General features: G+C 48.7%; 1 protein-coding gene across 2 annotated transcripts; it reads right to left on the reverse strand.

Moving 5' to 3' along the window:
- Positions 1–253: 253 nt before the first annotated feature.
- Positions 254–51340, reverse strand: GTF2IRD1 (GTF2I repeat domain containing 1). 2 transcript variants are annotated; one of them, XM_059486857.1, is made up of 27 exons: positions 51218–51340; positions 49050–49191; positions 45953–46099; positions 42256–42439; positions 40447–40763; positions 39237–39326; positions 38322–38405; positions 36752–36935; positions 35500–35525; positions 32841–32961; positions 30141–30178; positions 28480–28560; positions 26712–26801; positions 26089–26148; positions 25504–25569; positions 24700–24883; positions 23570–23628; positions 22555–22620; positions 21525–21608; positions 16461–16644; positions 15716–15744; positions 9090–9137; positions 5067–5144; positions 2520–2712; positions 2062–2099; positions 1299–1354; positions 254–507 (listed from the first exon to the last, which is right to left on the reverse strand). In XM_059486857.1, exons 1-27 carry the CDS (start codon positions 51338–51340, stop codon positions 433–435), a joined length of 2847 nt encoding a protein of 948 aa, XP_059342840.1. In that variant the 3' UTR covers positions 254–432. The 2 variants fall into 2 exon arrangements, with proteins under 2 accessions (XP_059342840.1, XP_059342839.1); XM_059486856.1 differs by having other exon boundaries at positions 1218–1354.
- Between the last annotated feature and the right edge of the window lie 18076 nt (positions 51341–69416).

Genomic DNA, 69416 nt, shown 5'->3' on the forward strand with positions numbered 1-69416 from the left:
GCTGGCTCCCTCCTGTGTCACCACTGCAGTTTGGTACCACTCCTCTGGCAGCTCTGTACATGAATTTTTACACCTTCGAGCTAAATTAAATGAAGCATTAAAACATTTCAGACCTCTTGGCTTCAGGCACTGATGACACTAAGGAGTCACTGAGCTGCCAAAGCCCAACAAGGCCTGTCCAAGGGGTGCCCTTCTGCCCTTATCCTTACCTATAAATGTTATTTATCAATAAGATATGCAATAAAATAAGTACTTTTAAGAGCAAGGCAACACTTTTTATTTTTATTTAAAAAGGCCTTGGTGGCAGGAATATAGTGTAAAAATCATTGGAAAAACTAAAAGGCATCGATACATATTGGAATATACACTTTTTACATAAATTACATTTATTTATTTTTTCTTTCATTTGAGGTTCTTATTTGATATTGAGGTCTAATAGTTAATAGGTCCTGGGATCTGGACGTTTAGACCACCATAGTCTAACATGTACATGTTCATGGGCCATTGCTGAAAGAGAGAGAGAGAAAAAGAAGGCAAAAGTCTCCGTTAGGGCACAACACAAAACCATGCAAACATCAGATCTCTGACATGTTCCAACAACTGGCTGTTGCTCCCACTTTCCAAGTAAGAGAAAAGAACCAACCCCAAACCAAAACACCACTAGCAAACTTGACAAAAACCCTTCAAAGTTTTTATTTCTCTTGTGCATTTTTGTGGAGTTTTATTTGGTATCATCCACAACCAAAGCCAAACCCTGAAGGAGTGCAGCTGTATGCATCTCTCTGACTTTATCTCCTATTTTTCCTGGTTTGTGGCATTCTAGAACTGCTGCCAGAACTGAGCTAGAGGTACACCCAGGTACAGACCTGAGGTGATGTCACCAGCACTCGTGTTTGAGCCCAGGGGATGGAGGGATTTGCCTGAGCCTGTCTCAGATGCAGCACCCACTAAAGCTGAGGCACACACTGCAGCAATGCAGGAGAGCCCCTGGGGGTGTCAGGCTCGCTCTGCTGACCTCCCCCAGACAAACCCTGCAGAACAAGACAGCCCCACAGGCGTGTCTCCTCCTTTGCCAAACCTGCTCGTGCCACTTTACATCACACTTTATAGGGTTTGTCAGGTGCAGGGAGGTGGTGACAGCTCGAGCAGAACAGAGCAGCATCCTGAAGCAGAAAGATAGGTAGGCAGTAACCCCCCTAATATCTGGAAGGCTTTACCACAAGCGAGATCTGATTTGTTGATGATGTAGACTCCATATTGGAAGAAGAGGAAGAGGAAGAAGAGGAAGAGGAAGATACCGAGTTCCCTTCGGAGATCCTCTTCCGCTTCCGTTTGGGAACACTGATGTCTTTGTCTGCAAGGAGAGAGGGAAGGCATGAGGTGTCCAAGCCCCGAGAGTGGTCCCTAAATGTGGGGGCTCATTTTGCCACTGTGACCTTGCCCTCCACAGAGCATCCCCAGCTGTGCTGCCACTGGTGGCACAGGCTTGGCCTCCATGAGGGGCACAGAGCTGCCAGCTTTGCTCACACTCTGGCATGCTCTGCCTTGCCCCATCTCCCCTCTCCATCCATCCACCTCCTTCCATAAAACACAGGATTGTGGTTATCTCTAGGACTGCTAATTCTGACACATTTGATTAAAACTGTCTGAGATTTATCAGGATGATGGGACAGAGAGAGAAGCACATTCCCAGGGATGACAGAAAACCTTGTTGCCTCAGAAATTCAACTGCTAAGTGATGGCTCAAATTAAGGGCTTTAACCAGGGAATAAATTGCTCACGGTGAGTAAACTGCTAATGGGAGAGGGATAATCACATCCTCCACAACATGCTGAAAGTTTGAGCCAAACAGCCCAGTCTTCCCACAGCTCACAGAAGTGGAATCCTCCAATAGGACAGTTTACTCTGGAACAGATGCTGAGCCTAACTTTTTGTAGGTAGGATCTTCCCCCCATCCTGCTCTGGGTATGTGGGAGGTTCAAACACCTCCTCACAACTCCCATCCATTTTCTCTCCCACAGTGCCAGGAAAGCCATAGTTATGTCCCAGCCCTTCCCTTACCTGTTTGTTTGGCCTCGGTGCAGATTTCAGCAAATGGCCTGTGGAAGAGACAAGGTGTGAGTCAGTGGTTTCACCCTGTGTGCCTGCCTGTGCTGGACACAGCCCAGACCCTGACCCTGAGCTGACTCCTCCAACACCCCCTTGTGTGGAGAGGGGACTTGGAACATCCTGGAGAGAAGCAACCTGAAAGAGCTCAGCTGGATCTCTGAGTTATCAGCCCCCATGCACCTTCCCAGCATCACCATCCCAAATCACAGAAGAAAGAGGGGACAAATTGGCCCTGTAACCCTTCAGTGTGCCCACCCATGGGCAGGCACCTCCCTGCAGCACAGGGATGGAGCAGGTCCACGTGGTGGCTCTGGTGGCCTCAGTGTGAGCTGCTCTGCTTATGGCTGAAGGAGCAAGGACAACACTTAACAAACAGAAGCATCCCCCACCACAAAGCTGGGAAAACTTACTGGAGCTGGTTTATAATCACTATTCGGATGCTCTCCCGTGCCTTCAGGATCTTCTCCAGCCGGTGAATGTCGTAGGTGTTGGGATTTCTGAACGGGATGTCGTCCGGCAGCCCCGTAACCTCCACAGAGTCAGGACTGTCCCTGATGAGTTTATAGGGCACCATGACAGGCCTGTTCAAGCCCAGAGCCTCTCCTGTAAGGGCAGAACAGAGGACAGCACAACAGCTTTACCCTGCAGTGTTGGAACCCAGGACATCCTTCTGGCTGCCCTGGATGGCTCCAGCCCCTGCCAGGGGGCTCAGAGACCTTGACACGCAGCCAAAGACACCTGTGGCTTTGATTTTAACCCATGGAAACAATTACCAACCTTATATGAAGATTTACAAGCCACGAGAGTTTAAATAGAATTGTTACAGACATCTTTTCATGAAAAATCCTTTCCTTAGGATTTCTCCTCCTGAGAAGCTGGGAGGCCTCAGGAACAAAATGTAAACAATGGTTATCTGCTGCTGTGGAATGCAACAGGTGCATCTGGGATTGGCCCATGTTGGATGTTTATAATTAATGGCCAATCACAGTGAGCTGGCTCGGACAGAGAGTCTGGGACAGACCCTTTGTTATCATTCCTTTCTATTCTTAGCTTAGCCAGCCTTCTGATGAAACCTTTTCTTCTATTCTTTTAGTATAGTTTTAATGTAATATATATAATAAAATAATAAATCAGGCCTTCTGAAATATGGAGTCAGATCCTCATCTCTTCCCTCAACCAAAAACCCCTGTGAACACTGGCACATTGAACGTAGTTAATTTATCACAGAGTGAGAAGTAGAATTTTGGGTTTTTAGAAGGGGAGTTTAGAAGTCAAGATGGAGGAATCTGTCCATGCCTTATCCTTCTTTCTTCTTCTTGGCCTCCATCTTCTGCTGTGATGGTGGCACTTTTGGATTGGTTTAGAGTAGAGACAGACTGTCTAACATAGGTGATAGGTATTGGAAAATTATTGTAAATAAAGTACAGGTAGTTTTTAGTATAAAAAGATAACACCACCCCAAGGGTGTCAGTGTGCCACGGACTGACTTGCTAGACAGATCTCACCAGGTCAGAAAAAGAATGTAATAGATAACAGAAAATAAACAACCTTGAGAACCAGAACCAAGGAATCCTGACTCCTTCTTTGATTTCGGGGTTGGGAAAAAGAGACTTTCTGACACCTTGGGGTCATCTCAAGCACAGAAACCCTGAGACTGCAGGGCTCCAGAACCAACCAACTGAAGGACCAAGAGCCCTGGGGGACATTGGGATGCCATGGCTGCTGTGGTGCCCAACCTTTGCTGCAGCCACATCCCACCCATTTTACATGTACCTGCCCAATTTTTGTCTGCTCTGTTAGTCTCCATTTAGAATTCTGCCAGGAGCCTCAGGTGAGTTCAGAACACACACACTGCCACACTTGCCCAAGCCCATGGCTGGACCAGCAGCAGCAGCAGCATGCAAGACAGCCCAGGACAGAGGGGAAATGGAAGAGATTTGCCCATTTCCTCTTGTCTCTGTACATCAGCAGGTCTGGGGGTCACTGGGGTGGAGATCAAAGCCATCTTTGTCATGACATCACTCCTGCCCATTTCTCAAATCAATTTATCTCTTTAGCCTCCACATCCTACGGCAGTGATACACCTTTAATTCCTTGCTGCATTAAAAGTCCAGGTTTACTTCCTCGTGTACAAGTAAACCTGCTGCTCACCTCTCTGGGTACCCCTTCATTTCCTGCTCACTGGGGAGCACAGAACATCCCTCACTCCTGTGCTGTTTCTGACTGTAAGAGCCTGCTCCCACCTTGCATCTCTGCAGCCCCAAAACCTGAAGCTGTTAGGGCTGCACAGCCACATTTCAGGCTTTCCTCCCACAGAGTTTGTCCCATCAAAGGCTGACATCAGACTGAACCAATCCTGCTGCTGTGCTGCATTTTGCCATAACCCCTTCCCCTCTCCAAGGATGAGCTGTGAACAAGAAAATAATGGCCCCACCTGCCAAGAGTGAGACACAGGGACCTACCCCCTGAACCTGACCATGAACTTAAGCTTCTTTGACCAATTTTCAAGCCCATCCCTCCTAGGAATCCCACTAATCCTCATCTCAATAACATTCCAAGCTCTCCTACTACCATCCCTAGACAATTCCAAATTACTAACCAACTCTCAACCCTCCAGCTATGGCTTATCAACCTAGTTACAAAACAACTAATAATACCCCTAGACAAAAAAGGACACAAATGAGCCCTAATTTTAACATCCCTCATAATCTTCCTCCTACTCATTAACCTTCTAGGACTGCTGCCCTACACATTTACCCCAACCACCCAACTATCTATAAACTTAGCCCCAGCCTTCCCCTATCCCTGGGGCCAGGCTGTAACATGGAGCAGCAGGACAATATCTGTGCTGCAGCAGCTGCCATGGGCTTGGGCTATAAATAGAGGCCTTTGTGGAAATAATTTTAGCTGTGGCTGCTCTCAGCCTCACCCTGAGATGCCTACAAGCAGAGACTCACCGTATTTTTCATTGAAAAGCTCTTTCACTTGCTCTCGCAGAATCACCTTCTCTCCAAGCCTGTTGGCATCATCCTCATCTGCAAAAGCAAGAAAGAACAGGGGTCAACTTCACTTGTTTCCTTCTGAGCCCCTGGAAAACCAATCTCACTGACACAGTGCAGGACAGCATCCCTGTCCCCCTGGGCCTGGGGACACCTCAGAGGGGCTGCTCTGTGCTTGCACCCTGCCACACCTTTCAGAGCTGGGCAAAGCAGCTCTAAAATGCGGCCAGGTCCCCATTTGCCATGTGCTGCCACAGCTAAAAGCATTTTATATCCACTTTGCAGGGCTGTAAATGACTAGGAAAAATCCAAAGCAGTGAAGGCTCAAGCCCTCAGTGTCATGAATGCTCCCACAAGGGACATCAAGGAATGAGAGAGCACTTTTTTGGCTAAGCTCCTAAGTGAAGTATTGTTTTATAACATGCCATATAATCAGCTTGGCTTTCCTAGCTTTTTAAATTATCCTCATTGTGCTAAACAGTTTCTCTTCCATTCTCTCATGTCAACCAATGAGCCTAAGTCAGCAGATTTTTACACTCAGCTGTTTAGCATCCTCAGGAGGCTCCAGGACAAATGACTGGGGTCATTACCTCAACCTCTGCCCTAGGGTCAAATAACCCTAAAACCCTAACCTGTCCCTTTAATGCCTTTTTTTTCCACAGAGGTTTAAAGTACCAAGTGAACACACCTCATCTGCCTCTTGCTGTGGTCACCCCAGCAAGCTGGGATGCACAAGGCAGGACCAGCTCAGTGGGGTGGACTCCCCACTTTTGTCTCCTCCCAGAGAAGATCCTCCCTGCACCCAAGGCAGGCACTGTCACCCAGGCTGGAAGCCACTGGGTAAAAATCATGGAACCACTGCATGGTTTGGGTTAAAAAGGACGTTCTAGGACCATCCAGTTCCAAGTTCCTGCCATGGCCAGACACAGCAAGGTGCTCTGTGCAGGTGCTGGCTCAGGTGATGGTGGAGGGTGGCTCAAAAGGGTAGAAAGAGGTGCTGGGAGGTGCTGCCCAAATCCCATCTTGGGATACTAATTGGCATCCTCAGGTGTCTCAAACAACATTAATCACAGTCTTTCTGTTAATGCTTGGAGCCAAGAGGTTTGAACCCAGCCCTCAGGACACTTTGGGGGCAGAGGCTGCATTGTTCAGGCCCTTGTTCAAAGTCCCTTTCCAGCTCTCCTGGAGCCTCTTTAGGCTGGAAGGGGCTCAAGGAACTAGACCAGACTCTAGGTACTCTCCCTAAAGCCTCTTCTTCTCCACGTGAACATTTCCAGCTGTCCCAGCCTGGCTCCAGAGCAGGAGTGCTCCAGCTCTTGGGTGACTTTGTGGCCTCCTCTGGACTCATTCCAGCAGGTTCAGCTCTTTCTTGTGCTGGAGGCCTCAGCCAGATGCAGTGCTTCAGGTGGGGCCTCACAAGAGCTATTCATGATGGGCTTTTACAGTATCATGGTGAACCCTGCAAACCGTGTCATGAGGGATCAAGGCATCCTCTGCCCCCAGTCTGCAGCTATGCAGTTTCATTTTGTGTAATCACATTATTATGATTTTTTTATTATTTTGAGCAATCATATGATTTTTTGTTTTGGTTTCAAGCAAACACACGGCTGGAAGTTTAGTTTTAAATGCAAGGTGAAAATCCACTGCAAGTCCCTGCCCCTTGCATGGGACTGATTTCAGTGCAGAAAGATCCCATCCCACATCTCGGCCAATCTGCTGCTGTGGAGAGAAGCTGGCAACCTCAAACCTCTGCACCCTGCTACTGCAGGGTACAGCCTCAAAAAAACCTCTTTTCCACCTGGAAAACATTTGCTTTGCCTGGATATTACACATACACACACACAAAAAAAAAAAAAAACAACCAAAAAACCAAAACTAAAACAAAAAAACCCCAAAACAAAACCAAAAACAACCCAAGAACTTTCTGCAAAGAGAGCTCAGGGGTGCTTCAAATCTGGAAATGGCAACAAAGCAGCTTGAATGGCATGGAACAAAACATTAAACACAACAGATGGAGATTTCTAAGTGATGCCTTGCAGTGCCACCCTGGAGGCCATGGAGGACCAGAGGGGACAGCCCTGAGGGCTCCCTCTGTGACTTCCTTGTCATCACCGCTCAGTTTCTGGGCTGTACATACGTACCCGTATGGATGTGTAGATGGTAGCAGACAAAGACACACCAAAATTCAGTGTTCTCACTCATTTAATTCTCTGGGACTGAAAAATGCAGCAGGTCTTTCCTTTCTGCCCCAAGTGACCCAAGTGCAAGAAAAAAGATCCCAAGGGATCTTCATTTTTCTACCTTGAGGTGGGCACTACTCCCAAATTCCCATTCTAGGACACAAACAAATGCCATGAAAATCCTGGAACTGAGCATGCATAACAGTGAAGCCAAAGAGGAGCCTCTGGCCAGTGGCACTGCTCCCCAGGGACTTACCCCTCTGTGCCCAGGGAAGAGGGATCTCCATGTCCCTTTGACTTTACCCATTTGGGTTTGGAATTAATCAACTCAGGGAGCAAACTGAAGGAAGAAATAAATCAAGGAAGCCACTAGTGCTTCTGAAATGTGCTGAGTCCTTCCCATAAAGCAGGTTTATCCATGCTGCTGCCTTCAGCTCTGTGTTATCTTTTTTTTTTTTTATTTATTAATTAAAATAGTAGCTAGTTGATTTTTTTTCCCCAATTCTACTTGCCTGAAGTCAGCACCTCTGCACTCCACAGGAATTGACATACAAGTGGTCACATTTTTAAAGCACCACTTTTTTTTCTAAAGCACCACTTCTTTTTTCTTACTTGTCAGAACTTAACATTTCTTTGAGAGACACCAAGCTACTTTTAGTAATTATAAAAACTGAGGTTTAAGTGTCTGCTGTTGGGCAATAGAATCCAAACCACTGCTTATTCTTCTAGTGTCTCAAAAAAACCCACACAAAACCAAATCCAAGGTATCCCATGGATAAACAATGGTTATGTCTGTGTTCCTCATGTCATGTGCAGAACCTGGATCTCAGTGGAGAAGCCACAGCAGAGTTGGGCAGGGTACCCAATGGAGCTTTCTTCCTTTCCATGTCCTCAAATGCTGCTCAGGGGGATTCAGGGGGATGCCTGTCCTCTGTTCAGCCACTGCTCATGGAGTAACAGCCTCCTGTTACCCAAAGACTTGTCCTGAAGCCTGTTTCATCAGGAAAACTGTCCCTGCCCAACACATCTCACTGAGAATATGGCTCAGATCCCTTTTGCAGGCAATCCCAGACTCATCAGAGAGATGCTCAGCTGGCAGGCTGAGGGCAGGCTCCTTACAGCAGCCTGCCCTGAATCCTAAGAGGAGTCTTTCCCCTCCCAGCTTCCATGCTTGCAATTCAGTTATACCCCTGTGTAAATTCAGAATGAATGTGCTGACTTTCCTGAGGCTATTCTGCAGTAACTCAGGTTTAAATGCAGTTGGAATTAGCTTAACATATGTATGTTTTCAGGGCTATAAACTTGTGGCAGCAGCAATTAACACCCAGACCCCCAGCCAGCGTGCCAGCTGGATCTGCTGTAGCTGTGCCATGCCCAGGTCAGCTCCTCCTCACTCCTGTACATCAGTCTGTCTTACATCCCTGGAGCCTTCACCAGCCCTGACCCAGAGTCTGTGTTAAAGCAAAGCAAAACCAACCCCAACCCAAGCTCTCCTTATGAATGGCAAGTGGATTTGTAAGAAATTAATTGCTGGGACACGTGGATGAGGATGAGAAGAACGTGGCAGGTTGGTTTGGCTGGAGTGATGGCAGCGATGCTCAGGGACTACAGCAGCAGTGCTTAGAAATGCAGAAAGGATTAATAACAACAATAAAAACACTGTATCATTCACTTCTGCACACCACAGAAAAAACAATACCTGAAATTTGGGGGGTTTAGACATTTTCATTCCCATATTAACACACAAGTAAGAGCATTTCTTGTCTGCTACCATCTACGATGCACCACCTGAGCTACGTACCATTGAGAGCAGCATAGGCTTTTTCCAAAGATGTTATCCGTCTAGGGGCTACAGCACAAGGTAATGGGAGACAAAAAACAAAAAAAGAGAAAGAAAAAGAGATCCATGAGTGCTGCAGCTTGGTTTCTTGGTCACAAACAAATGCAAAACCCAGGATTAAAGTTCCTCTGGCCCCTTGGCACAGTTTAGGTAGCTAATAACTGCCTGGTACGTTATTTACTGGTGAGCTGGGCTCTCCCCCTCATACCAGGACCTGCTTTGCTGGAATGTGCTTAAGCCTGCAAAAGCATCCCTTTGGCTCTCCTGAGCAGCTCAAGGTCCACATGTGCGTAAGGATGCATGGCCAAATGACAGCATTTATGGCACGTGCCAGAGCAGCGGCAGCTGCCTTGCACAGCTGTTCCAGTGCCAGAGAAGAAAAAAAAAATCTCAGGTTAAAGCAGATGAAAAGCAAACAGGGAGATCGTGACAGTTCTGCATCAATAGGAGAAATGGGAGAGAAAGGAATCCCTAAGGAGAGGCTGGTGTTTGGCACTGACTCCAAAGTGATCAGTGGCATAAAAAGAAATTAACTTCCTCTGGAAAAACAGCAGGGATGGGACTATGGCCTGGATTTGCAGGATGGGCAAAAGGAGGAATGAGGTGGCTCATCCAGACACAGGGAGAGCCAGGGCTGCAGCACCAGGGCAAGGAAGGGGCTCACAGGGGAGGCTCTTGATGCCAAACTGCATGAGCTGACACCAGCAAACAGAAGGGGACTTGGGAGACGTGTCCAAATCTCCTAAGCAGAGGCATAAGCAATCTGAAGTAGCTCCAAGTACCTAGCTCAAAGTACGTGTTCCCCATTTCAAGCAGGCTCAGGAGAGCAGCCACTGCAGCACAGAGCTCTGCTGGTCCCTGCAGGGGGAGGAGAGCCCTTCAGTTCAGCAGCTCAGAGGAACAGAAAACACATGTGGCTCTGGCCAGGGCAGCTGCAGGCACTGAGATCTGGGTGCAGACCCACAGGAGCTGGGGCTCTTCACCCCTGAGCTGCAGGAAGACAAATTCTGCCAAAAGTAGCTGCAGCAGTGCCACTCACGGCCATGCTGCAGGATCTGCCCCAAAATAAGAAATGGTCTCCGCAGCTTGGTGCCCTAAATCTCTGGTGACACCCTGTGGGCAGCACCTGCTGCACTAAATGTGTGGGAATCCACAAAATTAGAGGGTTTTAGGGAAAGCTGCAAAAGGCAGGCCTCAGATACTGCACAATTTTGAGAAGGGCTAAGCAGCAGCCATGAGATAGGTCAGCAGAAAAATTATTTAAACTGTATTTCTGCAGCAAGGGCAAATAGAACAATGGCCTGTGTATTAATGCTTGTCTGAATAGCTATCTAAGCTGCAGAAAGTTTATCTAGTAAGATATTAGGAAGGTTAAAGTTTAATAATGGAGCTCTGTGTGTTGTGTTTTAAGGCTCACAAGCAGCTATTGTATTTGAAATAAGCAAGCATTGTTTAACCAAAGTGTTATTGGATGGAACTACTGTCAATGTGCTTTTGCTTTGTGTGATTGGTCAAGAAGCTTATAAAGTGAGCTGTAACATTAAGTTTTTTGGCCTGCTGCCTGGATTGTGAGCTGCTGGCACCTTCCCATTGTCATAACCATGGAATGAGACTGATGCTGGAAAATAAACAGCTCGAGGTGCTTTCCACATCAGCCCCGTCTGTAAATAATCCCTCTTGCAGGTGCCACTTATGCAGGGGAGAGGAGATGCAGATGGGCCATGCTGGAGCTGAGAAAGCCAAGCTAGAGTCCAAGAGTCCAAGCCAAGAGGAAGCAAGATCCTGGCATGGCTTCTGTCAAGGAGGAATGCAGGCAGGAGCGCAGGCAGGCTGCAGGCAAGGGAGAGAACATATGGCAGGATCTTTCCAGCATGGCTCAGAACTGGTTGAGAAAAGGCAGCATGGCATTTCCTCTGCTTGGCAGCAACTCAAAGGCTTTTGTAGCATTTCAAGGCGCTGTCATGAAATTACCTTAAGAAAGGTAATTCAAATTTCTTGTCCTGTTAATTTAAATGTGGCATTCAGCCCTGAACCGTAGGAAGCATCCCACCAGGTTCAGGGTAACTGTCCTGCACCCCAACGTGCCAGGGTGGAATAGCACCCATCTCATCCTGAAAAATGAGGGGGGCTGGGGTCTCTGAAGGACACAACAGGATGTGAGGGTGGTGGAGAGCAGGAGGAAGGAAAGAGCAGAGTAAACACAAGGCCTTGGATGAGCTGGGTGATGGTGCTGCCCTCTGGACAGCGAGGATGCCACACACAGAGGCAAATGGGAAAAGGAGAGCAAAGCTAGGGAAAGAAAAAGGTGACTGGAATCACAAACATGCTTATAAACAGGCTTTGAAGCTCCACAGCTATTCACACCTGCTGGAATTTTAACCCTCATAATTATCCATATATAAAAATATATATTTTTATACACAAACACACACACACACACATATATTCAACCTGCCTTAATTTTCACCTTAGCCTAGAAACAGTGACCAATTGAACACTCAAAAATAAACACCCCAGGCCTTGCTGGTGGGTTAAAAAGGGTTGGGGGTGAAGGGAGATGGATATGGACTTTGAAAAGCAACCTGGTGATGGAGCAAGATGTGCTCAGCCCTCATCACAGGTTTCCTCTTTTCTATTTTTCTTGCTAGGAGTTTCCAATGCGAGGCACATCTCATCAAAGTCTTGAGGAGGATTGTGCTCTTGTGATTAAAAAAAGAAATATATATATATATATATATATATATATATATATATATATAAAGGATGCCTGGATGTGTGGGTTTTTTAATTAAATAACACTGCCTGCCCTACTTTATTAATTGGAGTATGAAAAATAATCTATCATGATGGTAGGGAGCTTGGGGAATAGGACAGATGGAGCTGGTCTACATTTTCAGTCAAAGCACACTAAAATTAACATACAGAAAGATTTTTTTGTGTGTGTATGGGTGTGTGTGTGCTAGATTACTTATGCTTGATAGTATTTTTCAAAGGCTCATATTAAGCCAGTTTAGTATCTGTGCCTCAGCAAAGAAAAGACAAAAGGATGAGCGTAGTGTTTGTAGCACTAGAGCTTCACCTCTGCTCACTCACTCCTGTTTAATGCTGAAAGATCTTGCTGCTTTCCAAAAGGGGTTTTGAAAGTCTCTTTTGCAGAGCAGAGACCAGCAGTGTGGAGAAGAGGCACTGGGAATCAAAAGGAAAACCTCTGGATGCCAGGAGGGTTTGTGCTCCTGGGCTGCAGGCCCTGGGGAAGCCATGCAGGTGAAGGGCTGGCACTGGTGGCCTCAGGGCCATTGTCCCATCTTTGAGAGGCTGCAAGCCTGCACTGCTGAAGGGCTTTTTTCCAAAAATGAGCCTCATTCCCTGCAAAATCCACCTCCTTCTGCAAACAGCATCCCTGCAGGCACACAGCCCCCAGCTGCTTCTGCACTAGAACTCCTCCATCTCCCATTCAAGGAAAAACACCATCTCAACATACAAATTACAGATTATATTGAGAAAAAGGCACATGAGGCACTTAGATTATATTGAAATCCTTTTACCTGTTTCTGTTACACTTAAAAAATGGGTGTCCCCAAAAGAAAGAGATCTGGTCCTGCAGTTACCAGGAATGCTCTTTGCAATTGTGCTGGTTCTGCAGCACAGCAATGCAGGAGGTGCACAGCTTTAAAACATATTAAACCCCATAAAGGTTTAACTTTAAAGGTTAAAGGTTTAACCTAGAGGCAACTAAAATCACTCCACAGTCATTTTATTTTGAAATTACATTAAATTTCCCTTTTTCCTAAACACCTGTACACTTCATGTAATTTCTTAGCCAAAATTATCCACAAAACCCATTAGCTCTCCTCACATTTATGATGTTACCTCCTGAGCTTTCCAGCTTTTAGAGACCTCTGCAATGCCATCCCTGGGAGTAACTACTGCTTTCATTTTAACCCTCCTCTGTGAAATAAAAGTGATTTTCATTGACTTTATTTTAATGCCAAGCATGCTGCTGCTCTTCATTTTACATTACAGGGCTTCACTACACAACATTGAAGACTCTTTAATTTAAATTTTTAGTGACCTGTGGCTAGTTGGAACTCATTCATTTTGTTAAGGCAGATGAAAAGCAATCAAAGCCAAGGCAGTGATTGCAACACTGTTCTGCCACCAACCACTTTGGGGTAGTGGGGTGGAAAATCAAACAATGGGTTAATTGTTGCCAGTAGGGATTAGGGAGGGGCAAAATACAATCAGCTCTTTTCTGGAAGAGACATTCCAGTGGTAATCTGACTACTAAAAATACTTATGAGTCCTGAAAATGTCTCTGAAGATTTGGCAAATATGGGAAATTGTCTATAACAAATTGAGATGTTAAGTAAGAAAAAACCCTCACCTGCATCTGCTCTTATTTAAAACCTCAGTGGGAGGAGAGGGAGTGAAGCACCCAGCCTACCAGGGATGCTGTGACCTGCTGAGCCCACTTGGGTGCAGAAATACACATAAAATATGTGTTTGGGTTTGTGCTGGAAGGCTGGTCTGTGAGGGGAGCATTCAGCTGGAGGAGGAGGGAAAAATGTGCATTAAAAAGAAAATCAATTTCCTCTCCATCTCTTTTTCTCAGGCTGTGTCTCCCAGCCAGGCAGCAGCCTGAAGTATTTCCCTTCTGATGTGCTCCCTTGTTAATGGTGTGATTTGTGTCAGATTGTTGCCTGATAAAGGACACAAAACTCGGATAAGTTTTGTGTGGTGCTTTATTAAGGGCCCGGGAGCCTGTGGACTAGCGTCCCAAGTCAGAGCCCCAACTTCACGTACAGGTGCTTCCCTTTTTATGTGATTTGCATACATGCGATTCATAACAAGGTCTCCAAGAAACAGTTCCCCTGGCCTAGCAACAGACCCCTTGTGATACATTCCTTAGTTCACAAACAAAATCATAAATCTTCTGCTTATCTTATTCTAAAACCATTGTATGCTGCCTCCAGACAGGTTAGCATTCTTACTTTCCTACACTAGTTTAAATATTTATGAAGTTCCTAAGACTACCTGCTAAGTTACACACGAATCCCAACACATACTATCAACGGCTACAGAACTGTTTTTAACAAACCAATTTGCACACAACTCATAACTAAACTGTAATTAAAAATTTCGCTATATTTCATTTCTTTTTCCAACAAGATCAACATCTCTTATCAGAATTTTACTGTTTAGAGCAGGGGAATGGAGAAACAAGACATGGCTGGAGGAGTGCACACACAGCCATGGGATTCTGTGGAAAACCAGAGTTCTGCAAAACTTGGGCTTCAGTGAGGGCTCATTTTAGGTCCAGCTGATGTGAAGTGGCACATTTGGACTAAAAGACACAAGTCTAAGGCCAAGTTCCACAGAGGTCTTGGGGGACCTCCCTTGAGGTCCTTGGCTGGGCCCTAAACAGGAACACAGAATTGAACACATGGACCATGCCTGAATCTCCTAGAACTGAACACATGGATCATGCCTCAATTTCCTAGAAGTGAACACATGGACCATGCCTGAATTTCCTAGAACTGAACAAATGGATCATGCCTGAATTTCCTAGAAGTGAACAAACATGGACCATGCCTGAATCTCCTAGAACTGAACACATGGACCATGCCTGAATTTCCTAGAATTGAACACATGGACCATGCCTGAATCTCCTAGAATTGAAGACATGGACCATGCCTGAATTTCCTAGAAGTGAACACGTGGACCATGCCTGAATTTCACTGACAGCTCACCTTTTGTTAGAGCTCTAACACCTTTCTGCTATTCCCAATAAGGGCATATAAATGTTTTCTTGTCTGTCATATTTGTCTTTCCTAAACTGTGCCATTGCCATGGAGGCTGGCCAAGGAAATGGGAAGGCATGAATAAAGATGACAAGGTTCTTTGCACCCATCTGTGCTCTTCCAACAGTTGTAATTACAGACATTTAAAATCAAGACAGGTTTTTACCCACATTTCTGACAGCAACTCTCTTTCCTGAGCAGCCAAGAAATGAGAGACAGCTACTGCAGGGACTGACAGTGAAGGACATGGCTCTGGGATGATGGTTTGAGCAGCTGGGTATGGAGTGCACCCTGGACACCCTGTCCTCTCCTCTGCCATACTATATCATGCTATATCCCTGCTGTATCTGCCTGTGGAATGTTCAGGAGCTGGAGTGGACCTTCACCTCCATGCTACTGCAGCCCAGCATGGATCCTTGTGGTTAATCAAAACCTTCCCTCTCCACCCAACCCACCAGCTCTTTACAACACTGATTTATTTAAAGAAAACACTTAAGAAACTGGGTGCTTTCTTAAATACAGAAAACAGATCCTTGCCCTAGATTAGCTCTTAGAAAATGCCATCATTTCAAGGCAACAGCAGCAGTACTTTTGGTGATGCTAAGGCCCAATGTCTCAGGCAGCAAACAACAATAAAACCAAAGTGGGAAAGCCCAGGAAAGTGAAGTAGAACAACCTTCCTCCAGCTGATAAAATTATTGCTTGCCATCCACAGTTTACAACTCCCTGAGCACCACTTAACACCTAGTCAATGCATTGCTTAGGCAGAAAGGTATCATCTCTTACCGGGTTTGGGGATGAGTCCTTGAAAAGGCCTGTGAAAAACAAGGAGAAAAGGAGATTTAAAATGAGATGGTACCAGGAAGCAAGCATGCCTTGGCTGAACAGCCTCCTGAGGCCCATGGAAGGCTGGGATCAGCCTGTCCTGCACACAACTCATGTGGGAGCAGCAGGAGCTCTGTGGGGATGAGGGCCCTGCTTGGGGCAGCAGGATGTACCTCATGCCCCATTGATAAGAAGACAAACAACATGGTCCACCAAAAGGGTGACAGAGCCACTCTTGAACCCATTTTCTTCCTGACTCACCTTAGTGTGATACATCACTGAAGGGCTTTTCCCTCCCTTCCCACTTGTGTCCACCCCCTTTGGCTGTGAAACACAGAGGATCCTGACATGAACAGAGGGCGCTAAAGCACAGCAGGGCTCTGAGCACTGCCCTGCATCAGCAATAATCTGTCTCAAGCCTCTAAAAAAGGGGCTGGGATCTCTCTGCCTGGAGATCAATCACACCAAGCACCTTCTTGTCCTGCCACTGCCTTCCCCATCACCTCCTCAGGCAGTGGATGGGAAGAAAGCAGGAGTGTCTGTTTTATGGTCCCCTCCTTTCTGATGACCCATTAGCTGCCACCTCAATTGCTGCCTCGGGGGCTGGAGGCACTTACAGGCCTGCAGAGCAGGGAGTGCCTTTAGGGGGGCTCCCTCCTCTCCCCCTCTCTGCTCCACAGGATGGCTGACACCTCTCACCGCCTACCTTGTCACAGTGAACTTGATTTTATCAGCAACAGCCAGGATCCTCTCCAGGTTCTGGGAGCCAAAGGTGCAGGGCTTCCTGAAGGGGATCCCAGGAGGCAGTCCCTCAATGATCACCGACCCTGGGTTGCTCTTAATGCGTTTGTAGGGCACTTGCACAGGGTATTTAATCCCCAAGGCCTCACCTAGGAGAGAAGTGAGTGGTAATTAAGTAGTGAGAATGCCAGGGATGCCATTTCTGCTGCAGTTCTGGTTTTACCAGAGCCCTACCAAGGCACAGCACAGTGTGAGCAGGCTGCTGAGGCACCAGGTCAGCATTAAATCAAGGACCAGCATTTTCAGGCTGCCTCCATGATGGCAGTGGAGGGGTTCAAACAGGCACATGTGTGCAGCAGAGCTCATGGGGCTGAGGAGATGCCCTGTCCTGCATCATGGTGCCCATGCACTGCAGTGGGAGGGATGGGAAGCTGCTGCTCTTTGTTTGGGATGTTATTTGGAGATAACTCCACAGCTATGATCCCTCTATGGGATTGAGGTTACAATTTCCTTTCCTGGACAAGTCTAACCCCTGCTGGAACTTCAGTACATTGGTGAGATCAATGTGTGGGGCAACAGAGCAGAAGAAGCTTTTGAGAAAGGGGAAAAAGTAACCCAAGTCCTCCTGAAGGCCAGATTTGCCATAAAGCAAACTAAAGTCAAGGGACCTGCCTAGGAAATTCAGTTTTTAGGAGCAAAATGGCAAGATGGATGTTGTCAGATTCCAATGGAAATGGTCAACAAAACAGCTCTGTCCTCAGCAAACAGCAAAAGGAAACAGGCTTTCCTTGGGTGCTGTTGGGATTTGGAGGATACATATTACAGATTACAGTCAGATTGTAAACCTTCTCTATCACATGGCATGGAAGAAGAATGGTTTTAGGTGGGGTCCTGAGCAACAACAAGTTCTTGAACAAATCAAACAGGAGATTGTTCATGCTGTAGCCCTTGGGTCAGTCAGGACAGGATGCAAAGGATGTGCTCTGCACCACAGCTGGGGAGAATGGTCCTCCCTGGAGCCTCTGGCAGAGGGTACCTGGAGAGATTCCAGAACAACCCCTGGGCTTCTGGAGCTGGGAATATGAGCTATGTGAGGCCAGCTACACCCCAACTGAAAAAGAGACACTGCCTGCTTATGAAGGGCTTTGAGCTGCTTCAGAAGTGACTGGCACCACAGCAGAGCTGCTTTTGGCACCCCAGCCACCAGTGCTGGGCTGGGTGTTCAGAGGGAAAGGCCCTGCAGCACACACTGATGACACAGGGACTGTGTGGGTAGCACTGATCACACAGAGAGCTTGAACAGGAAATCCCAACCACCCTGGGATCCTGGGAGTCACCATGGGCTGGCCTGAGGGTGAAAATTTTCAACTGTTGTCATCATCTGTGACCGTGTTCACAGGGGTCTCAGGTTGAGGGAAGAGATGAGGATCTGACTCCATGTTTCAGAAGGCTGATTTATTATTTTATGATATATATTATATTAAAACTATACTAAAAGAATAGAAGAAAAGGTTTCAATCAGAAGGTTGGCTAAGCTAAGAATAGAAAGGCAAGAATGATAACAAAGGCTCTGTCTTGGACTATCTCTCTGAGCCAGCTGACTGTGATTGGCCATTAATTAGAAACAACCACATGAGACCAATCACAGATGCACCTGTTGCATTCCACAGCAGCAGATAATCAATGTTTACATTTTGTTCCTGAGGCCTCTCTGGAGGAAAAATTCTAAAGAAAGGATTTTTCATAAAAAGATGTCTGTGACAATTATCATCAGTGAATAGAAGGTGACATGTGCTGAGGAGGCCCCACCATACAACCAGCTACCAGAAAATGAAAAGCAATCCACTCTCTCCACTGACACTTCTTGTCATGTTGTAGGGACTCAGAGAAAATGGAAAGCTGCCATATGGAGTCACATGGTGTGGAGTCACATGGTGAGTCACAGAAGCTGTCAAGGAACACCGTGGATCAAGTCAGGCTGCTGACTGAGCTGAAAGTTGTCCAGCTGCCTCTAGATAGTGCTGAGCAAGAGGAATGGCCAGTGCTCTACCTCTGCACTGACACGTGGATGGCAGCAAATGCTCTGGAGGGGTGCCTGGACCAATGGAAAATGACCAGTGGGCAGTACAGAGGGAAACCCACCTGGGCTGCTCAAGTGTGACAAGACATTACAGCCCAGGTAGAGAAGTCAGCTGTAAAAGCCTGTCATTTTAGATGCAGACATACAGGAGAGTCAGGCTACTGAGGGGTATCACAACAATGGGCAGGTGGATTGGGCTGCCAAGGGTAAAGTATTTCTGGCAGATCTGGCCTGGCAACATAGGGGTGAATTATTTCTAGCTCAGTGACACCTGACACCTCAGGTCATCAAGGAAAAGCTGCAGCACACAGATGATTTCGTGATGGAGGTGTGGACTCAACCATGGTCACCATCTGCCAGTTATCCAAGAATGTGAAACATGAGCTGAGATCAAAGCAAGCCAAGTGGGTAAAGCCCCTGTGGGGGGCAGTGGTCTAAATATAAGCGTGGGGAACCTGCCAGATTGATTGCATCACGCTGCCTGAACCTGCCAAGGCAAGCACTGCATGCTCACAGTGCTAGAAGGCACCACTGGATGCTTGAGGACCTACCCTGGGCCTCACACCACATCCTGTGCCTTGAAAAGCAGGTCTTGTGGCAACAGGGCACACTGAAAGAACTGCGCTGGGCAATGGGACTCACTTCAAAAATAGCCTCATTCACACCTGGGCCAGAAAGCTTGGGATTGGGTGGGTGTATCACACTGCCTGTTGTGGCAGCAGCTCTCTGGCCACAGAGAGAAACAGATAATCTCCCAGGCATAGTGCTGGGAAAGGCTGTGAAATGATCAGAGAAAAGAGTGAGAAACAATTCTTAACTTGCTGCACCTGTTGTTGTGAACATGTGGAATGTGTTAAGGAGATTTGTTCACCAAAGGATGGTTTCTTAATTAGCCAGTGGTGATGGTGTTTGGATTGGACCAATGAGGTCCAGCTGTATTGTAACTGTCTACAAATGAGTAATGGGTTTCTTAATAAAGGCTATTATTCAGCTTTCTGAAATACATGGAGTCCATGCCAATTATTACCCAGCCAATAAGACAAGCTTGCTTGCTAAGATACCCAATCACAGATCAGAGAATTAACTAGATCTGAAAAGATCTTTGAGATAATCAAGTCCAACCTATGACCTAACACCACCGTATCAACTACACCATGGCACTAAGGGCCACATCCAATCTTTATTTAAACACATCCAGGGATGGTGACTCCACCACCTTCCTGGGCAGCACATTCCAATGCCCAATCACTCTTTCTGTGAAGATTTTTTTTCCTAATGTCCAGCCTAAACTTCCTCTGGTGAAGCTTAAGACTGTGTCCTCTCATTCTGTTGGTAGCGTGGGAGAAGAGACCAACCCCACCTGGCTGCACCCTCCTGGTCAGGGGTTGCAGAGAGTGATGGAGTTTTCCCTGAGACTCCTCTTCTCCAGGCTAAACAACCCCAGTTCACTCAGCCTCTCCTCACAGGGCTTCAACCCTTCACCAGCCTTACGGCATTCAAGCATCTCAATCTCCTGCCTGGGGGACCCAGAATGGGACACAACACTCAAGGTGTGGCCTAACCAGTACAGAGTACATGCAGCAGCCTCTGGGAAAACAGAATGGTACAATTCACTGTTAAAATTCACACTGACAGCAATGCCTGGGGAACCTTCAAACATTGAGATCTACATTTAGCAAAGGCCACCTGGTTAGTTAATACCAATCAGGCTGGCCTTGCCCAATCAAAACCTCCATGTGCTGCAGAAGAGAATGAAGTCCCCGTGGTGCACATAGAAAATGTGTTAGGGAAGGCAGTTTGGATTAGTCCTGCCTCAAGCAAAGGCAAACCTATCTGTGGGATTGTTTTTGCCCAAGGACCTGTGTGCACTTGGTGGGTGATGCAGAGGGACAGGGAAACATGATGTATCCCTCCAGGGAAATTGATTTTTGGGTGAGAACAGTTTGTAATGTTGAACTGTATAATATGTAATGTTGAATTGTATAATACTGGCTTCTGAGTGACACTGCCCATGACTGCCATGGCCAATGAGGATGGGCTGCTCCAGATACACCAGCCATGAGCTGGAGATGCAGCAACCAGCCAAAAGCAGAGCTGCCCTGTGGAAGAACTCTAAGATGGATAGAACCCACAACCATGGTCTAAATGAACTCAACAAACACCTTGGAGGAACAACAGTGACTATGGAAATGATATCTGTGCTTGTGGATACACACACACATATGTATATAGTTGGAAATGTAGAATTTTGGCACAATGTAAGTGGTATAGAATGAGGGGTTCTGGCCAGGACAGGGTTAATTTTTGCAGTAGCCAGAAGAGGGCAAGGATAGGAGCTAGAGCTTATTCTCCATCACCTCACATCATTTTCCAGGAATGAGGGAAGGGGTCCCTTCTGGTCAAGCACAAGTGGCAGAGGGAGTGGTCAGGTAGTGCTGGTTCCCTCTGTTACTGATATTGTTGCTGTTACTGTTGGTTTTCTTATTCCATGGCTGTTTCCAGTAAACTCATATCTCAATAGGTGATTTTTACCCTCTGTGCCTCCAAGTGTCCTCTCCAACCCACAGCAAGGGGGTCGGACAAGTGAGTGAGGAGTGCATGGTTTGCAATGCTTCAGCAGGAACACTAAGCTGGGGTATAACATTCCTAAACCTCAAAATGGGGAAAATAGCATTTCCTTCTCTAGGCACAGGAGGAGAAGCATTTTCCTGTCCCCCAGTGCTCCCCATGGCCTGCTCCTATTCCCTTCCCAACTTCCCACAGCTCCTGCAGCAAACAGGGCCAAATCCCAGACCTGCCATTCCCTCCTGGCTCTCCTAAGTACCAGCAGCTCAAGGGGGAGATGAGAAAAAGTACCCAGCAGGAAGGAATCAGGGGCACAAGGGAAAGATAAAGAGCAAAAAATTAGGAGGGAGTAAGGGGGGGAATAAAACAAGCCTGGATTCTCACCATATTTCTTATTGAACAGGTCCTGGACTTGTTCCCGCAGCGTATTAGCAATGTCTATTCTGGAAAGCCTGGCATCATAATTTTCTGTAAAATAAAGAAACAATTATAGATTTCTGCTGGTATATTAAAAGGCACTCTATGACTTTTAAGTAATGCCATTTTCTAATTATAGGAAAGCCCTTATCTTGCAATTAGCTAATCTGTGGAGTGGGTCATTCAAAGTCCTTAAAAATAATCTAAACAGAAATATGTTGGGTTATTTTTCCCTCGCCTGTTTGCTAAGAATAAAAGCCACGTGAAATCGAAGATTCAGTTGTGATAATTACTGGCATTAAAATATAACACACTCCAAAGCCTCTCAGAGAAACCAAAGGCTTTGAAAAAGCTCTCCATCCTTGTGCAAACCCTCAGAGGCCTCCAGGGCCCAAGAAGAGATGCCTGAGCAGGGCAGCACTTGCCTGTCCAGCCCACAGCAGCTTCTCCCCAGCACTCTGTCCCCCAGGGGAGCCACCATACTGCTGCCAGCTAAACTCGAGTGGCATTTATACAAACATCACACAGGTGGAAAAAGCCCCAGAAAAGGCAAACCCCTAGGCTTGGAAACTTAATTATGCATCTCACAAGGTCAGACAGGGAGATAAGCCAAGCTGGTTAATTAGGGCACCATGCAGAGCGCTTCAAACTTCTCCTTAGACCTGTGGGACTGCCTGTTCTGGCTGCTCATCTTGTGTTGTAGTTCCCTGTGGTCAGGACAGGGTTAATTTTTGCAGTAGCCAGGAGAGGGCAAGGCTAGGACCTAGAGCTTATTCTGTATCACCTCACATCATTTTCCAGGAATGAGGGAAGGAGTCCTTTCTGGTCAAGTAAGTGTGGCCATCCTCTCATCCCACCTCCTTCTCAACCTCGTCTTGCTCCTCTGCCAACCCCACAAGCCCCAAAGCCTGCAGCACCCCCTTCCCACGTGTGTCCCATGCACCCCCAGAGCAGGCAGGGGCTGTTCCTCAGCCCCCACGTGTCTGCAGCCCCACACCTTGGAATCCCTGTCTCTTCACAGCGTCCTCCAGCAGCGCCTCGCTCGAGTCCCTCTCGTCGGCAGCTGAGACAGGGGACACAAGAGGAGTTAGAACCACAGCACTGCCAAGGGGGATGCATGGGAGGGGGTTTCCAGCCAAAAAACAAGGTGGGGAAGGTTATGATGCTTGTATCCCCATTCATGCTGGATATCATGTTCTGTGCCTTTAGGACTGGCTCTGAAGAGTGAAAGTTTTGTTTGGGTTTTCTTATCAGCCTGGCAGACACACAGACAGGGCAGTGCATGGTGCTGCTTTTGCTTTTTGCTTTGCTCTCTCGCTCTTGCTTTTGCTCGCTCTTGCTTCTGCTCATTAGTTTAGCTCAGCAGTCCCAATTTCTTCCTGGACTGTTTCTCCTTTCCTTTTTGGACCCACTCGAGCCTGCTCCGGGCTGGGCCCTGGGAACACCGAGAGTTTGCACCTTGTGGCTGCAGCAGCTGCCCCAGCACAGGAGGGACTGAGAACAGAGCAACCACCCCCAGAGAGACTTTCTGAATTTGTTCTGAATTTGTCATCTTTGTCAGAGCAGTGACAGAGTGGTGTCACCTGGTATTGTTCATTCTGTGTGCTGGGGGTGCTGTGCCTGTTAAATAAACAGGTTATTTCCATTTCTCTCTGAGGAATCCTTCCCAAACCGGTTGTGGGGAGACACCATGTAGGTTTGCTTACTGGAGGGGCCTCTTTGGAGATTCTCTACCAAATTTGCCCTAAACCAGGACAAAATCTGGCTCCCAATGTGGGGCTCGAGAAAGAGTGGAAAAACCCTGTTTTGAGTGCATTTTGGTTGCCATTACTCTGTGTTTGTATAAAGCAGTTAATAGCCATGCTTTTTGAATTCATAATGTCTATTGGGGTGAAGGCTTGCATGCATTTGTGGTCCTTAGGGTTTTTTGAGATCTTAAGGCTGTAGGAAACCACTCTCAGTCCTCTCCTACCCAGACCTTAGCAGCCCAGCTGCTGGGTGTCTCAGCCTACCTTTGGCTGCTGGGCTGTCTGACACCGACTCCTTTGCGCCCTCCGCCAGCAGCTCCGGTCTGGAAAACAGGGAGAAGCAGAGGGCATGTGAGTGACCTCCCTGGCAGGGACAAAATGCTGCTCCAGCATCCTCAGGACACCTCTCCCACAGCCACAAACCATTCACTTAGTCTGGCTAATGCTGTTTAAAAGGTCCTGCAACACAGCAGGAGAACTTTGGACATAGTTTTCATGCTGACAGGCTCTTTAATGAGCTGATGTGTCACTCCTTGGGATGAGATTAAGCAGGTGATGACTGAGCAGCTTAAGACAGCAGCTACAGACTTTCAGTGGATATGGTCCTGAACATTTCTTAGGGATGGGAGAAGCTGTGCTTCTTTCAACATAAAATTGACCCCAGAAATTGCCAGTTGGGTACCTGATACTAAAGCTACATAGTGAGGTGATAGTAGGGCTTGTTAACAAGGTGCACTGAAGCTGAGTCACAAAGGAATGATCTGAGATCAGGACAGGAGGAAACCCCAAAATATGATTGGGCTGACCTGAGAGCTGCTGTTCTGACACCACAAAATCTCCATGCTCCCAATATTTACTTTCTGTTTCAGTCACCTGAAAACTTTTGGGTGGGAAACTGCCCCCAAAATACCCAAGACATCTTAAAATCCACCTCTGCTGGATCTGTTCTATCAGGGCAATGCTCTTGCATTACACTGGTTGCGGCTTTTCACAGCCCTCCCACAGTTCTTATGGCTCCCCAGCACAGGGTCAGCATCTTTCCTCATGTCTGCAGCATCCCACATGCACATAGGCACATCTGGACCCCCTTTCTGTAGGAAAACCCTCCAGGGCTCCCAGTCCCTGTCCTTGCTCCACATCAGGGCAACTCCCCCTGAAGTTTAAAGGCCTCTACACCCATCCTGCTGGGGTGGCCAAACCTTTGCAAAAGCAGCTTAAAAACCCAGAAGACATGAAGGGACAGATGACAACACCATTGCTGCCTCCAACAAGGCAACAACCCTTGTCTGCTTCCAATCAAGCAAATTTATTGATAGTGACCAGGACACTGCACAGCAGCAGGAGCTCTGAGCACAAACATCCTCCCCAAGGCTCAGCCACCCCACCCTCCTTACCTTTTAATGACAAACTGGATGTTGTTGCTGGCTTGCAGGATCTTCTTCAGCTTTGCGATGCCGAAGCAGTTGGGGCGGCGCAGCAGGATGCCTTCTGGCAAGCCCACAACAAACAGGTCCTCAGGGTACATCAGGAACTTGGAGTAGGGGACTTTGACTGGCTCTGATATTCCTATGGCTTTTGCTGCATGGGGACCCAAGCTCATTAGTTTGTTGGACTTCCATGTCAGGTCTAAGCAACAGCAGCATGGTATGTTGCTGGAGGGGTTCAAGAGGTTTTTGGGGAGTTTGTGGTTGCTCTGTGCCTTGTGGGGATGTCCCAGACACTGGCAGATGTGAGATGAGGGACAGAGCCATGCAGCCACTGTGTGCCAGCTCGCAAAAACACGTGTGACCCTGCTTGTATTTTTTTTCTGAAATAATGACTCTAAGCAGAGGTGAGCAGAGCATGCTGAGTGCCAGCCCCCACCACCAAGGTGCCACCAGCTTTGCTGAGCCATGCAATGATCATTGTGGGTGGAAAACACTCTCTGAGCCTCAAACAAGTGATGGGGGAACCACTTTGGACCTTCCCTCTGCAGCATGAAGGCAGCAATTCCTGGGCTGCAGCCAGTGAAACAACTTTAAGGAAATCAAGGGGAAGAGCTGCAATAACAAGGCTGAAGGACGTTTCAAATGCATTTGTGAGCCCAGCAGACAGCAGATGTACAAATCAGATTGCACCTTCACTTAGCTGCTGGTTTGGAACTGGCCAATGACAAAGCCAGCAGCTGGCATGATGAACATGTGTCAATGTTATCTTACCGTATCGTGAGTTGAACAAAATTTCAACTTGTTTCCTCAAATGACTTAAAATGTCCCCTATACCATCTGCAAAAAAAAAAAAAACACCAAAAAAAAAAAACAAAACAAAAAAAAACAAACAACAATACAGAGAAATGCTCTGAGCAGCTGGCTACTTCCAGGGCAGGCACTGTGCAGGTGAGCAGCCCCTGCCTGACCTCTGGCAGAGACAGCCATTCACTCTCCATGTCCTCAGATCAGTGCTAGTCCTCTGACAGCAGCCTCCAAACTGATCTCATAACAAGGAAGGGCAAGGATGCACTTGCTAGCCATGCTAGCAGTCAGGAGAAAAAAAAACCCAAATACCCTCCACATATACACATACATAAGGAAAAGTACATTCAAGCACAAGAGGAAAGGACAGAGCCCAGGAACACAGTGGTGCCCTTCTGTGGCAGAGGTTTTGGAAGCTAAAGGCTAAAAGCTGAAGAGCTAAAGGCTTTGCTGATAACATAGGAAGCTCACAAAACCCAACCTAGAATACATCTGTGTGCATCCATCCTTCTAAAATCCTGCAATGATGCTCAGAGTTCACCAAACACTCACCTGATCCTTCCATCTGCTTTTCTTCGTGTCGAGACTCCTCACTGGAGCCCTTCTCTGCCTCTGCCAAGGAAGAAGAGGGTTAGCAGCAGCAAAACCAGACAAGACATGAGCAGGAGTTCTCCAGGTGCCCTGCAGCCCCTCAACTGCTCCCTCCCCTCACTGAGCTCTGAGCAAGTGTCCCAGCAGAGGCTGGGCTGGTACCAGCATGCCAAGAGCTGTCCTGGCAGGATAAACTCAGTGCTTCCATACAAGAGGGCTGCCCACCCTTTGGCATGGGCTCCCTGGGAGAAGAGAGACCCAGCAGGAGCAAGAGCAGCCACAGGGCCAGCACAGATCCCACAGGGAAATTCCAGGGGCGCACTGGGTAAAGGGGTGAAGGTTTGCAGCATGCTGGAGCTGGAGAGAGGAGGGGAAGGAGCAGCAGTGCCAGAAAACCCACCAGCTTATGCAGAATACCACCAGTTAGTCTATCAGAGCTCCCAGCTGGCTTCTCTGAGGTCAAGACTCTGGAACTGGGTGTTGAGCTCCAGCACTTTGCATCATAAATGGTATTTACTCATCTTTGACACTTGGATGAACACCCCTCCTACCCTGCAGTCTCCCAGATGCTTCACTTCTGGTACCTGCTCCTGTTTCCAGGATGTATCTGGACTCCTCTGAGGCCACGTGCGTGGGCACTGGGTCATGCATTTCCACCGAGGCAGGGGATCGGTCTGCGGACAAAAACCCAGAGCACCTTTTGTTCTGACACCAGCGAGACACTGCCCCCAAAACAGCCTTCAGAGGGCCCCAGCCATCAGCAAGGACTGAGTTAAGGGCCCCTCACTCCCAGGAGCCCCACATATCACCAGGAGATGCTCTGGGGATGCATCTGCCTTCTTCCTCCCAGAACCACCCAGCGCTCATCCCTGACACAGACCTGACCTCTTGAAAGAAGCAAAAATCTCTTCCTAACCTCCACAGAAGGTGAAGAGCAAAACTGGTTCAAATTATTTATTTGGTTTAATTCCATCTAGACACTCAATTTTGACTTAAAAAGAGAATGCTGCTTGATTTAGCTACTACATGGGGTAGGAAAGGGTTCCACTAATGCTGCCTTTCTCCACAAAATTAACCCTCTTTTGGTTTCCCTTACATTAAACCGGTCTCCCCAAGTGCTAGGCTGTCCATTGTCCTCAAACACCCACCCAAATTCAGCTTTAAATGAAGTTTCAACTAGTTTATATACTTCACTCAGGTTGCTTGTGACCTCACAGGATAAATAATCCAAATTTCTCCCTGTAAGTGAGCACCTCTTTTCTATTACTCCTCCTCCTTGCCTTCAGCTGTATTCCCTCTGATTGAACTCGATTTTCAAATAAGGCAAGAAAAGGTGGACTCTGGACTTGAGGTATGATCTCCCTGGCACTGGACAAGTGGAAATGCTTCCCACTCCTCCCATGGACCTCCAGCTTACCACGTATCAACTGTCTTCTCTTCCATTAGCTGCCAAGTTGAAAAAGAAAATATTTGATCTACCACTATACCTTGCTCCTTCTCCTTTCCCTCTAGTAACCATAGAGAAGTCTATTCTACACCAGTCCTGGAGTGACTCCTCAACTACCACCTTACTAAGGGAACTGCTACAATTTAGGTGCAACAACTGGTGTGGTGGGGCCTGGTGTCACTGCTGTCCCCAGAATCACTCACCCTCAGGCATGTCAGAGTTCTGTTGCTGCCCTCATTCTGTGGAGCTTATTAATTAATGGTTGTAAAGCACACTGAAAATGCAAACTGCTAACAATCCATTCATTAAACCCTGAGGATCATCCTACCATTTGCTGCACTGCCCAGGACAGGTAAATGGAAAACTGACTCTCTCAGCTGCCCCTCAAGCATGTCACCTCCATCACAAACCATTGTCACTGACCTCTCTGGGCAAAAATTTGGGGAATTTTCCCCATCAGTGTCAGCAATTCCAACACATTTTTAGCATGTTCTTAATATTAAATCTGCCTACTATCAGACCTATTACATCTGCCTACTATTAGTTTTTATGAACTCTTCAAAACCAGGCTGGCTTTCTAAATGAAGGACCTCTCCAATAGCATCCTGTACTCAATACCTGGGATCCTCCACATGAAGCAAAGCAGCAAACCAGGCTCACTTTCTCCAGGGAAAAGGCAAGATAGGAGAAAAACAACAAATAGCCCTAAAACACCTTTCAATGCTCCCAGGAAACCTCAATATGATGTCAGCTAAGGAAGACCACTGCAGGTACATGAGGGAACCTCACATGCTGGGAGAAACCCTGAAAATGCCTCTTCTCAAAGTAAAATGCTGAAACATGATGCTGAAACATGAACCCTGCGTGGGCAGCAGCACTGCACCCAGAGGTCCCCCAGCAGCTACCTGGTACGGTGATCTGGATGATGTTCAGCTCGTCTGGTTCGATTTTGATCTGCCTGATCCCACCTAGCTCTCCTGAGGTACCTATGGGGAAAGGCAAGGGAAGGTGATGGGGTCTCTGGTGTTGAGATGACCCCGAGGTGTTAGAAAGTCTCTTTTTCCCAGCCCTAAGACCAAAGAAGTCAGGATTCCTTGGCTCTGGTTCTCAAGGTTGGTTATTTTCTGTTATCTATTGCATTCTTCCTCTGACCTGCTGAGATCTGTCTGGCAGGTCAGTCTGTGGCGCACTGACACCCTTGGGGTGGTGTTATCTTTTTATACTAAAAATTACATGTACTTTATTTACAATAAGTTTCCAATACCTATCAGCTATGTTAGACAGTCTGTCTCTAGTCTAAATCAATCCAAAAATGCCACCATCACAGCAGAAGATGGAGGCTAAGAAGAAGAAGGAGAAGGACATGACGTGCCCAGACTCCTCCACCTTGCCTCTTGAACCCCCATTCTAAAACCCCCAAAATTCTACATTTTCACCAGTGATAAATTCACTGTCATTCTGTACAAACTCTTGTGGCTTGTACATCTTCATACAAAGCTGGTAATTGTTTCCATGGGTTAAAATCAAAGGCTCAGGTGTTTGTGACTCCATGCCAAGGTCTCTGAGCCCTCTGCCAGGGCAGTCAAAGCAATGTCCTGGGTTCTGACAGGAAGGCAGTCACCAACAGGATCCAGCAATCGGCCCAACACAGCACCAGGGCAGGGAAAGCGTGGCCAGCTGTCACTTCAGTACCAGCTGAGCATGCCACAACAACAAGGCTTCAGTCAAGGGGCCCAGCAGCATCAAGCCCACAGCATGCAGGTACCCAAAGGGACACCTGTGGGCCTGGCTGGAGGAGCTGCTGGTGCCCACAAATTGGCAGCTGGACCTTGTGAAATGCTCATTTCCTGGCTTTATTCACTTAAAATGAACTGGGCCACCAATGGGCCCAGAGGAGCTGTCTCCAGTGGGTGGCTCCTCCCAATTTTAATGCTCCCAAATTCATGCCTGAAACTTGCCCCTGTTCTGACTGAAGCTGCATCACACCAAGATGAGACCAGCTGAACCCTGGTAAAGTTCAGTGCGGTTTCAGCCCCAGCAGATGAAAGCCTGTGCTGACCAGCTGCCCCTGGAGTGTTCAGCCCAGCTTCCTCTTCCCTCAAGATAAATTTTCTCACTTTGGGTGGGATAGATGAACTGCAAGGCACTGATTCCCAGCTTGCAGCATGGAGAGGCAAGACAGCATGACTTGGTGTGGTGTTTCAATGGGTGCAAGCCCCTAAATCTGTGGAAAAGCACTTCCTTTTCATTCATGGTGCTCAGAATACCAACACTGCTGACCTCTCAGTGGTGGCTTTCAAAGGAACTCAGAGAGTGAAGACTTCCCTTAGCTTTGCATTTAAGCACATGCTTAAGTCTCATTATTTCAATTTATGCATTTTTAGGCCCCAGCTGGAGGGTCAGAGGGTAAGAGTCTTCCTCTCTGCATCAATCAAATGGGGATAAAGTCCTTAGAGCACTGCACTGTGATGCAATTTAAACTAAACATTCAAGTTACTTTGCAGGCATCTTTCTCTAGAGTGCCCCCAATAACATGTCTAGCAAGAGAAAATGAATTATTCCTCACCTGGTTCACAGCCTTCAGAAACATTACACTTCTCAGACCTGAAAGGGAAAGGCAGACAAGAAAGGTGGTCATGGTGTAAGAAAAGAGAGAGCTTAAAACCCAGTGGTGTGTGAACTGAGCCTGGCAGGAGGGAGAAATGCTGCCTGGCATCACAGAGGGCAGCAGGAGCTACACAGGGGGCCCCAGGGCTGCCACAGCCCCAGCAGTGGCAGAGCATCCAGGGCTGCAAGGTCTGTGAGCTTCTCTGGAATGAGCCCTGCTGGAAATGAGCCCTGCTCTCAAACCCACCCTGGTCCTGCACCCTTGCCTTGCCTCTAGACACCCATGGATGGAACTGCAGCAGAGAGATTGTTTTTCAGCCCAAAACTTGGTTGGCTCCATCCCTTTGTGACAGAGAGCAGTGTGTAAGTATTACTACAGTGTGGTTACTCACGGAAGTAAAAAATTGGGAGAAAGGAAAAATCAATTGATTTGGTAAATATTTATTCTGTTCAAAGCTTTTCTTTACTGAAAAACTGGGCACTATCCCAAATTCCCATCTACAGTTAACTTCACATGCTCAGGAGTTTACACAACTTGTTCTGCATCCAAATGAGATTGTTTTGCATTCCCAGGATGCATGTGCTTTCCTGTCTCTCTGTTGAACAAGGACAACCACAGCTCTTTGGCAGTAAGGGACCTAAAGAACCACTTTGGAAAAAGCACTCCTGCACAATGTTGGTCCTTCAGGGGGAAGAAAAATCCTGTTGGCTCAGCAGGGATGTTCAAAAGCACTTCTCACTTGCCTAAACCCACTCAGGAGCATCACCAGAACAAACCACAAAACAAGCCATGAGTGCTCTGGAGATGTTCTTCCTAAATGTGGGAAGGCAAAAGGGGTCATTGGTCTGGAAGGCATCTATACCCCCTGGGAGCCTTGGGAAGGGTTTTAAACTCTCCCACTTCAGGTCAAAGCAAGGAAATCTGTGCATTTTCACCAAGGAAATCTGGGGGGAGGGCTTCTCTGGGGAGTGCATTACATCTCACAGTGTCTGGCTCTTCTGGAGTACTGGACACTGCACTTTCCCTGGAGCAGGACTCTGACCTGGGGGGCCCATTCCTGTGGAAACACTCCTACTGAGGCACAGAGGTTCCTCATTTGCAGAAAGAAAATAAAACCAACCTCCCACAAACCCTCCTTTGAAGCTGAAGATACCCAGAAAGCTGGAGACAAATGCCAGCCCTGCAGACTGGGCAGCTCAAGAGGTCTCTGCCCTCCAAAGTTTTGGTATTTCACATTGCCAGGCTCACTCAAAGAGGTTCTGCTGTCCCAGACATGCTTTAGGGGCATGCAGCACCCACATCCAAGGGGGCAAGCCTAAAACAGCACTGGGGAGAACCAGAAGAGACCCAACCTCAGGTTCATGTCATCAAAGAGCCAAGAAAGGAAAGGAGCCCAGGAGATGTCATGGATGGAACAAGTTACCTTATTCCCCATCCTGACCTGCACAGCTCAGCAACCACACAGCGCTGTCTGAAGCCCAGCTGGTGGAGCTGTCAGTGCTGGGCAGTGAGGCTTTGTGCCAGAGAAGCTGAGGAGCATTCTTTACTCCACTTGTGTGAAGCAAGGCTGGGAGAAGGTTCCTTGTCTTATAGCAGTTCATAATGCTATAAACTGCTGCCCCGCCTCTCTTCCTTAAAGTGATTTTAGAGGCTAAATTACACCTTGCTTCCACTGAGTTAAGAATTAAGGAAACTGGGCTATAAAGAAACAAACAGCTCCTGGATTTCCCAGTCTGGGTTGGAAAGCTGTATGCTATGTGATAATTGCTCCACAGGTGCTGCCAGCATGTTTTGGACCTGTCTAGCTCATGGCACAGCTGTCACAGAAAGAGGTATTCCCATAAAATATCTCCTGCCCTGCTGGACTGTATAAGCCCATCTTCATTAAATGTTAGGCTCCTTGTGAGCTTTCTAAACAAGCAACACTTAATGAGCAGGATGTTGTTACAGTGTGGGCTGAGGGTAAATCCTTTAGGTCATGCATTAACACCAGAGAGAATTCCAGCAGATAATCCCAGGCATGGCCCTCATTTCATCAGCTTTGCTCAAAATTAATAATTCCAAACTTTTGGCTTGCAAAAAGATGGGGCTGCTTGCCCTCCTCCTGTGCTGACTACCCCATTGCAGTGGGATTTTAGGGAGGTAGGAAAGCAGCACCAGTTGAGCCACTCACCTTCCCATTATGGATTTACAACACCTCCCAGATGCTCCAGCTTACTGATCACACTCATGGCACCCTCCTGCACACACTGTGTTGTCTTATACATCAAGAGTTTTATTACCATTATAGTGCAAGGATTCCATATCACACCTCCTCGATGTTTCTCACAGGCAGCTCCTCTAAGCACTGACTCTTCCTGGTCCTTGCAGCAGTCATTATCTGACTTCAGATCCCACCAATCCACTCTTTTATACCATTGTTCCTATTGGCTACAGGTGTGGCCTGTTAAGATCAGGCCTGCTCCTAATCTTTAGTAATTGGTGCAGCTGCAACTCATTGGGGGATAAGATTACATTGTCTACCACCTTCATTTACCCATACTGTATCCCCCTACACCACTGGGCATTGCTGATGAACACATCAGGAACCTGCTGTGCACATTAATGACTCTCTGATGGATGTCACTTTACAGGGAACAGGACAGAAGTCCCACTTACCTGCTGTTGGCCTGAGAGGTCACCCCCAGTTCCAGCGTGGCCCCACGGTGAGGCTCGGGGGAGATCTCCCGGGGAGGGCTGGAGGGCTCCAGCTTGGTTGGATCTTTGGTAAATTTGCTTCCTGTTGCCAGGTGTGCATGGTGGGTTTTGGGAGAAAAGCAAAACCAGGATTAGCAACTGGAGATGCCAGTGTTGCAGCTTGTTCCCCTCCTAGCCCCAGAGCTGAGGTCAGGGTAGGGGAGCAGGTTTTTAAGTGTCACCTGCTTGCAAAGATGCTGATTCCATGGGGTTTACATGTTAAAATATCAGCAGGACATTTGTTTAAATCTCTCCATAGCTATGAGTGTGCTGGGAAGCCCTGCCAGGAAAGAGCATCTCCAGAAAGGGCTGGCTGATAGGACAAGGGTTCCAGGAGGTAGGGACTAAGGTCAGAAAAGCCAGAAATATCCCCCTGCTCTAGAAGCAAGCCCTGAAGTGGGGAGAGCCCTGCCCCAAGGGAAGGGATGTGCTGCACTGGATGCCAGCTTGGCAAAACAGAGTAGCAGAGACACAGCCCTGTCTCACAGCTCCAAGCCCACCAAGCAGCAGGAGAAATCTCTGTCACAGTGACACAGAGAGGGACAGAAGCATCCTGCCACCATAAAACCTTCCTCTCTCCCTTCCCTGCTCCTCAGCAGCCTGAAAGGAGCTGAAATGAAGCCTCATCGATGACCTTGGAGATGGAAAGAGTAATCTGAAGGCAGAGTAGGAAATAAAATCAGGCAGGGAAGTGAGCAAAGAGCTGAAGAATGAGAGAGTGAGACTCCATTGTGAGGCTGCAGAAACCACAAGGTGTCTTGTTAAACAGCTGTTATCAAAGCCCTTTGCTGGTCTCAAAGCACCATTAGAGTATCCTCACCCTTCTAAAACATATTCCATCTATGGGAACCTGATACCAGTTTCCTTTTTGTTCCAGCCTGTGAGAAAGGGCAGGGCTCTGGCAGTAGGATCAGCAGAAACACAGAACCTTAAAAACACTATTTATCTACCGACAGTCCAAAAGGCTCCTTTTAATTTGTGCTTTCTATGAACCAAATCTTGTTCTTGCACCAGCACAGCCTGCCTGAAGCTGCTACCCAGGGGAGTAACAAAAATAGGTTTCCAAGCAGTGGTGGGTATTTTAATTAAAGGGTGAGCAAAACTTTATGGGGAAGCTTTGGGATACTTCACAAATGGCAACTTAAAATACAGCTCCACTCAGAAAATAATGTCTTTGCAGAAATGGCACCTCCTGACTCAGCAGTGAGGGTTTTTTTGCACAAGCTGATGTGCTGACACAAACCACAGAGTGCCAGGTTTAATGGGTTTTGCTTCTGGTAGCCCTGCAGGGAACTGTCAGGAGAGTGGGGCTGTCACCCACCTCAGTTCTGCAGGGTTTGCTTCCTCATCTCCAAATATCCACTTGCACCTGCCTACCATGTAACCCACAAGCCCAGAGCACAGGTCTGGAGCTGCACACGTACATGATGCCTCCCCTAGGTACCATGCAGGCATTATGCAGGGAAAATCCAAGCATCCCAAAACACAGCTCAGTGCTCCATCCCTTGGGGATGGGCTAGAGCTTAAAGAAATCCTTTTTTTGAGGAAAAAAAAGCCATTTCCAGCTTTAGACAAAGAAATTCCCCATGTAGGTGGGACCTCCTCCAGGTTCTGCTGGTGGCTCCAGCCTGGTTTGGGTGGCCCCAACCTCACCAGGCTCAGGGAGGACTCTCAGGGCTGGGGCTGAGTGGGGCAAGAGTGATAACCTGGCTGGCAGAGATATCTGGGAAAAAGGCATCTGGAGAGCTACCAGCATGTGCAGTTGGCAGCTCAGGGGGGGAAAAAAACAAAACACCACCCCAAAACATGTCTGTACTCGTGAGCCAAGCCCAGGCAATCCAGGACTCAGGTGTGATAAATCTGGAGGCAGTGCCATATTCCAGGTGTGTGTGAGGGCACTGCTGCAGAGTGGGCTGAGTCTGACAGCATGGGTACCTGTCTCCTTGTATCTGCCAAGAAGCATTTATCATGGAATCACAGATTGGTTTTGGTCCAAAGAGACCTTAAACCATCTTCTTCCATCCCCTGCCATGGGCAGGGACACCTTCCACAATCTCAGATTGCTCCAAGCCCCATCCAACCTGGCCTTGGACACTTCCAGGGATGGGGCAGCTGCAGCTTTTCTGGGAAACCTGTGCCAGAACCTCACCACCCTCACAGTAAAGGATTTGTCTGGCTTCTCCAGCTCAGAGAAAAAAGAAGTAAAAACACAGAGCAAAGAAAGTCAAAGAAAGAATAATTTACCAGTGAGGAACACAGCAGTAATTTTCTTCCTCTTGAAATTACAGATATTGCCTCTGCTGTGGCTCAGCCTGATTCAAGAGCCAGCCCAGCCTCACACACCAGGAATTCTCACTCAAACCTTCACAACTCAATTTTTTAGGGGAGTACAGAGCTTGCACTGATCCCAGGCAAAGGCAATCTCAGCATGTCCTGGTGTAGGGCACAGACAAGGCTTCTCCTTCTCCTAACTGCATGTGTCCTGCACTTCCTCTGCTTACAGTGACATTATTTCAACTCTGCTTCTCTGGATAACCTTTTAATTTTGTGGGCAATAAATCAAAGGATTTTGAGAACATACCTGTAAAAATTCTTTCGTCAAACATCCTAGGAGAGAAGGAAAAAAAAAAAAAAGAATTAGAAATAGATGCTGCTAATGACTGAGTTGGAGGTTTAATTAATGAATAGCATTAAACCAAGTCAAACTAGTAATTTTTTTCATTCTCTAAAAATACTGAATGAATTTTTCAGCTAAAAAAAGGCCTTTTAGTGTGTTGTGCAGCCAAGCAACCTTATGGCATATACTTTTTAACTAAAGCACCTCTAAATATGCTTATAAGTCATTGTCTTAATTTAACTTATTAAATGAAGCTGCAATTAAATTAGGCTGGTTTTACAAAAAGAAACAGTGGGACCAAAGTAGCTGTTACTGGATCTTCAATTTCCAGTACAGACGATTGACCAGGATGTCACCTGTCTCCTGAATATTTTATTTTGGTGCTACCCAAACTTTGCTCATAGGAGCAAACTATGTCCAGGCCACATCCCACAGCTTGATCCAGCCTGGACAAAGCAGGACAAAGTGGCTTCTCTACCAACTGACATCAGGAAAGCTAATCCCTTTCAGGATGCCTGAATTCCAGCAGTGCTGGTGATTTTAGCCCCCTTGGGAGCCTTGTCCAGGGTTTTTCTGGGTTGTAGTTTCACACCTCTAGGCATAGAACAACACAAGTGCTGCACAGGCAGGGACTGGATAAATCAATGTATTATAGAGCAGGTTTTCCTGACAGAGAAGCAAAGAGAGGTTGCACAGCACAGTGATAACTAGGAATATATCCACTCCTCCTACCCAGTGGAAAGGCAGACACCTGGACACAGTGCCTGGCCTGCAGGTGATAGATTCTCATCACCAGATACAGAGGATGTGCACAAGTGATCAGTGAAAAACAAGGTGGAAGGGAATCCCTGTGAGAGTATGACTGTTCTTCCCTCCACCCAGGGGCATTGCTCCCTTCCACCAAATGGCACTGAAGGTGCTATAACCACCTTCAAATCTTTGGGGTGGGTGGCATTGGCAAAGTTTGGTGCCCATGATCACTTAAAACAGGGTGGCAGAGCGTGGGGGTCATCATGGTACAGCCAGTCCTGCCACATCCTTGCAGAAAGGGAGAGAGATGAAAACCAGAGGTTTGCAGGGGGAAAGAGCTGTCTTATGAAAAAGGGTGAAATGAGTTTTTGGTGCCAAAACAAGCCCTGTGAGTACGGAGGGAGCACAGCTCAAACCCCTGACACCCTTGAGCCACACGCTTCCTTCTGCTGTCCTTGCCACCCACCTTTTGATGACAAAATGGATGTTGTGCCTCTCCTCCAGGATCCTTTTGAGCTTGGGGACCCCATAGGTGCAAGGTCTTTTGAAAGGGATTTTGTCTGGGATGCCAATGATCTCCACTGCCTCGGGGTCACAGGCAATCTTCCTGTATGGCACAGGGACCATGTGGTCCAACCCCAAGGCTTCAGCTGCAAGATGAACACATGGCTTTCATTTACACAAGTGCTTTGTCTTTTACAGTGCTAAAACAAAGGTGTGAGGGCTTGAACTCAAGTAGAGCAAATGTTTTCTGCCTTCTTCTGTGCTTGTCCCAGAAAGTGAGCCCCAGGAGCAGCTCTTCCATGGAAATGGGACAAAAAGGAAAGCAGCAGTAAACACAGCTAAGTGTCTTCCAAAACTTCCAGACGTGCCCAGCGATGCACAAGTCAGGAGTGAGCTGGCCCAAATATAATTCCCAAACTCCTTGTGACCCACCCCAGCAGGTTTGTGAGCTCCATGATTCACAAGCTGCACAGCATGTGGAATCATAAAATTGTTAATGTTGGAAAAACCTTCTAAGATTGATTCCAGCTTTTAACCCAGCAGCAGCATGTTCACCAAATCATGTCCCCAAGTGCCAGGTCCATAAGCTTTTTGGAACATTTCAAGGAATGGTGACTCCATCACTACCCTGGGCAGCCTTTGCCAGTGCATGACCATCCTTTCAGTGAAGAGATTTTCCCCAGTGTCCAATCTAAACCTTCCCTGGAGCAGCCTGAAGCAATTCCCTTTAATTCTATCACTTGTCATCTGGGAGAAGAAACTGAGTCCCACCTGGCTACAGCCTCCTTCAGCTAATTGTAGGGAGTGGGAAGATCCCCCCTGAGCCTCCTTTTCTGCAGGCTGAGCCCCCACAGCTCCCTCAGCTGCTCCTCATCAGGCTCTGCTCCAGACTTTCCTAAGCTCTGTTACCTTTTGGACACACTCTGGCACCACATCTATAAATCACATGTTAAAGGCTTGTCTCAAACCCATATACAACTCACAGGTGACACAGCACTCATCTCCAGCCCATCTGTAACTAACAAATTACACAGCCTGATAGGGATGGCACAGCTGAAGCACCCACCAGTCTCAAGTAATTCCCAAGCTTCTACCTGCCCAAATGCCCAGGAGCTGCACCAAAAGCACTGCCCATGGCAAAGGGAGCACCAACAACATAGGCAAGCCATGCAAATGGAAAAAAAAGCAGCTGCAACAACAACCACCTTCTTTTTACCTGCCACATGTATGTGAAAGGGCCACATGCCACCCCTCCTGGTGCCCAAGTGCTATGATCCAGCATGCCACGCTCCCAGACAGGGCTGTTTTACAGCCCAGTTATAAATTCCTTGACTGTGGTGTGGGGCTCCAAACAGAAATATTGACATAACCTTCAGAAGACTGGGAGCTGCTGAGCTAAATGTGTTAGGAAGAGCAGGGAGCTCTAGCATATGGCTTCTGCTGCTGTGTTAGGGAACAAAAATGATTGCTATATAATGATATGCAATCCACAAGCACTGCAGATGCATAATGGGATATTAACTCCTACTCACCATATCTGCTGTTAAAAAGAATTTGCACGCACTCCCTAAGGGTGTTGATGTCTTCAGTTTCTTTTATAAAACTGTCCCACTTATCTATCAAAACAAAATACAAGAAATAAGAAACTTCCATATGGTTCATACACAGCAGATGCACTTTTCTCCTGCAAAGTGCTGCGAAGCAGGAACAAGACTTCAAAAATTATTTCCCTGCTCCTGAGAGAATTTTGCCAGGCTGGCAGATAAGGTCTTGGTTTCTCCAACCCCTGACCTAAGCACGCTCCTTGGCACATGCAGATTCCTAAGAAATGACCCCATAAAATTTCTCAGCCCTGGAATGAAAGACCCTCATGGACAGAGCCAACTTCACCTGGAATGAACCCTTGAAAGGTACAGCCCTTTCACAAGTGGATCTTTTCTGTCTTCTCCTCTTTCCCAACCTTCCCACCCATATTTTTTTCTCCTCTTCAAGGCAGGCAGGGGTTTTTAGGCTGCATTTCCCTTGGGTGCAGTGGAGGTAAGGAAATGGCAGTCTCCTCCCCACTGCTGATCCCCCCAGGCACTGCTGCAGAATCCCACTGGGACGAGTAGCTTTCAGTCATTTGGAAATAATGCCAAGTTTTCAGCAGGAATGTACTGTTTGCAGCTGGGGCAAAACAGCCTCTCCCAAAGCCATGCCTTGGTTCCCTGTGCAGAAAGCAGAGATGGGAATTCCTAGCCAGCCAGCAGTGCTCAAGGACCACTAACAGCATCTTGGAATGGCAGGGATGGACTGGAGCAGAGATGGTTCCAATGTGATTAATCCCCTCCAGCACTGCCAGGTCCCTGCAGAGCATGGAGAGGGCTGGCAGACTGCTGGAGAGAGATGTGGTGAGGGGAAACCTTGAATTCAGGAAAGCTGCCTTAGTGCTGGAGCAGGACACAGACCTGTCTTGTCATGGACGATGGAGAAGAGGATGCGCTTGGATGAGTGCACATTCTGGATCAGGGGACCCCCGGAGACTGATGATTTCTGTCCTGGACAAGAGGGGAGACAAGGAGAAAGGGCTGATGAGAGCCTGACCAGTGCTCCAGACACCACAACAAGACCCTGAGTGCTGTCCCCTGCCACCCCTTCTGTCCCTCCTCCATGCACCCTGGGCCTGTGACACCTGAGACGAGAAAGGGCTGATGAGAGCCTGACCAGTGCTCCAGACACCACAACAACACCCTGAGTGCTGTCCCCTGCCACCCCTTCTGTTTGTCCTCCATGCACCCTGGCCTGTGACACCTGGGTGTGGTGCTGGCCAGATCAACCCCTGCCATTCCCATTCCCTTTTGGGGAGATGCCCTTCTGGCCTGGTGGTGCAGCCCCTGTCATTTTGGGGCAAAACAGAGGTGTGCCTGCCACTTGGGGCAAAAAAAAAAGCCATTACCAGCTTCAGACAAAGAAATCTCCTATGTAGGTGGGACCCCCTCTGGGTTCTGCTGGTTCTGCCAGAAACAGGCATACCTCTGGTTTTGCCCCAAATAGAGAGGTGTGCCTGTCACTTGGGGTAAAAACAGAGATGTGCCCTGACACTTGGGGCAAAACCAGAGGTGTGCCCTACCACTTGGTGTAGGGGGATAGGGGATAGAACATAGAATGCAATCTTACCCCCTAAAGAATTGCAGCTGAGCCAATTACTAAGGTTTAGGAGCAGGCCTGATGTTAACAGGCCGCAGCTGTAGCCAATAAGAAGAATGTTATAAAAGAGAGGGTTGGGTGGTTGGGGGGAGTTGGAGTCAGTTGGCTGCTGTGAGGACAAGGTCAGTGCCTAGAGGAGCTGCCTACAAGAAACATCAAGGAGGTACAAAGCTCCAACAATATGGAGCCCTTGCAATGTAATGACAATAGAATTCTTGCACTATAAGACAACAACTTGGGGCAAAAACCAAAGGTGTGCCTGCCACTTGGGGCAAAACCAAAGGTGTGCCCTGCCATTTGCAAGCACCAAGGGAAGGCCTGTGGCAGTGCAACATGGCAGGGGCTCTGCTCACTCCCACACAGGCCCAGCTCTAGGCTGGTTTTCATCCCAGGAATTCCAACACCCCCTAGCAAAGCCAGGGCCGGGCAGTGCCCCGGGCCCTGAGGGGAGAGCACACTCCAGGCTATTACCACAGCAGTCGCTGTACTCCTGTGAGGAAGGCACCTTCAGCTCTGCTGCCGGCCGGCCCAGCAGCGCCTCGCCCGCCGCCGCCGTGGGCCCGGGCAGGCCCGAGGATGCCTCCTGCTTGAGGTCGATGGCGACGGGGCCGGGCAGAGAGACGCCGTAGAGGAAGTTGGTGATGGCAATGGCTGAGGGGGCGTCCTGCGAGCTGGGTTTGGCCACGGGGCCGTTGTTGGCACCAGAGTCCCGGCTGCCCTTGGAGGCGAGGGAGGAACAAGTTAACTCGATGTTGGGGTTGGGCTCTCGGCTGGGCTCATCTGCTGGCCTGAGGGGAAGGAAGGGAGAAGAGGAGGGAAAAACAGGTTCCTTTGAGCCCATGGCAGTGCTAAGGTGCAATAAGCAAGGATTTGGATGGGGAAGAAGAGCCATGCCTGGGAAGGTGGGACACCACCAGCTGCCAGGCTTTTTGTTGAGGAGCACCATTACAGGAGACCATTAGAGCACCTCTCCTATTTGGAAAGCTGAGAGAGTTGAGATTGTCCACTCTGAAGAAGAGAAGGTTCTGGGGAGAACATACTCTGGCCTTCCATTACCCAAAGGTACTGGAGGGCTGGAAAGGGACTTTTGACAAAGGCAGGGAGTTACAGGACAGTGGGGAATGGTGTCAAACTGAAAGAGGGCTGGTTTGGATTAGATATTAGGAAGAAATTCTTCCCTGTGTGGGTGGTGAGGCCCTGCCACAGGTTGCCCAGGGAAGCTGTGGCTGCCCCATCCCTGGAAGTGTTCAAGGCCAGGCTGGATGGGGCTTGGAGCAACCTGGGATAGTGGAAAGCATCCCTGATCACAGCAGGGCTTGGAACAAGATGGTCTTTAAGATCCCTTCCAACCCAAACCATTCTATAGTTCTGTTCTGTGATTCACAAGTTACATCCATCAAACTCCTGAGCATCTTCAGGCACCTAAATGGTTCTTGTCTTCTTTAAGTGGAGCTGGTTAGTCAAAGCTGGTTAGTTCAGAGCATATTTTTTAGCTAGGACCAAGCTGCACAGCTCCATGCCCAGTGCATTTAAGGGGTAAAACCTTTTATGACCACAATCACTTGGCTCCATTACCTATGCCAGCCCCCAGCACCCATGGCACATTCAAGGGGGAGCTCAGTCAGCCTGCAAATGAGTTTCAGACTGAAGAAACCAATGTGCTCCACATGAGACAGGGAGCCACAAGCTCACAGACAGCACAAATTCTGCGTGTCCTACTTTTAGCTGTCTCAGCCTGATTTTCCAGAAGCATCAAGCCTTTAGAGGAGGTATTTGGTCATGCTCAGCATTTTTCTGAATGGATCTGAGGTGCTGCCAGCAAGGCAAATGCAGGGGAAATGCACCTAAAACTACTGAACCCCTTGCATAAATGTGGCCAAAAGGGGGAGTTTGCTCTGCTGCAGTCCCCCACTTCCCTCCTCGCCTGGCATTAAAAAACCCATTTCAGCCTGGGAAGACACTTGCAGCATTTACCCTGGAAATCCCTCTGGAGACAGAAAGCACTTAGCTTACCGCAGTGGAAATTTTGGCAGAGGCACATAAAAAGATGCAGTTAATGTGCATGTTTACACACACTTTTTATAGAAATGAGCCCTGAAATCGACTCAAGCCCCCCAACACGAACAAATCTCTGTGCAAGGCTGGATTTGGCATGGCTGGACCCAGGTCTGTGGGTCCTGAGGAGAAGCTGGGATATGAAAGGGACCCTCCTGGCCTGTGCCACCATCCCAAGGGCTCGCTGCTCTCCTGCTACTTGGAGGTCCCCAAAATTAAAATTACCTTTTTAGCCTGAAGCGGATGCTGTGGCTGTGCTCTAGGATGGCCATCAGGGATTTCACATCATACTCCAGGGGTTTCTTAAAGCTGATTCCCTCAGGCAAGCCAGTCACTGCCAGCGAGCCTGGCTCTTTCAGGAACCTCTCGTAGGGCAAAGGGACCACGCTGCTCTTCCCCATGGCTTCACCTGGGGAGGGGACAGAGTTACACACTGACAAACACCCTGTGCCCCTCACCATGGCTGAGCTGGGCTGGAACACTAGAAGAGCAAGAAATACCAACAGGATCACTTGGAGAAAAAACCCATTCCTACCTTCACACTTAGCATGCAAGGCACTCCAATTCCTTTCTAAAAGCACTAATTAATAAAAAAGCTCATAAAAGCCAATAAACAGATGTCTCATCATTCAGGTTTCACAGCAGAATCCTCAGTTGGGGTCACTTGGCACAAGCCTACCCCTGGGAGTGCCCAGCCATATGCCAGTGAGGTACATGGCCATCAGCAGGGTGGGAGGGAGCCAAGGGCTGACAAAGAAGGCAGAGGAGCTCACAATGATTTTTATCTCATGCTTACTGAGATATTCTGGGAACCTCATTTCGAGTCAGTTTTCTTATTTTACCTCCTGGAAGAACGGAAAACAGTTTGATTGCTGTTACTGTCAAGCAGCTTTGATTCACTTTGACAGACAAGGAAAAAAAGCAAACCAAACAATCTCCCTCCATCCCACTATTCACAGACAGCTTGAACATTGACACATTTGACTGCACAGTCCCCTCCAGCTGCCCAGAACTCTCACCTGCTCCCTTCAACACTGGCAACACAGTCCCACCATGTGCCTCTGGCTCCATTTTACCTCTGCCACCAAAATCTCCCTAAGGAGTCAGGTACAAATTGCTTTTCCTTCCCTTGTAGCAGCACTGCCATTATATAGGGATTTTCTAAACCAGATAAATAGCCTGTGTGCCCAGACCAGGGCTGTCCTGCTATACTTTGCAGGCAAAACACCATCACAAAAACAGCCTGCTCTGAAGGATTTCAAAACCCTCAAGCCACTCTCTGGGGAAAAATTACTTTGGAAACCAACCCAAGCCACTGTGATCAATAAACATGGTGCTGAAAGCATGAAGCACAAGAAACAGCCATGCAGAAATGCAACCTGGCTGGCAAAGCAGTGTCCAGATGCAGAACATCTGGTGGCACGATACAGTGCTTGCACCTTCATCTCCAGGCTGGGGGCAGACAGAGAAGGTTACAGGACCTTTAAGTTGTTGAGGGATTTTATACTGTGGATTTGCTTTCCAATCTTTTTTTATTCCCTTCTTCTTAAAAAAACCCAAAAGATCTTACAGAAATACTGCAAATCTTAGGACTCTGCCAGCAAGTCCTTGCTAAAAGTGATTTCTTCACCATGTCCTTTGAAGGAATGCATTATAACTAACAATGTGCAACTTGCACGGGCCATTAAGGCTTCTTATAGGGAGGATTGATAATATTTTAATTAAGCAAATAACCAAAGTTTTAAAATAAGCCTTTGAACCATGACACCATGAGTTTACTTTCTGCAAGCTGACAGTTTCCCTGCCCCAATGTGCAGCTCTCCACCTCCCTTCATCACCTCTCTTCATGATTGGGAGAAGCTCCCAATGTCCACAGTGGCTCCTTATCAACCCAATGCTCAAGAAATCCCCAAACATGTTTTTATGGGGACTGTGTTATTGTCAAGGTGACCTTCAGAAGCCTTGCACTGCTGCACAGAGACTCATGGTTTGGCCAAAGAGACAATAATCATCATTAATGCCTGTTTAATAGAAGCCACTGGTAATCAGTCATCCTGTTGGTGCAGAGATTACCAGGCTCTGGAGGGAATCTTTTTGACTGAGCATTTTAAAAGACTTTTTGTTTCCAATCCTTATTGATGAAAGGATAAAAAAAAAAAACCCTAAGAATTGTAATTGTTAAACTCTCACAGTCCTCTCAGTGTTACAAACAGAATCACCCTGGGGCATCTGCTGTCTCCTGTGTATTTCTCCCCACTCAACCAGGAGAGGCCTTTCCCAGTGGGAATGAAGGGAGGGGAGCAGCAGCTTTGTCAGGTTTCACCACAGAGAGGCTCAAGGATGGAAACAGCTGACATTACTGAAGCAGCAGCAGAAAGAAAGGCAGAATTACACCCAGTGCCAAAGCCAAAACTGCTGTCCCAGGGATGCTGGGCAGAGGACACGGCCAATGTGTCCCCACACACCTCCATACACCTTGAAACTGTAAAAAGCCTTACTAATCATCCAATGGATGGGCTGCCTTGTTTATAAAGCCCATGCAGATGCACCCTGATCAAGCTTTTCTAATGCAATTATGTATTTATTGTGCGTCAGATTTTAATAATTCACATATTCCCAAGAGGACAGCAAAGTTTGGCACTGTACCTGCAGCAGGACAATGAGACCTGCAGCTTGGAGCAGCAAAAAACACCCTCCTCATTCTGTTCCCTTGGTTCTTCTGCACCATCCCTTCCTTCATCCTTGGGCCCAGCCTTTGGAAGGCAGCAATAGGATCTGATTGCTCCCATTAATGGGAATATTGCCTCTAAGTCCTTTAAGTGGCTTCAGAAAAATTTCAGTGACTCTCTGTCCCAGGGGAGAAGAGATGCCAGCTCCCTTTTCCTGTCTGTGAAGCTTGTGGAAGATGCCAGCAACAGCCAGCAGCAGCAAATCCTGCATGTGAGCCCAGTGTGGCTGGGGGCAGCTCCTGTTGTGTGGGAATGCCCATTCCCAGGTCACATCCACAACCAGGGGCACTCAGGGAGCCCTGCACAGCCCCAGCAGGGCTCTACATGAATCTCAGATGGTGATGGGGAGCCAGAAACAAACAAACACCCAGTTCTGCAGCTGGTCCAGCCACAGGGCCTGCACTCCCTAAAGCATCACACAGAACTAACACAACCTCTCAGCAGCATGGGGGAATAACTGGGGCTCTGTTTTCCCAAGCCAGTTTTGCTTCTCCTACCCTGACTAGCACAGCTGCCAGGGGATGAGCCAGCAGCATGACCACTACTGCCAGCCACTCCATAGGGGTTCCAGTGCATCCTTGTCAGTGAGAAGAAGGTGCTGCTGCTGCTCAAGCCACTGCAGATTGGGCCTGGAAGGAGCTCTGCAACCCACTGGGTTCCATACCAGCAGCCATATGGTCATCTATATTTAATTGCAAAAGCTTTATTGCTGGGGATGATGCATGTGCTGGAGCAGCACCACCTCGTCTCTGGAAGTTGGGGCTGCAGGGCCACATGCTAGAAAATCATCTGTTTTCTTCTTAAATAGACTTGCCAGGGAAAAGAGAATGAATCTGAAGATCTCCAACACAGGGCTATGAAAGCTGCTGTGGATGCAGTGGCAGGGATAAAGGTGTGCATGGAAATCACATCAGAGGCTTCCCCTGGTCAGGGGACACAAAGGATGCTTCATTCAGCACAGGGATTTTTTTTGGCTCAGTTTGGGGCTCTGGAAAATGAAGAAGCAGTGGCCAAACCCCATCTCAATGCAGTGCTAACTCTGTACAGGAGCACATTTCACCATTTCACCAGGCACCTGCTCCCACACCGAGGAGCTGGCCTGGCATGAAAGCCACAGCTGGTGGCAGTGCTGGGCAGCTCAGTGAGCCCCAGGGACATTCCATATCCCCAAAGGGAAGCATGAAGGTTCTTACTATAAAGCACATCAAACACTTCCTCTACCATCTTCCTGAGGAGGTACACATCTGATCCCTGGTCCGGGGACACCCTGAGCACCCTTTGCCCGCACTCCTTTGCCTTCTTCTGCACCTCTGCGTCCTGCTCCTTCCTCTGCTGGATTCCTGAGGGGGAGAGGAGAAAACAGGAGTCACTGTGGTGACAATGCAAGTGTCCCAGCCCTCATACCCACCTCAGCCCCTAGCTTGGATGATCCCAGCAGCCCCAACATGCAGGGAAAGGTACTGGCAATAGGCAGTGGTGCCAGCACTCATCCGGTGCCTGCCCCCTTTTCCCTGGCTTTTCCCACTCAGCCAGACTGAAACAGTTATGACTAATTGGGCAGTCCATTTCTAGTCTCTGGTTTCAATCTGCTTAGCCTTCAATCTCTCAGGAAAAGAAAATCCGCCTTTCTTCGAGGCTTTTTTACCCTTCAGCATCACATAGCTCAGTAATACCAGCTATTTCCTGCTAATTTCCCCCATTAAACCTCAAATAAAGCATATCTTCAGCATTGACTTCTTTGCATCTCTAAATGCACAGAAAATTAAACACTACAAATGTATTATTGCTGTTCTATCCACAGTAATTTGCAAGGGATTTTCGGTGACAAAGGACTAATTCCTTCATCATCCTCGACAGACTCCTACTGGCAGTCAGGCCTGGATACTGCCTGGGTGCTCAAGGAGCTCACAGATCCTCCTGTGGAAAAAGTCCATGGCTGGGACATCACAGGGAGTGCTCAAGAGCAACATGGGACACACACAGAACTGGACACAGCAAAGTAAACAGCCATGCCACCCCTGGAAAGCTCCACATGCCTCCCACAGCATGGCAAAACAGGCCCTGGAAAACTTTTTTGGGATGTTTTACCAAGGTAGTGAAATGCATCTGCATCATCCAAGTGCTGCCTCTCCCTCCTCCACTGACATTTATTCTGATCACTGTCAGTTCCCCCCTGCATCATGAGAGGCAGGACCAGAGGCTCAGATAAAGGAGGGTGCTCTGTGTCCCAGAGAGATAAGAGGCTTCTTACATCTCCAAGTGATGTCTGCTTTAGATTAATTCCCATCTTTCTAATAGTGCAGCAAGAAATCAGAGGCACTTCCAGGGATATTTTCCACTGTGTGCCAGTTGTAAGGGCTTTATGGAGTGGAGTTGAGTCTGGGCCTGTATAATTCAAGACAGAGTTATCACATTTCTCCCTGTCTGCAGCATCATCCCCTTTACTCAAACCCCATCCTCAAGATTGCTGTTTTCAACCAGACATGACTATTTCTTTTTGATAAAAGTATAAATGAAACCAAAGAGAGGGGAATCAGGATCTAGTGCCAGGTGCTTTGCCCCTGCACAGCAGTAGGGCATCAACCAGGATGTATCATGGAATCAGAGAACAAGTTTGGGTCAAAAGAGACCTTAAATCCCATCTGATTCCACTCCCCTGCCATGGGCAGACACCTTCCACTACACCACATTGCTCCAAGCCCTGTTCAGCTTGGCCTTCAACACTTCCAGAGATGGAGCAGCTGCAGCTTCTCTGGGCAACCAATCCAAATAGCTCCTAACACCCAAAAGAAGAATTCCTTACTAACACCTAACCTAAATCTCTCCCATTTTAGTTTAAAATTATTATTCTCCCTTGTTCTATTCATTATCTGCCTGGGCAAAAAGTCACTCTCCCTCTTTTTTATAAGTCCCCCTTAGGACTGGAAGGGGCTCTCAGGATTCTCTTCTCCAGACTGAAGAACCTCTCTCAGCCTGAGGAAACACAAGGGAGTTCCCTCCCTTTGGCCACCCCATTGCCATCTACATCTTGAGGGTGGTGGGAAGGCAGAGCTGCCCATGAATGTAGGAAACATCTCCCAAATGCCTCCTGTCCTGCAGAACATAGGGGAGGATAACTAACCAGGATGTGAGAGGATGGAATAGTAGAGTTGGCCAGCAGCTGCCCAGGGCAGCAGGATGAGGGGCTGGGCAGAGCCATGGCAGAGAGCTGCTCCTGTAGAGCCATGCACTGATCAACCCAGCGACCTGGGCAGCTTCAGGTGTCACCAGAGCAAACCCTTCCTGAACAATCTCTCCAATGGATTAAGCACCCATGTGGTTTCTGTCAACACCATGTATTTCTCTCCACTGACATCCCACCATAGAACAGATTTGGGTCTGGTGTCCTCAGCACCACCAAAACCAGATCCCATTCCAGTTTCTACACTGAGTGAGGAAAGCAGAAGTTAGCATGCTGGGGATGATGCTGTCTAAGAAACAAGGTCCACATTCACAGAATGGCTCCCACCCTCCCTTCAGCTCCCAGACTGTTTTTTGGAAACTGGCAGAGGTACAGAGCTGGGACAGAAGGTCTGCAACACACAGGTATCCCTGAGACCCTTGGTGAATCTGATCTGAGACTGGGGGAACACAGCACCTGTTCAAGATATCCTGTCACCACTGTTCATCCCTCAAAAACACAAGCAGCTCCACAACAACAACCAATCCATTCCTGTTTTTCCAAAACCAGGAAAAAAAGCCTTGGACCAAGAAAATCTTTCTGCTCCTGGGAGGATCACCAGGACAAACTATTTCTGCTAAGTCCTCAAAAACCACTGCTGGAGGCTAACAGCAGCAGGGCAGCAGAGCAGCCATCCAGCCCTGAGCCACCTCAGGGTTGCTTCAGGAGAGAAAACGAAGGGAAGGGAAGGGAAGGGAAGGGAAGGGAAGGGAAGGGAAGGGAAGGGAAGGGAAGGGAAGGGAAGGGAAGGGAAGGGAAGGGAAGGGAAGGGAAGGGAAGGGAAGGGAAGGGAAGGGAAGGGAAGGGAAGGGAAGGGAAGGGAAGGGAAGGGAAGGGAAGGGAAGGGAAGGGAAGGGAAGGGAAGGGAAGGGAAGGGAAGGGAAGGGAAGGGAAGGGAAGGGGCTCTGGCTGCAGCTCCCTCCCAATTCCTCCATCACTTCAAACACCCCTCATCCCCACGGACTGACAGACAGCACTGCAGTGCCCACTCTGTGCTCAGTACGAGTCACAGCTGGCACAGCTGGAGCTCCAACCTTGGCATGGGAGATGGTGCAGGTGCAGATACTCACTGCAAAACTTCTGGAAGTCAGCCTGAAGCTCCTTGCGGGCGCTGAGGAAGACCCTTCCCTTCTCAGTGCCCAGCACGAAGGCGCTCTCCTCGTGCACGGCGATGCAGGCGACCTCCGCGTTCAGCTTGGACAGCGCCGAGCACTGTTGGAGGCACCAGGTCAGCACAGCACAGCTGGGGCAGCTCCTTCCCACTCCTCCTTCCCATCCCTGCCATCTCCCAGTGGGTTTTATCCTTCCCATCAAAAAGATCCTCCCATCAAAAGCAGTGTTCTGGTTTGTGTCAGAATTTCATGGGTTTACGGCGTCACCTAAAAAATTTTGGTGACTTTACAGCTCTACAAAAATACCCAGCTGGAAAACAAGAGCTATTTACCCATCGTTTTATTTCACTTCTTCCTAGCCTAAAAATAAACATTTTATTGCATTTCTTTAAAAGAAAACATTCCTGTAAAAAAAAAAAATCTAACAAAAAACCCACACCACAACCGATAACAATTTGCATTTTTCCACCAGCTCTAATGGAATAAGGAACACGGGAATCTTATTTCAGCTGCAGAACACTAATATGGTCAAAGTCCAGATTAGTGGAACGATTCTTCTTGTACAGTTATGCAAAACAACAAAGAGATGGAAAAAACTTCTTCCATTAATCCATTTTATGTAACATGCCCTTCCTGCTCTACATAATACACATGTATATTAATTTTTATTAGTATTTTTTATATTATAATAGTTACTCAGTGCTAGCAGCCTGAGTCATATTCCTATAGCTACAGCACTGGTGCTAGGTAGATGCTATCCCCAGGTCATCATTTAAATGGGTAAAAAAGGGGGAATTTTCCCAGCATCAGCCCTGGTTAGGCACATCAACAACCCCACAGAGGAGCTGGAGGATGCTGGCAGCCAGGGAGGGAGCAGGAGAGCAGGGCAGTTACATGGACCAACCCACCTAAGCTACCTCCAGCTCCCTGCACACACCTGCAATGAGCTTCACTTGTGTGGGCTTAAACCAGCTTCTCTGCTGGGTCATTTTACCTCCTGCTCACCTGCTTCAAGGAGGCATTGAATCAAATCCCACAAAACAGATATTTTTAAGAATCCTCCTTTCAAAACCCAGTTGCAAAGACAAGTATTTTGCTCAAAAAGTCCAACACTCAAAAAATAAACACAAAAACTAAGGTGTGTGAGATTTGGGTGCAGAACAAATCCAAACCCTAAGCCTGCTTGGTGACATGCATGTGGCCCTGTGGTTTATTTACCAGGCAGCTCAGTGAGCACAGAGCCTGCCACTCTGAAGGGCTGGGATAAAGGCTGAATTTCAGGAGCAGCTTGGCTCCCTGGCCCCTGTGTAAGTTCCTAACAAGGACTGCATAATAATGAATATTCGTTAAGAAGCCAAACTATGGTAACATAATTTGTTGTACAGGATGGCAAGTATATAAATCATCAAAGCTGCTTGGGGTGTGTAGGCTCCAGGGAACCTGCTCCTTAGTGAGGTGGTGATGTCAAAGAGAAGGAAATTGGTATTAATGAAAAAACCTCTACCTGCATAGAGAGGAAAACATATCCTAGATAAATGCATTACATATGACTTGACTTTAAAAAGAGAGAGCTATTTAGCACATCTCATTGCATTAGACATTTGTTACTACACATCCTCTTTCCCTTATTGATCACATTCACAGTTAAAAATAAGATTAGCTCTGGTCCATGAGACTTAATCCAGACAGTTATCTTGTTTATGTAAGCACGGCTGACTTAGGCAAGGCTTCCACTGGGAATTCTACGTCAAAAGATATGAAAGTTATTTTCTTTGTTCTCAGAGATAAAAAGCATTGTTCTGCTGTTGTGTAAATGCTCACGGTAACACTGGTAAAACAGCAAGAAAAAAAAAGCCAACCACCCTTCAGCCAGTTGATACCAACATAAATATTAATGGGAAAACAATACACATCTGAGATTAACTTGTGCTGACTTTATGATCCTTATGGCTGTCAGGGCAGGAAAGGGTTTTTATTTCTCAGCAGTTCCCTGGGCTTTCCAGCAGCAGAAGAGAGCGGGATGAGCTCACCAGGCATCGTGTGCCAGCCCTGCACCCAGACAGCCTTGCTAAATGGAGGCCAAAGGAGGGAGGGGGATGGGGACAGGGGTGCCACCAGCCTCTTACCATGGAGTCTAAGGCAGACACTAAGCTGGTGATGATTTCGTCTCTCTGGGGAAAAACCATATTCCATTGGTCAGCTCTGGAGGTGGGGAGTGTCACATCTAAAGGCTTCCCTGCCAAGGCCATATTCACCTGAAAATAGAAAAAAAAAAATGAAAGAGCTGTGTATCACTGTTAGTAACAGAGAGCTGGAGCTGAGCACCACCAGAGAAACTTCACTTCCGTTGTGTGGTACAGGAGCAATGCTGGCACAGGAACACAGGGGAAACTGAGGCACGCAGAGAGGCCACAGCAGCCTGAGCCCCACAATCCCCATGAGTCCTTTGCTAAAGGCAGATAACTGCAGGAGCTGTGAGCTGTAATCAAACCCTGGAGCCAATGCTGTGTGCACCAGCAGCGGCCAGATCACCTCTGCATTTGGAGCTCACCCTCGAGGAGATGCCACCACCATGGGAGCAGCTGCATGGTGGGACACCCCAGATTGCAGCCTGTGGCCATGCAAGGCAGAGGATGTGGTGCTGAAGTGGGCACAGAGCACTCTGATGGCAGCTGTGAGCAGGGGGTGATGGCTTTGTCCCCACAAAGACACCGTGCTGACTGTCCTTGTGCCTCCTGCTCTAAATCCTGGGCAAGAGGAGAGCCTGCCACCCAAAGTGTCCCTGAAACAGGTCAAAGTCACACAGTGCTCTGAGATGCAGCTCATGGCAAGGGATTCCCTAATGAAATCACCCCACTCTGCAGCTCTTGTGTCAGGGGGAACAGGACAAGATGTAGTGCAGAGACCACATACCTGAAAAAAGGCTCAGCCCAGAATCTCCATCCCCCAGAGCCAAATGGGATAAAATGCTGTGACCCAGCCACAAGTGCAGCAGCAGCACCAGGCTCCTGCACCTCAGTGTTCATGTCTCATCTCTACTCATGGTAATCCCAGTGCTGCAGGAACACTGAGGCAAGGTGTCACCCCCAAAACACCCATGCTGGGACACCCACACTCGAGACAGCACCACCCCCAGCACCCAAAACATCCCTCACAGCTACCACCCCTCCATCTGCAGGGCACTGTTGCAGCACCCAGCCTTAGTCCTGCCAATAAAGGGCAGCAAGTTAGCTCATAAACCACTTGAACCAGATCATAAATCATGCGCTCACAAATGGATGAAGGAGGCTAGAGAATCCCTAACAGGGCTGGATGGGCAGAAGGTGGGGAATATAGATGAAGCTGCATGCACATAACTCAATTTACCATTCAGTCGATAACCACAGCTGCCCAGCCTCACTGAAAACACAGCTTAAAGGCAACAGCAAATCCCCAAATTCACCTTCCTGCCCTACTTTGCACCTGTGCCCAAGCAGAAGGGATTTGAATGCAAAGCAGAGCTGTGCTGCCCCATGAAATTGGGGAAATGGTGGAGTTTGGCCCAAAATAACAAGCTCCCCCACACTGGCATTTCTGCAGGTGCCTGAGTACACACATGTTAGGAAAGAATCACAGAATGGTTTGGGTTGGAGGGGATTTAAAGCCCATCTCATTCCTACCCCCTGCCATGGCAGGGACACCTTTCACAGTCCCAGGTTGCTCCAAGCCCATCCAACCTGTCCTTGAACACTTCCTGGGTGGGACACACACGGCTGCTCTGGACAAACTTTTATAAGGGTCTGCAATAAGCTAATGAAGAGGAGAGAGAAATCCCATTAACCAATAATGACTGAATTTCAGGAATTGCTCTGGATGAGCCCTCCAGGTTTTTCCCCATGTTGCCAGCTCCTGAAAGCAGCCAAGCAATGCTGGGGCTCCACTGGCACCTGCAGATGGCAGAGCTGGAACCTCAGCCACACTAACAACCATCCAGGAAAATCCTTTTCCACCCATCTGACACTTTCTAACAAAGCTGATGGGCATCTCCTCCATGATAATCTTGGGGGGAAGGAACCTGGCCTAAATAGGCATCAGGAAATAAAGCAGGAAACTGAACATATGGTCCTGCAGCTGGGCACAGACCCCAGGTGTCCCCTGATGGGGACAGGTCTCTGCCAGGCACCTCCAGCTTTACCATCACAGCAACACCAGGAAGCTCTGCTCCAGCCCTGCAGCTTGTGCATGCAAGGGTGGACAGACAGACAGACAGACAGGAGCCCATTCATCTGCAAGCTCCCAAGCAGCTCTGCAGGAGCAAGGAACTTGGAATTCCCTATTTTCATGGATGCTGGGCTAATAAGAGGTGCCTTGTTGCAGTTGGCACAAAACAGGGAGGTGCTGGTGGTGCCACCAAGCTGAGCTGGGCACAGCCACTGCCCTGCTCCAGGGAGCATCACTCCCTTCCTCACTCCCCCAAGAACTTGCTTAGAAAACAGCAAATTTTACTTTTAAAAACAGCAAAGTTTTGGATGCCTGTACAAGTTTCTGAGTGCCCTATTTATTAGTAAATATGTCTGTTGTCACATGGACATTCTGCTGCCTTCTAGCAGCATTTTGGAGAAGCAATCCCTGCCTTGGTGGGGCTGGTTGCATCCACTCAGAGAGCTGCACCAACCTGCTCAGCCATGGCCTCCCACAGGAATCAGCACTTCCAGGGAAGAGATGCTCCTCTCTTGGCTGCAAAAAGCAAAGCCACAAGCTGGGTCTGGCTGCAGAGAGGGAACCAATAGGAAATGCAGGGATAACATCAGTGGGAAATGGGGCAAGGTACCTGCATCCCCTTCCTGTCCTGCAGGAGACTGGAACAGAAAGAATCCCTTTCTCCTGGCTGATTGTTTAATAAGTACAGCAAGAATCACTCAAGAAGAAAAAAAAGAAACAAAACATAACAAAAAGATGACTCAAGTAACACAATGGGATTTTAAGGGATGGGGGGGACAATATTCCAGTAAAGCTTTTAATCATTTGTGGTCACAAAGAGCATGACAGTGGATTTAAGGAAGGGTGGAATAAAAGGGAGGAAAGAAAACTTCACCAGCAAGTGCTAGGCTTATTTAAATCAAATTAAGACACAGGGCTTGAAGTTGTTTGTCTAATTAAAGGGAAAGTCCTCTTTAGGAAAACTAGGGTAAACCATTCTTACAGCACTTCAGGCTGGCAGCAGGGAGCAGGGTGGGCAGGGTGGGTGCAGAGCAGCCTGTCCTACTGAAACCCCACTCTGGGACACCCCCAAAGGGTTGGTGTCACCTTCCCCAGGGGTCCTGCTCCTGGGACACCCCATCACACCTCTGCAAACTGAGCCTCAACCCCAGGAGCAATGGGGACCACTGCTCAAGGACCATCACACCACTGTCACGGGGCCAAAGCAAATATTTGCACATTGTTTTAACATTGTTTAGGGTTTTTTGTTAAAAAAAGTTATCAAATTTTATTATTTTTAATTATTTCTCATCCACAAAGTAATCTCAGGTGAACAGGGTGCTGTGCAACAGCTGGCACAGGATGTCATCTCCTGCTTGGCTCTTACAACATCTCCCTTGATAATCCTGGGAAAGATTAGAAACTTGGCCCCGGGGCAGTTTCACTCATGAATCACCTGTGCTGCAGCAAAGGGAAAACCAGGCAGGCTCATTAACTCCTGGGGAATGGGCCAGGGCCCCCCAGCCCTGCACCCACAGCAGCCACATCCCCTCACCAGCCCCTCTAATGTTTCCATGGAGCAGCTGGGGAAAAAAAAATTAAGAAAAAAAAAAAGAGGAAAGAAGAAAACTGACCATTGCACTGGTCCTGCCCACAGTTCCACACAATAGTGGCAGGAAATTATCCACTTATTCATTTTTCCAGGAAAATTCTAGCTGTTGCCTCAGTGGTTCTGATGAGATGGTGGGAGGCCCAAATGAACCAAACCCAGTTCCAGCAAAATAAAAAAATATATATACATTATAATTATATTATCTTAGGTGCCTGGTGAGCTGGAGCCATTTGAGCAAAAAGCCCTGGAAACCCCAGCAAGGGCAAAAGCTGAGGTAGGGACCAGGCTTGAATTTCCATTTGTGTTTTTTTCTCATTGCTTAAGCAAGAACTGCTATCAAAGGAGCAGATGGGACCAAGGAGCACTGTGACAGGGTCCCATGTGTGCCAACAGCTGTCCTTGGGTTTTCTGCTGCAGCACTGGGGATACCTGCTCCACATGGGCGATTTGATTTAACCCACCTGTCCTGCCCAGCTAAACCCTAAAATCCCTTACAGCTAACTCAGTGTCAGCCTTCAGCCTCTGTGGCCACATCATCATCATCATCATCATCATCATCATCTCCATCTCAAGCAGATCATGCCCATGCCAGGATGGTTTGCTGTGTCCCGAAGAGGTGGTTGGTGAGGGCTCCATGAGCACCAATGGCAGTGGAACAGCAGATATAACTGTGCTCCAGGGCACTCACAAAATGCCCAGAAATACCCTCAGCTGTCTGAACACCCTGAAAAGCCCTAAGCCATGCCCTGTGTGCGGGTGCCCTGCAGCACAGCCCTCCTGGGACAAGAAAGGAGCTCTGGGTTTTGAAGGAGCCCAGGTGCTGTGCTGCCACACAGCCCTGGTGTGAACAGCATCTGACCCCCTAAATGTGGGTGTCCATGCACCCCCAGCCCCAAACCTGGTCCAACTGCTGCCACATCTCTCCACACATCCAAAAATTCCCTTTTATTTCGCTACTTTTCACAGAATCACAGGATGAATTAGGTTGGAAAAGACCTTTAAGATCATCAAGTCCAACCTATGACTTAACACCTCCTCATCAACTAAACCATGGCACTGAGTGCCACATCCAGTCTTTTTTTAGACACAGCCAGGGACAGTGACTCTACCACATCCCCAGGCAGACAATTCCAGTATCCAATCACTCTTCTGTGAAGAATTTTTTCCAGATATCCAACCTAAACTTCTTCTGGTACAGCATAAGACTGTGTCCTCTCATTCTGTCAGTGCTGCCTGGAGAAAGAGCCCAACCCCACCTGGGCACAGCCACCTTTCAGGGTGTTGTAGAGTGATAAGGGCACCCCTGAGTCTCCTTTCGTCCAGGCTGAGCACCCCCAGCTCCCTCAGGAGTTCCTCACAGGGTTTGTGTTCCCAGCCCCTCTCCAGCCTCGTTTCCTCCTCTGGATGTGCTCCAGCCCCTCCATGTCCTTCCCAAGCTGAGGGGCCAGAGCTGGACACAGCACTCAGGTGTGCCCTCAGCAGTGCCCAGTGCAGGGGCAGAATGAGCTCCCTGCTCCTGCTGGCCACACCATTCCTGATCCAGGCCAGGAGCCATTGGCCTTCTTGGCCACCAGGGCACTCTGCTGGCTCACGTTCAGTCGCTGTTGAGCAGCACCCCCAGGTCCCTTTCTGCCTGGGCACTGTCCAGCCACACCATCCCCAGCCTTGAGCATTGCAGGGGTTATTGTAGCCAAAATGCAGGACTGGCACTTGGATTTGTTAAACTTTGTGTTGTTGGACTAAGCCCATCCATCCAGCCTGTTCAGATCCCTTTGCAGAGCCCTCCTATTCTCCAACAGATGGACACATGCTCCCAGCTTGGTGTCACCTGCAGATTTACTAGTGAAAGACTCAATCCCCTCATCCATGTCGTCAATAAAAACATTGATCAGAGCTGGTCCCAGCACATAGCCTGGGGGACACCACTGGTGCCTGGCCCCAGCTGGATGCAGCACCATCCCCACCACTCTCTGGGCCCATCCAGCCAGGGCTGAGCCCAGCACAGAGTGCTCCTGTCCCAGCTCTTCCAGGACTGAAAGGTGTCAAGCCTATATCAGCTTTTCAAGGTGATACCTTTATCCAAAGACTGAAAGCAGCAGAGCTGGGGGGCAAACACCCTCTGGGGCAGTCTGGGTCACAGTGATGCCAGCACAGTGAGGATGCAAACACTGCTTTGTGCTGCATCCCCACTGAGCCTATAGCTCTCACCTCACTGCCCATTGGCTCTCCCAAACCCTGTATCTCCCCTCCCTGCTTCCTTCAAAGTGGCTAGTACAGGGCAGAGCAAGCTCTCATGACCAAACACCTCCTTCCCTGTTTTATTTTACCCACAAATGCCAAGGCACCTGCTGGAAAAGCTCCTCACACACACACGGGCACTGCAACGTTCACCAGCATTGCTGCCTCAGCTCTGCTTTCCTGGATAATCTGGCACCTGCTGTGGTTTAGTCCCCCTTATAAAAGAAGCAAAGAGCAAACTGGGGGCTCCCACAGGGAAAAGTGTCTACCACAGGAATTTCACTCTCCATCTCCAACCAGGGCATAGCACTCTGCAGCCACCTTGATTTCCTTCAGCCTAGCCTAGGTGCATATCTTAATAATAACATAATAAAATTATAGCAGGCTTCTGTCTAGTGCAAAGAGAGATAGAAGAGGATCAAGTGCCCTTCAGAAGCTGTATCTCATCTCCCCCAGGATAAACACTTCCATGGCATGGCAGCTGCAAGGGGATCACTGTGCCTGTGGAGCTCCAGCAGCACTGCTTTCAGCTCCAGACAAGTTTCCATGCTGCAATCTCACAGCAGGCAGGCACAGAAGCTCTTGCTTCCAGCAACTGTTTCTTCCTTTATTAAAGAAATTTTAAAGAAAAACAAGGCGGAAAAAAGTGTTAATTGGAGCATTCCCACCATGGCAGGGAGGGATGCTGAAAACACTTTGCATGGAAAGCTGAATCCTGCCCCAGCAGCTCTGTGTGAATGGCTGGGGTCAGCAAGGCCAAGATGAGCTTCAGGGTGGCTGGGGGGTGAGCAGAACCACCCAGCCTCAGGGACCTGGGTGCCTGCACAGCTCCCAGAGCTGAGCCTCCCTGCCCAGGGGGATGCCAAGCCCCAAACTCTGCCTGCACCAGGGAGCTCAGCACCCCTTCCCACAGAAACCCCTCTGCTTGGCGGTTCCTAGAAGGAGAGACGCAGCTCCAGCACCTCCAACGCCAGGGCTCAGGTTGCACTTCCCAGAAGCAAGTGGCATGGGGAAGCCAAAATTAGCAGGCTGATAATTCCAGCTCTTGGTACATCCCCTGGGTTGGTGGAAGGTGTCCCTGCCCATGCCGGGGGTGGGGTGGAACGAGGTGACCTTTAAGGTCCCTTTCAAACCACATGATTCCATGGATCTAGGAGGATCCCCAGCTCCTGCACCACCATCACTGCTGGTCATTGCAAGAAGATGATAGCAAACCATGCTCAGTGAAAAAAAATGAGGTGAAATGAACTCAGAAGCCATGGGACAACCTGCAAGGCAGGTTTTGGGATTGCACCAGCCTTCCCAGCCCTGCACCCCCTTGCACCCCTCCATCAGCACTTGGGCCCCACCTTGCATGCCTGAGTGGGTGCTGGAGCAGGGGAAGGCAAGCAGACTCTGCTCCCTGCTCTGGTTCAGCAGTGCACACACTAACACTGGGGTTATTTAAAGCCCAGTTTTAACAGCATTCAGCTCCTGGTTGCGTGATCAGGATAAAAAATCGCAATCCTAATTCCTGGCCCCCGGTGCCTATGGCAACTGGTATCCGTCTCCTTGGAAACTAATCTCGTGGTATTTGAACAATGTACCAAGGGCCTTTAATCTCCCAAAGACTGTAAATCTTTATTCTAGCCTGCTCTCTTCCTACCCCAAGAGCCAATATAAAAAGCCTGTTGTTTTCCATGAAATCGCTAAGAGCCTAACTTGAATTTTGTATTACACAGACACATGCTTTTTAGCTTCTTAAAAATATTTTTTCTCCCCACTAAATTAAGGAAAAATCCCATATATATGATGCCCATGGTGTTGCAGCCCTGGCCCCACACCTTGGCAGGGGGTTTGCTTTCTCTGAACAGTGCTCAATGCCATATCCTGGCTCTTGCCTCAACTGGCACGTCTCCACCTTGTCCATCTAACCAGACATTGCTCTAGATTATCATTATCATTATTATTTTTTTTATTAATTATTATCCAGCAAAAGGCTACTCAAACTGCAAGGCTACTCAAGCAGCACCAACTCATTGCTGGGGACAATGAGTCCACAAGGGCTGGCCAGATGCTCCATCCCAGTCCCCCAAAAGCTGTTGGGCTCCTCATGTTGCTCCTCAGCGCTCAACCCCAATGCTTTTTTCTTTTGCAAAGCTGCAGTTGATGGCACCAGCCCCTCCCCAGCTCCCAGACAGTGCTCATCACCCACTTTCTGCTCTGCACAGGCAATTAGTTTGCTCTGCATAAGGTGGTCCCTGACAGAGAGATGCCACATAATCTCATTATGTTTAATTTTATCTCTAGTATTTCTCTCTGGTTACTGGTGTCTCAGCACTGAGTATTCCGTGCGTTACAGGATGGGCTGTTTGCTAATCCAGGCTGGCTACATAAATAAACTCATTAAAAAAAAAATAAAATGGCTTTTTAAAGGAGGATGAAAGGAGGCTCAGAGATGGGAGCATCCCGTTCCCTGAGTTTCCCATTTCTGTCTGCTCCCCGTTCCTTTCTCCCTTATTTTATTTTATTTTATTTTATTTTATTTTATTTTATTTTATTTTATTTTATTTTATTTTATTTTATTTTATTTTATTTTATTTTATTTTATTTTATTTTATTTTATTTTATGGGATGAGTCACAAAGGTGAGAGCAAGTCCTGGGTCACCCCAACCCCAGAGCTGGGAGCACGTGTGCAGAGAGCTATTGCCACCCGCAGCCTTGGTGCCTGCCCAGAGCTGGGCACCCCGCACAGGGCAGTGACTCACGCTGGCAGAGCAGCAGCCCTGGGTGAAGCCAAGCCTGCCCCCGCCCTGGTGTGACCCGTCGGGTGAGGCAGGCACTGACAGCGCTGCCTGGGAGCTGCAGCCAGCCAGGATCCCCATTTCCTGCCCAGGCAGCCTCTGGCCATGACACCAGCCCCAAACCCTGCCCTTTCCCATGCAAACCCTGCCAGGGCCCAGTGCCACTGCTGCAGTCAAACTGCTGTGGGTGCCATGGCTCCCACCAACCCCAGGCAGGGACATCACCTTCCATGGCAAGGCAAGACAGGGAAGCCACTGGGGATGGCAGAGGCAGCATCCCACCTGGGACAGCAACACCAGATCCTGCTCTGCAGCTGGTGGAGCAAGGTGTCCCCACCAGTGTGGGGAGATTCTCCAATGGATGGAGAATAGATGTCTCCCCCCCAGCTCCTGTGGGGAGATTCCCCAGTGTCCAATACATCTCAGGTATACCCCACAAGATTGCCCCCACGTTCACAAAGGCTTGGCTTTTTTAACACTGAGCCCTGAGTGCCATAAGCCCAGCTGTGCTGATGGCAGCCAGCCAGGGACAGGGACAGATGGATGGGACAGACTCACATACAGAGAGTTGCTGTCCCAGCAACACCTCTGCCCCTGGGGGCTCTGAGGAACCAACATTGGTGCCTTCACCTGGGCAGGACAGCAGAGCCCTGGAGGGGTTTGCTGTGTGCCAGGGTCTCTCTGGTGCTCCCAGAGGGATTGGGGTGGGGAGTGTGCCAGCCTAGGGCAGATGCAGCAGGAGTGGCTCTGATGACAGCCCTGATCCCAGGCAGGCCCCAGGGAGCCCTGTGGGGATGGCTCCAGGCTGGCCAGGATCTGGCCCCAAAACAAGCCAGGTCCTCTCCCACGTGTTCCTGCTGGGAGTCACGTCAGGACAAGGTGACCTGGCTGTTGATGCCTCCTCCTTCCAGGACTTGTCATCACTCAGGCTCGAGCCTGGGACAGCATTTCCCTTCCCTGACACCTCAACCCATCCCAGAGCCCTTCTTTCCCAGGGAGAAACTGGCCCAGACCAGCCCTGGTCCCTATAAACTCAGTTTGCCAGTGTCAGGGTCACCTCAGCTCCCTGAACCTGCAGCCCCCAGCCCTGCCCCTGTCCTCTCACACTGTTTTGGAAAGGATTAGCCAAGGAAATCATTGGCAGAGGTGTCCCCCAACACCATGGGGCCAGCAGAGCCCAAGGTCTTGCAGAAACACATGTTCCCTCCTGCTAAATTCCAGCTTAATTCTCATTTCCATTGTGTTATGAAATACATTATCTATTGAAACTAAGTCAACAGTTGTTTGCATTTACGTGTAAACACAGTGAATATTAGGAGCAGGGCCAGCATTATATTTGCATCCAAAATGCTGCCTGCACTGCTCTCTCTCCCTGGCTCTTCTCCATTTTTGCAGCTAAAGACACAAGGATGCAGGAGATGGTGAAACCCAAGACCAGAGCAGCCCAAGAAGCAAGAAACCCCTTGTTTTCCTCTCTCTATTTTTATTTTTCTGCAGCAGGAGAAGAAACATCCTCTTAAGCCCCCATACCACAACGACACACACACCCCTTCATCTCAGGGCCAAGTTGAAACTGCTTCAAATTCCCAATGACACACATATCTTATCAGAGCTGCTTTGCATAATGCATAAATATTTATTTGCTTTTAATCCTGCAAAGCAAACCTGCCTTGTGGCACGTTTCCCTTAATCGGCAGCTCTGGCGCCCGACAAGAGAAGCATGTCCCAAATTCAGAGCCTACTTTGGATGCAGGGGCAGGGAAATAAACACCCAAGGTCCAGTACCCACCACTCCTGGGGTGCCCAGGGCAGGATTGGGGTGCCAAAGCTGCCATAAAGCACCCTGGCTCCTTGCCTGCAGGCAAACGAAGAGCTTGGCTCAGGCACCTCATAAATAACAGAAAATAAATATATCTGCACCATGAAACCATGAGAGTGTGTGTGAGAGGTGGCTGGATGCTGACTGAGCTCCTGCATGGTGATGCTTCCAGGAGATGGAGCAGGGAGGGTGGGTCTGGGCCCTCAAAAAAGAGATTTTGGGGGCTAGGTAAAGGAAAAGCACCTTGGGACAGAGAAGGCAGAGAGCATGTGGCTGATTTTTGGGGTCCATGGCTTATTTTGGGGGTTCATGGCTTATTTTGGGGGTTCATGGCTTATTTTTGGGGTTCACAGCTTAGTTTTTGTACAAGGGCTTGTTGAGTTGAAAAATGGGAACCCTTCAATGTGATCATCCATGGGGTGGGCAATGAGGGGATGAACCACCAGAGACAACTCAGCCTCTCCATCACCCCAGCTCAGGACATTGCTGAGCACACACCAAACCCCATCAGGACCCACACAGCCTCACATGCCACAAAACTTGTAGGAATCAATAAAAAATGAGAACTTCCAAATATCAAATCACCCCAACACCAAAACTTGGCACAAGTACAGGAAGCAGCACACTCACCCTCATCCACCCTCACCCCACAGCAATCACAGCATTTGGACCCTTGGGATTGTGAATTCATTCCTCAACCAGCTCCTCTCAAATGGGTGGGAAGGAAAAGGCAAGAGGTGCAGCAAGGGGGTGAATTCTGTGCTCAGCTTTTCACTGCACATGCAGCCAGAGCAGGTAAACACAGAACTACTCCATAGTGGGCAGGTAAATGTATAAATAGGATTTATTTCAGCCACTCTGCCCCAATAAATAGCATTGATTTCAGCCACTCTGCCTCATCCTCTGATAACTTGTTGACTCAGAGCCCCAAACACTGATTCAAAGCAAAATGCTGTTTTTGTTCAAGATGGGAAGAATCACCTTAACCTCTATCCAGGGCCAGTGATTTGGGACAGGGAGGAGAAACCAGCCCAGCCACCCTGAAGAGGCTTTGCCCAGGAGCTGAGTGTCATCTTGCATCTCTCCAGCACCTCCAAGGAGGGACACTGCTCCATCTCCATGAACATCTCCCCCAGACCACATATCCACTGCCTTGCTATGAGGACACAAAGCACCCCAAAGTGCAGCAAAATCATCACTGGGAAGGCAGTTCCTGGCCTAAATGCCTATCACAGCATCACTGGAAAGGTGGGTTAGTAAAGGGGAGAGGACAGAAAACCCACACACAGAAAGGTTGAGAGGAATGGTGTTTGCAGGAAGGGTTTCCACAGGTATCACAATGGCTTCAGCACACACTGGGGGTACAGACTCAGCTTGGCTCTCCCTGAACCAGACCCAGGCACAAACAGTGTGACGGGGAGGAGGAAGAAGAGAGACACCCCAGCAATGTGTCCTGGCTCGCAGGCAAGCAATGCTGTGTGCACCAGTGGCTGCAGTTTTGGTTTTGGGGAGTGTGGAGCCATGGGGCAGCACATGAAGCCATCTGCCAGCACTAGGAAGAGTCACCCTCCTGCTGCTCTCCTCACCTGCAGCCCTGACAGGAGAATTTTCCCTTCTCCTCTCCTGGTCTTGCACCTCCAAAGTGCCAGCTCAAGCTGCCACCTGGCCCCAGCTTCCGTGGCCCATGGGGACAATGCCACAGTAAAGTCCATCCAGTCTGCACATGGATGAGACCCCCACAAGATGCAAAAAGCCTCCTTGGATTCTGCAGCATCCACAGCAGCAGCTCCCCTGAGCAGAGACAATTCCACATTATTTTGAATGATCATGTTCAAAATAATAAAGGACGCCTACGTGCTCAGATGCATTGACAGCAACCCAGCACCAGCCCAGGAGTTAAAAATAGCCCTTTGCAGGAGTGCCAGCCCTGACCACAGGCACCCTTGGCCCTGTGGGACACACACTCTCTCTGCTCTGCCCATTGGCATCACCACATCAGCTCCATGGCCCACTCAAAATCAGCAGGTGTTGAAATATTCACCTTGCTTGCAGGAAAAAGGAGAAAAAAATTAACCAAAAGGAGAAAAAAAATATATTCAAGGACCCTATGCTGCTTGGGGAGAGAGAAATAAATGAAGATGGGGAGAAAATTTATTGGGGTTTAAGCCCCAACCTGAGCAGGTGATGTTCAGAGAGCACTGAGGTGCAGAGGGGAGCCAAGCATCACCCTTGACAGATGTGAAAACAGAGGAAACATTTGCATTACAGCAATGGTACTGGAGCTGCCTTTTACCATGGAGAGCCTTGTGCAGGCAGCAATAGGGCTGGATCTCTGCAGGTGAAATTCCCACAGAGACAAAGACTCTGGTTTCCAACAAGCAGTGGTACTGTACATAAATTACAACAGAAAATGTGGGGAAACAAAGAAGTTTTCAAGAGAGCACACAACCCTCAGATGGGTGGCATAGGGAAGGCTGGGGGGACAGTGCCAGTGAGAAGTGGGGCTGATCTCCCTCTCCCACCCTCCAAAGGAATAAACCTTTAGACAGTGGGGGGAAAATTAGCCCACCTAACCAACAAGTATTTGAGGGGCACAGATGAATGGATGCAGCAGGACCAGCAAGGAGCCTTGGGAAGGGCACAGGTGGGTGCTGGGTCCATCCCAGAGCCAGGTTTCACTTTGAGAGCTCATGTGGGACTGGATGCATCAGGCTGATCAGCTCATGACACCAGTCATGCTTGTCTCTCTTAAATGTCTTTCTTCTCCCCTCTCATTTTACACAAGCAAACAAAAACCCCAAAACAGCCTGACACTAGTTCTGACAGGTTTAATAAATGTTTAATGTCCTGTTAAAGGTCACCACCCACTCACCTCTGCCTGTGGATCTGCAGTACCAGCACTGGGGCACTCTGCTTGAGCTGTGCTGTTTTATAAGGGCAATAATGCCCTGATGCCCAGCCTGGCACCTCCCAAGGAGCTGTGGGGCAGGGCTGGCACATGAACCCCAGCTAACCCCCCACCTTTGATGGGACAGGGTGCCCAAAGCAGCTGTGGATGCCCCAGGATCCCCTGGCAGTGCCCAAGGCCAGGTTGGAAATTGGGGCTTGGAGCAGCCTGGGACAGTGGAAGGTGTCCCTGCCATGGCAGGGGACTGGAACAGGGTGATTTTAATATTCCTTCCAACCCAAGCCATTCTATGGTTCCATGATTCAAGATCCTGGATGAAATTCATCTGAGGGCATGGAGGTAAACACATTTTGGGGGGCAAAATTACCAAACTCTAGCTCAGGGTAAAATGCTGTCATTTCACTTAAAGGGTTTCTGGGCATTTTCCCCCGGGAAGACAAGATGAAATTACAGCCCAGCAGTTCCCCTAAAGGGTGCAGAGCAATTTATTTCCAGTGATCCTCTCTTAATGAAGCCCATTTTTAACCTTGTCAGAAGGTGCATGCAGGCTGGGGGCAGTGGACCAGCTCCCTTCCCCCCAGCCTGCCTTTCCCAGGATGAAAACCTCCAACCCAAACCCCAACCACGACGTTTATTCAAGACCCAAACCCCAAAGGCATTTTAAACAAGCAAAGTTCCTCGCATATTTTGCTCACCAAGTGCAATCCTTCATGCCAGGGATTGCAAGTTTGCACCAAGGGGGGTTTGGGGGTCGCTGCTGTCACCAGGATGGTGTCCCACTGCTCGGGTGGGAGCAAGGATGATTCTGTGGGACCCAGGCACCTGGGGGCACCTTGTGGTGTCCTCAGAGCATTCCAACACACCTGGGTCTCCACGGCTCAGCAGTGTGGTGGCCCAGTTTTTGGGAAGCTTGCCAATGAACCACCATCACCCCAACAGCCTCACTGCACTCCAGTGGGAATTGGTCCTCACCAGCTGGAAGGGCCCAGCAGCTCATGTGCCAGCTGATTAAGAGGGAGGAAGCCATAAGAGAAAGTCCCTTCTCCATCCATAGCAGGCACTGGTGTTGCTCCTAGGACACATCTGACACCAGGCAGCAGGAAGTGGCAGGGGAGCAGCAGTACAGCAGGCAGCTCCCACTGCTCCCTGCAGCAGCTCCTCAGCAGATGGTGGCTCATAACATCATTATGTTTACCTAACAAGATTGCTTTATTGTAGCCCTCCAACAATAAAGCCAGAGCATCTCAAAGCAGTGGCCAACGCCTGAGCTTTGACAATGCTGGTGCCAAAAAAATATATATATATGTAATTTTAGATCTTTATATAAATCGTGATTTTAGAGGTCACAGTAATACACTATTTTTTTTCCCTATACTAAAACAGATGTGACTCACATGCAAGCAAAAAAGACATACAATTCAATGCTTTAAATTCTTTAAAGTGCTGGGGTGGGGAGTTGCTGTAGCAATTTGGGTAATGCCAGGGGCACACAGAGCTCAACCCCCAATCCACCCAGAGCAGGACGCCAGAGACAGCGTTCCTCCTCCTGGCAAGGACTGTCATTCCCTGTCTGCACAGCAAACAGGGTCCCAGCCTCCTAAATAATAATGCAATACAAATAATAAAAGATAATTCCCACATATTTAATCATTACCAGAGCTCTGGGAAGAAATGATAATCAGGTCCCTACTAATTAGGGAGACATAATCCTGCCTTTCCTACAGGTTTTTCCATCCCTGTCTCCTACCCTGCAGTGAAACAAGGAGAAATCCAGCCCAGTGGGAAGCAGTGTAGCTTTGGTGGAAGCCTCAAAGAGATCCCAAGGCACAGCCACAGTGGGCACAGCCCCATCCTACCAATGCCAAAATCCCCATCCCACTGGACTCAGTATCCGCCCTACCACAAATGCAACTTTATGGTATCTTTTGTGACTGTCCAAGCAGCAGCATCCATCCAGGGAAATCCCTTCCCTTGCCACCAACATCCCTGTGGGATCTCAGCCCTGCAGCAGGACCAGCAGCTTGTCCCAAGCCTCACCCAAAACCTTCCAGCCTCCTGCAGCACTCAGTGACAGTGGCAGCAGGGAGGGCAGCGCTGGCACTGGTGCCACCAACGTGCCTGGCACTGAGCCCTTGTGAGGTGGACAGGGTTAATGGCTGGCATGAGGATTGCTGCTCATTAGCAGCAGGGCTGGGTTTGTGCCTTTCATCTGTGCATCCTGTCAGCGTGGGAGCTCTGCCCAGCTCCAGGGAGCCACCTCCAGCTGCGTGAGATGGCCTGAGATGTCTCCACTGCCCAGGGCCTGTCCTCTGGTGCTGCCCAGCAGCAAATGAGCAGCCAGTGCCCCAAGGCAAGGTCACCTCTCACAGGTACTGAGCTGTAGGTGGCTTCCCAGGCAGGAGACATCCACACAGACACAGCTGGAGCCAAAGACACAATGTGATCTCTGCCAAAACCTGGGCACAGAGAGGCACTCATCCCATTAAAGGTGGGTGAAGCAACTTCCAGCACAGCAACCAGATAAAACCATGGAGATCTTTCTCACCCACTGGGGTGTTTTGTTTCCAGTGTCATCTTGCTCTGGAAGATTCCCACTCTAAGTTTTCCCTAAGCCAGACCAACTGCCCCTATGTTCTCCCAAACAACAGTTACCTGTTGAAAAGCTTTGCAGGTTTTTAGCCAGGGAGAAGGAAGCCAAGGGCTCCTATAGAGCCACACATGGGCACAACCCATGGCAGGGACCCCATGGACCCATCCTGCTTCATCCAGGGAGCTGAACTGGGACTGAAAAGTGCTGCTGCCCATCAAGGCCCAGGCTCTATATTCTTCTCCCAGAAGCACATAAATCTGCAATCTCTGTGCATCCATTGCAGGGGGAGGTTTCTCCTCCAGAAGAAACCAAGCCAAGCAGGACACACAACCCTGGCAGCAACCAGCATCCACACATATCACCAAAAAGTTCAAGAAATTATCCAAAAATTAAAAATGGTTAAAACTATCCTGCCTAGCAGTTTTCTTCCCAGCCATCTCCAGTGGGATCCACACCTCAAAGCACCCTCTGGGCTCCCAGGCTTTAACTGTGGGGCTGTGGGAACAACAGCAGGTCTGTGGGGCCCACCACAAGCCTTTGCAGGCACCTGGCTGGCCCAGGGGCACTGCCAGACCCCAGCACACCCCACAGGGGATGTCACCCATGGCCAGGAGGCATCTGGGCTTGTCTCTTCCATCTCCAGGCATGCAGGTGGGCTCTATATGGCACATTTCCAGGATCTATCCTGGGTTCACACCAACCTACCCACTGGCACTTGCTCTGTTTAATGTCAGAGATGTAAAAAAAATTAAGATGGACATCTCAGCCCTCATTGAGAGGTGGAGATTGGCTTTGAGGAGGGACACGCTGGCAAAGGACAATGACATCCGCGTGGTGATGCTCCTCACTGGTCCCCCACTCATTCCACCCAGATTAATTAATTACCTTTTAATACCACCTAGACCAGCACAGAGCAGAGACAAGACAATGTGAAGCCAGAAAACTCCCACAGAAGCTGTTTGCATGGACAAATGTAAATACTGCTCAGCACAGTCTGCTCCTGAGGAGGGGTCCATGTGCCCAGGAGGGGTCCATGTGCCCAGTGCTTTTCTCCACAGCATCTCACTCAAGGGATGCTTTCCTTTGCTCCCACAGCAAGGAGAGCCTTGCTGTGCTCTGGGTGAGCTCCTAAGGTGGTGTTTGGCAGCAGCTCCTGGACCAGGATGGGACATGAGATGGTCCCACATGCCCCAGCTGATTTGGGGGGTCTCTGCAGAAACAGCCCAGCCCAGTGCTCTACCACTCTTGGGATTGAAGCAAATTTAACCAAGGGAGCAGCACCAAGAAATGAAGCATCAAAACAATGAGCCAGAAATCCCCATGACCACAATTCCTAAAGCCCACCTGGGGCCATTGCAGCTTCCTGCAGCTCTTGACTGCTTTTCAAAGACAACATTTCAAGAAATGCAAACTGAACATGCCCTGTGAAGGGACAGGGCTGCCACAGGGCAGAGCAGAGCCCTGGGAGGCTTCACTCCAGTCTGCAAAGAGCTGCCACCTCCTCTGCAAACCTCCAGCTAGGGCTCTCTCTACCCCCAGCCCCACTGCTCTGGCCACAACCCAGATGGACACCAGAACCCTTCCCCATAGCTTCCAGCTGGGCTCCTCCCAATGAAGGAGTCAATAAACACATATTTAGCTCATGGATAGCTATCTCCATCTCGGGAGGGGCTCCCAGTAGATCCTTCCCTGTCCTCAAGAAGGTCTCTGGTGGTGGCAAACCTCTGCTCCCCCCTCAAAGCCCTGAAGAAATTTTGTCATTACCGGCAAGGTGTTAACACAGCCACACATGTGGCTAGAGGAGCAAAGCCAGAACAATTACACAGCCCCTCATCTGCCCATCATGCCCCTTCCCCAAACCATCACACACCCCTTGCACCTCAGCCCAGTCATCCTGGAGCAGCAGGATCCATTCACACATTTTCTTCCATGACAAACCATCACCACCTCCACTCACCACAGGCATCTGCAGATGGGTGTTGGCAGCACTCAGAATAACCAAACCATGCCCAACACCACTGCCCAAGATGGGGACAGCCAGCAGCAAGGCCAGGGGTCAGCCCTGCAGCCAACCTCCAGCTGGAGTCCCTGTGCATTCCTGCAGCCTGGCTGCTGGGGTGCTGCTGACAAAATTCCTGAAGGAAGTCCAGGGCATTGATAATTGCCAAAAAACATCTGAGCTATTTCCTGTGGGA

Source organism: Ammospiza nelsoni, chromosome 21, assembly GCF_027579445.1.
Source record: "Ammospiza nelsoni isolate bAmmNel1 chromosome 21, bAmmNel1.pri, whole genome shotgun sequence".
NCBI classification, from domain to species: domain Eukaryota; kingdom Metazoa; phylum Chordata; class Aves; order Passeriformes; family Passerellidae; genus Ammospiza; species Ammospiza nelsoni.

Excerpts from the sequence above, each read along its gene's own strand:
- GTF2IRD1 (XM_059486856.1), bottom strand. The coding sequence starts at position 51,340 with ATGGCCTTGGCAGGGAAGCCTTTAGATGTGACACTCCCCACCTCCAGA. Across the intron at positions 49,192-51,217 it reads TGTCTGCCTTAGACTCCATG|TGCTCGGCGCTGTCCAAGCT; the intron begins GTAAGAGGCTGG and ends TGCCTCCAACAG. Across the intron at positions 21,609-22,554 it reads GAAGAGACAGGGATTCCAAG|AAAATTATGATGCCAGGCTT; the intron begins GTGTGGGGCTGC and ends TTTATTTTACAG.